The sequence below is a fragment of the Sitodiplosis mosellana genome, unplaced genomic scaffold (genome assembly GCF_009176505.1).
Source record: "Sitodiplosis mosellana isolate CC-2019 unplaced genomic scaffold, AAFC_SMos_1.0 Smas_scaffold_5, whole genome shotgun sequence".
NCBI lineage: Eukaryota > Metazoa > Arthropoda > Insecta > Diptera > Cecidomyiidae > Sitodiplosis > Sitodiplosis mosellana.
Window position 1 is genome coordinate 6,474,286 of NW_022595248.1, and position 71,564 is coordinate 6,545,849.

A 71,564-nucleotide genomic window follows, 5' to 3' on the forward strand; every position below is an offset into this window, starting at 1 on the left:
CAACAACAACACTAACAGCACACCTGTGTTTTACATGTCATTAATTTGAAAGAAAATGGCCATTGGCCATTCATTAATTTCACACACACACGGTTTTTTTTGTCTCCTTCAAGCAAAATGTCCTGTGGTTGTCACAACATAACCTTCCATCGAAGTAAATGTACATGTTCAGAATGTGGATTTGATAGTGTGCATGCACTCAACCGCAAATCAAATCAAATGATTCAATATTTCGTTCCAAAACTTTGTAAATGGAAATTGAAAATGGTCGTACAAATGTAAAACCAATCGATGCATCGAATGTCGCTCTGTCCATAATTAATTTCTGAACACATTGTCTCGCAACTCTGAAAATCAATAGAGTATATGTGAACGATTTTCAACGCAGTGGCCAAGTTTGAGCTTTGTTAAGACAATTACTATTTGTTTTAATTGGAATCGAGGTTGAATTTCAATCAACAATACACATACAATGTATGAGTCAATCAATTATTCACTTGTTTGTTCCTTAGTTCTCGGCTGAGTTTGAGATTCTTTCTCGATCTATCTATCTCTGTCTCTCTCTCTTTTCTCTCTCTCTCTTTTGTTAAAAAAAAACACATTCGTTGCGTTCAAAAGTTGCATTTGTAGTCTGTGTATTTCTGAAAATAAATCTTCTACAAAATTTCGTTTTGTCTTTTGTCACAACGAATGGTCACAATTTACATACAAAACGGCAGCGAAATACTTTTGTGGTGACGTCATTCAATATATATATATGTACTCGAAATTCATACAAACATTTGAATGAAATGATTTTCAAAATGCGGAACTTTATATTACGATTCGACCAAATATGTTTTTCTTTTCTCGTTATCTTTCGTTTTCTCTCAATCTCATTCGGCTATGTATGTATGTACATTGTACAGTTTGTTGATTCGAAAGCGCGTTGGACACATTTATCAAACGGCAATGTTTGTGCAATGAGAGTTTTATTGGCAATGTTTGCTCACAATCATTTGATTTATGAAGTTGATTCACTCGGAGCCGATCTTTTTTATCTCTTATAATAAACGCTGGTGCTCTCTTGCAGTAGACGCATTAGACTCTCTTGCAATAAACAATAACCCAGAGTATTTTATAAATAAAATTGGACTTGAGGCTGGGTGCCTCATTTTTGTATACGTGTGGCTAAGCCGAATACACTCGACATTCAAATGAACTCAAAACTGGCACTTAATTAACATTTGCATTTGAATTCGAATTCATGGTTTCAAATCAAATCCCAATTAATACGAAACGCATTCTCCCGGTCCATTCGAAGTAACAGTCATCATGAATATGTTTGAATCGATGAGATGAAAATTGTAAAATTCGAAGAAAAAAAAATGCTTAGTTGTTACAAAAATAAAATTTCATTCGAAACAATTTTTCTGCGAAATTTCCAACAAATGAGTGGTCGTTTTTATCAACAAAAAAAAAATTGTTTATCAATTTGAGACTTTCTCTGAAATGAACTGAAAAACGGAATAAACATGAATTTAGATTCTATTGAACAAAAAACCATTTTTTTATCTACATTTAAATTCTCACTGACTCATATACACACACCCATTGAATATAGCTAACCAGATTCTGTCATATCGCCCGATGATTTGTGGTTGATTCAAGCGGTCTCACCACAACTGCAACTCATGTTTACTGACACTTGACAACGAGGCAACACACAATTCGAATAAAACAAACGCCGCCAACAACAAAAACAACGGCAGCAGCAGTAGCCGTACGGAATTTGTGCACACTTCAGATTTCATATATGCGTTAATTAGCAAATTGTTATTGCTAATGAAGCATCAGGCACTTTGTTCGTGCGGCGTTATAATCAGTTTCAGTGTCCTTCGGCTTCGTGTGTGTATGTGTTTTTTTTTCATTCATGCAGATTTTTGTCATTTGTATTCCGTACTTACGCACTTCCCGAATCTCAAAATCATGATACCAAAATTCCATTAAAATCATTGCTTTTCGAATGGTTTTTCGATTTCATTCAGGCTTCATTAAAAAATATTCACTTATTTTATTTTTGTCGATTCTAGACTTTTGTTCTTGATTCGTTGTGAAACATTTGGATCAAAAATAAGTCACATTGAATGCTATTTATAGCAACAGCACGACATTCATTTAATTGTTGCTGTTATTCGGATTTTTGAAGAGACGACTGTTGAATCTCATAATACCAGCTTATCAGTGGTTTGATAATTCAAGTTGGACGATGGCTGTTTTCCAATCAACATTTCGAATTTGATGAATGTGTTTGTGCTCACGTATACATCTCGCTCATTTTTAGGATGTAAAATTTTAAGGAAACCCGTGTGCAAATAAAATGACTAACAGTCACTCAGTTGTATGTAACTGTATGTAGTGATACACAACTAAAACTGGCTAAGTTGATTGAAATAATTCGTTTTGTATGGAGACAATTACGTTTAGTTATTCTTTCAGTCAGTCGACCAATTTGGGACATTTTGACTAAGAGTGATTTGTGATTCAAGTTGACTGCAGTTGCTTATTTTGTTCGAGACAATCACTTTTAGTCAGTCAAAAATTTTCCACACGGGAATGCCAGAACACCATGCATTGAAAACATCATATATATTTCAAAATATTTCCGGTTTCGTTTGCCGTTCAGCGAAAAAATATTTACTGATGATAACCGATCGAAAAACCTTAACCGAAACTCGAATGTTTCTATAGAAATGTAGGCGCATGTGACGCAAATCGTCGAAATGATTGCGAAACCAATTCTAGATAGACAACAGTATATAGTTCAACTTATTTATAGTACACCAACTACACACATGAGCCACATTTTTTTCTTTCTATGCCATAACTTATATTGATTCGATTCAATTATTATCGATTATTATTAATGTGGCTGGTGAGAAAAATTGCGATATGGAGAGTGGCAAGGCAAATGCCATTGGTGCAAAATTAAAAGTGTGCTATTATATACAGTGGTGAGCGCGTTGGCTGTGCTCATTTTACATTATCCTTTACTCTGGCGGTCGTTAATCATAGCATTTATTTAGACGGAAATGTAATGCCATTTATCATTTTTCTACATAGAACTTGTCATTCTGGCTGGGCACAATTCAATTCAGCGTTTTCTTCTATTGAAATGGACTTTGCCGCGCAGTATCACTTGATATCATTCAACAGATGTGACGGAAATAGATCTAAATAAAACAAAACAACATAATTCAATTCGTGTGAATTCAATCCTTTGGCAAGCAAGGTGTTGCAAGCCACAATCAAGTACGTTTCCATTGAACAAATTAAATCGATTTTTCTTTTGATTTGGTTTGGTCTCAATGTATACGTATCGGCGTTCAACTAAAAGTTTGAATCATTTTTGATAATTTCAAAAATCCTTCACATACTTTTTCTCTAGGGGATTCATGCCAAATTTTATTTAGCGAAATCTATTTGTATTATTTAAATCATGTAAAATTCAAGCTAGATTTTAAATATTTTGTATTATTTCCCGAATGCGTTGTTATTGTTCATATTCACCTTGAACAATATGTTCTGGAAGTGGGTTTTGGTGGATCCTCAGGATCGTTCAAAACTGCTCCCGGTTCTGGAAGTGGGTTTTGGTGGATCTTCAGGATGGATCAGACTGGGTTTGATAATGCCCTGGTCAATCCTGGGGATCCACTTCCAGAACCAGGAGCGGTTTTGAACAATCCTGAGGATCCACCAAAACCCACTTCCAGAATTTTCGAAGCGATAATGACGTCAACAGATTGGAAATGGTTCTGCTGACAGTCGGTTTATTGAACAAAATTGAGCAAAATTGAAATTATGCATACATATCTGTTTAATATGTTGAAACATAAACAAATTCATATTATTTGTTCATATTTTAAATATGGAAATTGGCGTGAGGCCCCTAGCTTTTTCTTCGAAAACCCACTTATCCTTGATGGTAAATAGCATTGATAATAAAAAAAAGGTCATAAAAATCAACAAAACACACACACACACACCATCATATTTTGTATGGGCGTGAAATTAAATCCAAAAAGGTCACACAAAAATACTCATATTTACATGGTTATTGTTGTTGTTTCTTTTATAGTCAAAAGGAAAATTTACGTCTTTATGTGCTCCATTTTATTTTTGTTTGTTTCTATTTTTCTTTGAAAAAGCTATGGATAGAAGAAATTGGTATGACACGTAATTCAAATGACGTAAATATATTGAATGCGTAATGCGACAGCCTTGTGTGTTTTAAGGCCTCGGAAATGGAATGGAATGAAACAAATTATAATTCTTTTCGGTCGATGAAATTGGTGTTGACAAAAGAATAGAGAAATGGAGCAAGAGAGAAAGAAACGATAAAAACGAGAATTTTAACGAAAAATTTCCATATTTCAATGCTCATGAAATTTTATTTTCAAACATTTGTACACTCATTGAAAGAACACTCATTTTCTAGTTTAGGATTTTATCGATTGAGTTGAAGATTAATTTTAGAAAAAGTACAAGTTTGGTATCAAAGTCATACCATTTTCCAGAAAAAGACTTTGCATCATCATTTTCTATTGAATTCCTACATCCACCGATTGGAATCCATTTACGGAAAAATCGACACAACACATAAAATTATTGTAATAATGAACCATAACAATTTATTTCGTTCCATTTTCTGAAATGAAATGTGTGTGCCTGCGTCGCCTGAAATCTATCGTTAACTTTAGAACAGGCAATAAAGCAGCAGGCGCTCAGTCTTTGAACATTTACTAATTAAATTACGTTGGATATTCGTTAGAGTCATCATACACCATCCAATATGCCGTACAATGTGATAGAGTGAGTGATAGAAGGCGTTGTTCAGATATAGCAGATATAGCATGATGAAGCAGAAATGAAATGTATTGCTCTAAATTAATCGAACAACGGGTAATCGATCGAAGACAAATGTGTTGTGCAATAACAAAGAAACGGCCTAGTTGGTTTTTGCTCAAGCCTACAAAATTTCCTTGAGTTTCTTCTTAATACTTCCGTGTGAAAGTGTGAACAGTGTTTTCACTGTACACAAGAGACAAGCGGTTTGGCATAACATTTTCTTTTGTTGGTTGATTTTTTTGCAATAAAATCCAACAAACACTTTGTACACTTCAAGAGAGTGAAAAGTTTGCTAAGCTTGTAAGCATATTTATTGAGATTTTGTTTCTCATTTTATCTCGTGGTAAGTGTACGTATTTTCACGAAAGAGGAAAATGCTTTTAACGATGTTAGCACAATCCATTACAAACATGTATGTTGGATTTTATTTTATTTTTTTTTTGTCTTTTTATACATCTTTGGTGTTCCGCTCCGTGTCTTCTTCCATTGGGGTCCATTGTGAGCGGCAATATTTCACTCGAATTTGTGGAAGATATGTGTGTATGTGTGTGCCTGTGTATGCAAGTGTGCATGTATTGCATGGAAAATTTTTTGTTTTCCGCTTTGCTAGCCCAACCGTAATTCACATCCAACGTAAGAAAGTAATACTCGAAACAGTCAAAGACTGAAAACGGAAAGTAGTAAAAACACGACGAGTAATTCAGCGCATGCGTGCATCGAATCGCTATGACGTCGACCTCTCCGGGTCACACACAAATGCATGCACACATCCACACACCACCGCACTCTCTCTCTCTCTCTCTTTCTCTACACCCAGTGTACTGACTTCACTCTCAGAACGGCACGCAAAAAATCGATATTATTCGTCAAAATACACATTTTCTACAATGCGGTTCTGTTTTGTACGATTTGATCCAAGAATTATGTGTATTATATGGCCATACATATATATTTGGACTGTGTAATTTTTTTGGTTCGTTCTTTTTTTTGCGTTGCTGCTGTCACTGTCATGAAAAGTTTTACAACGATTCATACAGAGTGTTGGATGGATGGAACACATTACAATGTACGGGAGAGAGATAGAAAAAAGAAATGTCCAAAAATTTTACATAACATTATGATGTGGCACTTTTAGCCACCAGCATGAGACATTGTTCGCAATATTTCTGCTCACACATTTTTCTTCATTTCAATTTTTTGGTATTAAAATCACAACAGTTTCCTGCCAGGGGTCAGAATGAAGAATCGATATGTCGCTCAAACGTTTGCATCCAATATTTGAAGCTTGGATAAGGAAGAAAATGAAAAGAATGAAGGAATTTCATTTTTAATTTAGAATTTTTCGTCTGTGTAAAATATGAGATTTCTGATGATTATGCAGCACTTTAACAGAAATGTGTCTCGCCATGGTGAGCATCTCGAAGTTTTCTCGGTTTTCGCAGAGTTTTTTTCTTCAAGTAAGAATAATATACGTAATTACATCCACCCGTTTCAATGTGACGGAGAATCCCATTTCAGGATGGGGTGATGTTGATTGATAGATATTAGTTTTCATTTTCCGTTCGCTCAGTTGTTGATACGTTTTCACGCTATGAAATCTCGATTCTTAATGGCCTTTATTGGATCTAAATAAAGTGCTCGCTCAGCATGTAAAGCACTATATGCCAAGATAAATATAGTGGGACCATTCGAAATTGCTAGTTCATGGAATCATATTCGCTGTGGATTGAAAGAATGGATCCCATTTGGGCCAGTAATAACATTGTCTTATATTTCGTTGGTTTTCCAATGACCATGCCAACAATTGATTTTCACATCGTATTACACACAATGAGCGCATAGCGCACACAATGTATCGCATCGCTATCCGCCAGTTAATTCATCAATTTTTCATCAAATGTGCATGGCAACTATTTACTTCTTCAGACTTATTTTATTCATTTTTCAACGCCGTTTTTGCCTTGTGCTAATTCATCGAGTCGTTTAATTTTAGACACATTTTCAAGCCCAGTACATTACATGGAACGAACATCGGAAGTGCACGAATGGACTTTCATTATGTAACACATTTAAGGTTATTATTCAACAAAGAACGAAATAGTATAATTAATAAATGAAAAGTCGACATGACATCGTTTCTTTGTATCAAGTAAATGGATTCAATACTTACGTATTCGCCAGTGCATACATACACACCCGCACACCTATCATCCCTTCAAAATAAATCGTTTCGATTTTGTGGAAAATAAACGAACCCATTTCCGATTACAGATGAATTATTCAAGTTTTAAAATTGTCGTTTTATCGTTTTATAATTGTCTGTGGGCCGATAATAGGCTAGAATTTTCGATTACTTTTTGGACGAAAAAGTGTTGTAAAAAACGTTTTACAAACCCGTACGGATGTGACGTGTAGCAATGAAAAAACCTTCCTCCATCCGCATGACTCATTGATAACGAGAGACGATTCCGTGAAAGGCTCTTGTGTAAGCAAAATTCATTGGAAGCCATGAATCGTTGTAGATTCATTCTTGATTGCGTAGTCCATCACTGATGATGATGATATAATGACAGCATTTCATCCGATATCAACGAAATATTACCTGATAATATTTTCACTAATCTCAAAATAATATGGCTCACTGTGTGTGACGTCGAATGTCTGATGAATGTCTAATTTAGGCAATTGAAACAAATGTTCTATCATTTTCATATTAATAATTTTTTTCCTTTTATTTTCGGTTGGTTTTGTTTTTAAATGTTATTTATTAGAAACGGAGATACAAACTAATAAACATGTGGAAATGAGAAAATTCTTCATAGAGAGTTTATTCCATATTTTTCTTCTTGTTTTGTCATCATTGATTTTGATTTATTTATGATAGATGTGTGTGTATGGTTGTGTTTTGTTTTTTTTTTTTTAATAAATTTTGAAGATTTTCAAATAAAATTAATTCATCAATTTATGCATATACAGTAACTTTTCTTTTGTCTATTTATCATACAATTCTTCATCTAGGTATTTTTTTGTTTTGTTTTTTTTTTCTTTCTTCCTGCAGATACTTGCAATAAATCTATAGGCTAGCGATATTTCTAGTAGTGTTTACATCAATATTATGTTTAATTTTTTTTTATTTCTGTTTTGAGGAACTTTATACACATACAGCGATTTTGCCGATCTATTAATATTGTTAATATTATTCAAGTGGTTTGCTGGAGATATTTGAATCGGTTCTCGATAATCCGGATTCTGTAACATTTAATCCTATCCGATTTTGTAATTGCTCATGTGATTGGAGTGTGTGTTAGTAATAATTTGAATTCCATTCCGTTCTGTTCTGTTCCAATCATGGATCCACACACACTCAACGGGTGGCGTTTGGGCTGACATAAGCATTTTCCTAGCTTAAATTTTAATATCCATATAAATTATAATTACTTTGAAAGATAAAGAAACAATTTTGTTGGTTGTGTTTTCAAAAAAACTTATTGCAACTGTGTCAATTTTGAACTCTGAACTCTGAACTTTCAATCAGAAAGAGTTTTTTTTATTGTTTTCTTGTTTTTAATGTTGAGACGAGAACTCAACGGATTCAATAATGTTTTGACCAAAAAAAAAGTCTTTAGGTGCTATGCTTTCAGTAAATTGTCAATAAATTCATTTGTTAAAGCATTTTCTCTTCATTTTTACATGTATACTTCAATCACTTCATATATGTTCGTATCAATTAAATATCAATTTCATGTTACAACTAGTACAATAAATTATTTTCTAGACTAGCAAAGACAGAACATACACAGAATGAGGTGGAGGAGGAGGAGGGTAGGTGATTGAAGAATGGTGAGGGAACGATACTAAGTCATTGCATACACATTAATACCATTCCAATTGCATGTCGTAAATGTTTTTTCTCTCTCATTATATGTCATCAATTCAATTTTTACTTCAACAAAAAAAAAGAAGGAAGGTGGCTCATATTTAACCTCTTCCCTTTTTTCAAATGGAACATTTTTCCGTATTTGTATTCTAGCTCATTGTGGCTTCAATTCAACATAAAATTACATTTCACATTGAATTGACCGTATCTTTTACATTTAATCATTCCTTCATTTATATGCAAATTTTTCCGTTTCAGACCAATACATATGGATAACTATAGCTATCTACAATGTGAACATTTTGTGTTTTTGCTTGTCCCACTCTCACATTTCGGTCACTTTGAAATTACTAATACAATGTTATTCTCAGTTCTCTAATCTCAATTTATATTCAAAACTTAAATAACTTTGAAGAATGGAAAAATAAATTGTTTCGGTTTTTTCTTTGTTATTTTGTGAATGCTCAGAAGTTGCGGTGAAACTGGTTGAGATTATTATAAGGAAATGGAAGATGTCGGGTTGGTGAGAGCATGGAATTGTGTTGATGTTGCTGCTGCTGCTGCTGTGCTGTACTTTGATCCGCAGAATTTGATTGTTTCGATGTTTGATTGTTGTTTGATTCCATATTGGTGCCGGGCACACGATCCATTGAGAATGGCCGTGTATTGGCCATGCCCGGTGAATGTTGTACGCTGGCCATGTTCGATTGATTTGCCATCGCTGTTGATGGTGGTAACATCGGTGATGTGGTGGGTGACATCGGATTTTGAGCGCACATCGCTTGTGTTTGTGGCGGCGGTAAAAATGGATATGGCATTTGAAATGATTTTCCATTATTACTACCCGTTGGCCCACTATTATTGCGGCTGCTGCCGCCGCCACCACCTTCGTTCGCTAGCGTCATGTTTTGCATACGATTTTTCGCCGCATTATTACTGCCGGACGTTGCATTGCTGTTAGTCATGAGCTGCTGAAAATTGTGGAAATCATTGGTGCCTGGAAGATATGTCGACAATTCGCTTGTTGATAAATTTGGAGCTGCATCTTTGCGAGCATCAGCCGTATGTCATTCACCGGTTGCTGTCACTTTTGTCCATTGCCACGGGCTGGCGTAATTTGACTGCGAACTGAAATGGAAATAGAGAAAAATGCACAATTAAAACAAAAACAAAAAACAATTGAAAATGAACACAAGTAAAAATGACTATGGTGAAAATTTTTGTTTTCACTGAAAGTTCGTTCAGTTGGTTTGAATTAGTATAATTTTTTTCGTTTTCCATTGAATTTAAGACTTTTTTTTTCATTCGCTTTGAAACAAGGTAAATGCAAATCAAAAGAACTTTTTTTTCCTTTCATACAAAGCTAAATGTTGTGGTGAAATCAAAGCAGCATACAATTTCAATAAAATAATCGTTTGCAATTGTTATTTCCGTCCTTAGTTTACTGTTCTCTTTATTTTCTCCAACGTTTCGTCATAAGTTTTTCAAGTTTCACCCTAGAAAAAAAATGAAATTCTGTCATTCGGAAATGAAAACAGCAACTCTAAGGCAAACTCAGTGTTACCCTTCTCTTTTCCTTGAACAGAAGTACGAATATATATTGAAAAAGGGTAAAGTCGTTTCAACTTTCATTGCACGCAACTATTTCTTCGTGGTTTTTATTTTCACCATGCCTATGTGATTAATTACAACCTATTTTCTTTAGATGTGTGTGTGTGTGCTCACTGTTGGAGTTGGCTTACATGCACAAGTGCACATATAATCATTAAGTGCTATGTGGTAAAAAGACGTATTGATTTCAGGCAACCTTTTGATTACATGGCGCTTAGATTTGTGTGTGTTTTTGGTTTTTTCATCGTCCCGCATATTGAATCTTAGTCTTTTGCTGAATTGCCGCCAAATTACTAATTTGAATGACTTCAAATTAAAGAGCAACTGCAGCAATGTTCTTTTTCCCTCAATTTTTATTGATTCCCATATTTTCGTGTCTTCAAAGTTTGATTGAAGCACGGTTTTTCTATCTTCAAATGAATTTTAAATCATAGATATCGTCCGCGAAACATCAATTAAGTTTAGTTTTTCGTTCGGTTTAAAATTGAAACTTTCAAATCGATCGAATAGGCCGAGTCCCTTAAGGAATATTTAATTGTGGGGATAAACATATGGCCCGGACAAATGCAACTACTCACATGAATTATAAATGAATCGTACGTCAACAAAAAGTAGTGTGTGTGTGTATGTTTTGTCGTTCGTTACTTTATTTTGACCCAGCTTAGTGACAACGTGACAAAACACACCGATTCTGTCTGCAGCTGTGTCTATAAATATAACATTGCTATGCGTCGATAAATAAGTGCGCATTTGCTAATTAGCTAGGCATTGTGCGCCCAGATACATACCGAAAAATAATTGCACTACATTATGGCCGAAAAACAACAAAAACGAAATCGAAAACTAAGTCAAAATGTGAGGCGGCGGCGGTGAGCTGAGGCACACTCGATCGATCGATCGATCGATTTTTTTCAATTGAACTATTGACTTTTGAATATAATTTCGATTCGTACATTATTTCGCTTTTCTAACAGCCAATCGAAACAAACAACACATTTTTTTTTAGATTTCATCAAGGTCTAACCTTGGCGACTGACATGCGTTTAGGCGACTTTTCGATTCGACTAAATGTTTTCGCATATTCGTAGAAATGTACTCAAAATGAGAATGAGTGAATTGCGACTGTATGACAATGAAAGAGAATTTATCGTTTTTAGGAGCGATTAGAATTATTTCTCGATTTTCATTCGGCACGTTCCACTTGCGGAAAAACAAACAAGATTCATAAATGAATTTGAATTTCACACCAAACCGACATTGAAACCAGGGATGAATTTCGAGCATGCATATTTTCCCAGAAATTTTCGGTTATTGAAACATTGATAACGAATGACATGCATTGCAATTATGCAAATTGATAATTGACGCGTGTCAACGCTCTTCTAATCGATTGATATTTTTGATATTTTATCAAACGAATAGACGCGCGCACACGTCAATTTGCTGACAACAAACAGGGAATTCGAATCAAAATCCACCACACTTATTTTTACATCGATAATTTTATCTAATCTCCTTTCAGAGTAATTAATAGCGATTGCCGATAAGGAGATCTATTGGAGAAACGTCGAAAAAAATGAATCCAAAAAAGCATGCGAATTTCAACGTGATGACAAAAAATGTGTACCTAGAATAATCGTTGACTTAGCGATATCTTAGCAAATGTTGTCCTTCATTGTCGACTCGCATTCAGTCACACGTGAATCATGTGTGTGTTTTTCTCTCTCGCTCTGGCTACAATAACAACAGTACGAGCAACCATGAATGCGACGACGCGTTTCATCTGATTGAAATCTGTGCCTTTTAGTCATTTTCATAAACATAAGCAGCAGTGATGACCTCAAAATTTCAACAACAACAAATGATTCCTTGAATAATTTGTAAACCGCACCGAATGGCTTATGCGCTGCAATTTGTCGCCGTCGTCGACGTCGCTTAGCAAAAACCTTTTATTGAAAGCGCGTCAAAAATAAAATCTGCTACAGTACACACATATGGGGCGCGAGCGCGACTCGCTATGAATACTCAGTACATGCATCTCATTTCGTCATCTCTTTCATCATCGCACATAAATTAACTTGCGGCAACAACAATAATGACAGAAACGTCACATTTTAATCGATTTCAACATGAAATTCCAAAAACTACCGACAATTTTCGAAATAATTCTCTCTTTTCGCGCGCGTACACACATTGTTCGATTGATTGTAGTGGTAGATGACGATACGACTCTGCAATTGAGAATTTCATGCAAGAGACAGCAATTTATATCTTGATGTACGTGTTTGCATAAATGTCTGCATTGTAAATTTCATTCCAAGGACAAAATAATTATTACTGATTGGATTTATTTTACTTGTAAATACGGCTCATATGCCGCAGCACTTCAACAAATTACTTCACTCTAATGTGGATCGAGCAAATACTAGTTATTTAAAAATTGCATCCAATAATCCAATATTGGTTTTGCGTGAGGAATGTGGCCGAATGTGGGCAAAAACCACCGAAATTGCCAAAACGAATGACCCAACGGTCAAATTTATCTTTTTATCTACTGTTCCCACAAAGTGTCTGCTTTTGTTTGAATCAATCTCGATTCCCAGGGGGGATTTTGAAGTAAATAGCTAGATATTTCACCTCTCGAAAAGGAGAAATGTCGCGTATACGATTGCGGAATTTGCAATCTATACACAGGTGTTTTGTCCATTTACGTAGATATCGAACAATTGTTTGCCAATTTACAGTTTTATATGGTTTTTTCGATATAGTGCGACTGTTATTGAACAGTCTGGAGAGATAGTAAGAGTTCAGATGACGTTGTTCTATGGGTTATTTCACGGAATCATAAGATTTCTTTCATTTTCGTCATGCAATTGTTTTATAATGACAAATATTACTGCGAATTTACTTCAATCGAATCAAAATAATAAACACACGTTATCACAATCGATATTGTTTCGTCTAGCCACATATTAACAGCTGGAAATCCCATTGTTTGGCATCTCTCGACTGGTCAATTTTGCGATTATTTAATTTATGTTTTTGCATTCACACACCATTCAATGGACCGCGTGTAAAAGTGCAAAAATGCGAACGGTTTGTTCATTTCCGGATTATCACTGAAATGAAATATATACGCAATTGGCGCAGTTTTATCCAGTTTTTTTTTCCACGATACAGTTATTAATTAATTAAACAAAATGTATTTGTTGACACGATGACATATGCGCGCTGAAAAGATGATCTTTTTTTGTTCGTTGTTGTGTTTTTTGTCATTTATTTACTTACGACTCGCGCGACTCTTTTCGTTACTTCATCCATCTGTTTTTTTTTTGTAATTTAAAAAATTCCACGATATTCAAAAAAATGTCCAGAATTTTGATAACGCTTGCGAATTGCGTCAATCGATTGAATTATTTCGTTGTTCATTTTTAATTAGATTTTTTTTAAATAGAAATGCGATGAAGAATTACTTTTTTATTCGCTCTTTTTTTTGCATTGGTCTATTCCATTTCAAGCGTTTTTTGTGTTCACTTATTCCAAATACTTTTGCCACCATTTACATAACATCCATAAATGTGTACTGTACTGCCAGCAATGCATATGTAAGTACGTTTTTTTCCTTCGTTCATTCACAGCTCGTATGGAGAGAAAGAAAACAATCGAATTGAATATATGCCCAGAAGAAGCGAACACGAGCCGAGTGAAATCAATCAAAATGGCGCACGAGTGAAAGTCAATCAATCATTCGTATGAATTCAATGTTTAATTCCAGATTTTACGTTTTGATGTGTGTTCGTCTTTTTTTGGATTTTGATGTGCTGTGTTGCGAAAAAAAAATGTGGCAATGGTCTCACGCTCCATCGCTCCAACACAATGGCACTTTGATTCAGCGATAGAAATTTATTTGAAATTTTCTAAAACTCAGATGACATTCCACATAAATCTTCTTCACTTCAGCTTCTGGGCATCACTCATAAAACGGAAAAAGAATTGACGAAAACGATCGTTCAAAATTAAAAAATGACGTAATTAGAATTGGTATACGTGGCAGACACAAGGCGTTGCAAAAAAAAGTGTTTGGAATGCGAGTTCTTACTCAAATTCTTTTTTGTTCTTCCCCGAGCTATTCTATCTCTATCTCTTTTCTATCTCTTCTCTCTATCTCTTCTCTCTATGTCTTCACTCTATCTCTTTCGCTGTCTTTCTCTTTCAGCAATTCTTCTTGTTCTGGTCATGCTTTCCAAAAATTGTAGGGAAAAACAATGAAAGTTCATTCTTAGTTCCAACTCTGGCGAAACTTTCCGAATGAGAACCGAGAAAAAAGGTCAGTTAAAACGAATTACTGAACTAAAGACCACTATTAATTAAGAACACCGAGTGAACGAAAAGAGGAGTGTGCGTGCGCGCTCGTTCATGTCGTGAGAAATAATCTTCTTTAGCCAAAGCATATTGTTGGTTCTATCGCATCATGGTAGCTATGTCTATGTGTTCGATTGGAACGAGGAATTCAAGCCATTTTTGTTTGGTTTGATTCTCTTTTCTACTTTTTTTCTCTCTCTTTCTCTCGGACCGTACATTTTCATTATCTGCTTTCGTGTTTCCAAGATAAATCTAGTTTTATGCCAGAAAATTCATGTTTTCTACAATTAGATTTTTCGGTGAAACAACAAGGGAACAAAAATTATTCTGCATAAAATATGTTTCGTTAAAGCGTTTGTTAGCCATCCATTTTATGGATATTCAATGTGTGGTTTTAGGCCGTCATTCTGTTTTTCTTTCTTTCTTTCGCTCGCTTCTCCGTTTAGTTTTCAATAGCTATTGAAATTTAATGAGGAAGCCAGCAAGACGAAGTAATAAAATGCAAATGTATGTGCTGAATAAACAGAGTCAAATTGTTGTTGTTTATGTATTGGTGTGTATTGGCGGCTCTTTGATTAATCTAGTAAAGACTTTCAACAAAGGTCAAATGCTAATGCCATTGTATTTGTTTCGGTTTTTTTTTCCTCGCTCTTCGGCTCGATCTTCATGTCACGGGATTAGAGAAAGCAAGATAGAACGATTGAAATGTAAGAAACAGAACATTATTGCTGCTTGGATTAAATGTGCGCTTAAGAAGAGTTTCACAAGCTCGTTTCTTTCCCGATAAAATATCTGTACGCTGTCTTTCTAAATCTAGATAAGATTATGCGGTGTGCTTCCATAGAGAAAAAGAGCTCTTGAATTGTTGCAAACAGCATTTATTTTCAAATTAAAATTACGGGCTAAATGGATGGAGAGTACTTATCGGACCACGAATTTTTGATTGAAATACCATTCTTCCCTAGGCAACCATTAAATAATCTCTCAACATAGCAAATAAATCAGTAGCATCATCATCGGCGACTATTCTTGGATTGAATTGAAGAAGAAAATTAATAATTTATGAAAAGCCATTTTGTTCTTCAAGAAGAAAGAAAATTGTATATTGTAATAATTCAATCAGATATCACAGCTAGACAAACGCCAAACGAGCTAATCTCTCTTTCCACGTGAATGCATCAAGAGATTCGGTTTTTCTCGACGCGCATTTGAATTTCATTTCCGCTCGATTATGTCATTTGCGCTTCGTTGTGTTCTGTTTTCTACTGTACATTGTCTATGTTGATTCGTTTCATTATTTCAGTCGCTTTTTCTACAATGTATATCCTTCTTCATATTTTGGTCTAGGACCGGTGTGTCTCTCACACTCTCTCACACAAACACGATTGATGCCATTTTCAACGCAGAATGTTGTTTATTTGACTAGCTTTGCAAATGTTTGCTCCATCGTCTGAAACAATGCTCTTCGTTCGCAAGTGTCGACGGTAGTCAAAACAATTATTTGACTGAAGAAAAATTTCAAGTTAGCAAAAGATCGTTACATTATTAAATCCATAAATTAAATATTTTTGATATTGATCGGAAAAAAATTGTGTACCTTTCAGCACCTTTTGAACCCGTCGTTTTTTTCCATTCATTAAGTGAATGTTGGAAGAGAAACGCCGTTCAAATGCATTGACCGCTTGAGAGTAAAACTAACGAAAAAAAAAATTCCACATGGAATGGGCAGAAAAAAAAACTTTGAATACCCAAGTGAATATAATTTGCGACTGTCGTGTATTCAACGAATGGCGCATTCAATTGAAAAATGTATATGAACGAAGAGAGGAAAAAAAATTAAATCAAAATTAGAAAGTCGACGTGAATTCGCATTTTATTTCTATTTCACAAATATATACACTGGCAAAAACACACTCAAATTTTACCTCTACAACGGAACATGAGCACAGGCGCGCGCATACACACACACACACACACACGTAAAATGCGCTCGTAATACAATTCAAATCGAAGGAAGTGCATTAGTATCGTAAACAGATTATAATCTGAAACCATTGTTTCAATTAAACCAGAATTTGTTGTGTCTTTGCGGTTCATGCTCGCGAATGCTCTGTTTTTATTTTTACTTTTAATACTATCGTTGTTTTTTCTCTCTCTCTGCTGCTGCTGCTGTTGCGTAGTTGAAACTGCTTAGTCTTTTTTTATATAATCCTCGTCAGTTTGTATTTATCATATCAATAAATGCATTCGTCGTCGACCGAAGTCGTTGGGCGTTGTTCATCCCGACAGATATGCTGGCGGCAACTGGAATAAACACGACTTCAACCGAAGTAGATATGTTGAAATCGGTTTATCTCATCAAACTCTGTCTCTATCTCAAATGGTTATGATCATTTCATTTTATGTGAAATGAATCGCTGTGATTTTTAATTAAAATTATCGTCGTCGTCGTCGTCGTCTTGTTTTTCGCATTATTTTGTCCTTGAGAGTTTGTTTGTGAGAATGCATTTCCAATTTGAATGGGAACGCAAACTTTTTGTTCCCACTTTATTCCAATCTAATGTTGAGATCAATTGGACAATTCAAATGTATCCAGATGAAGGCAACAAAAAGTATGAAAAAAAATCAGGCAGTCAAGCAGGCTAAACCAAACCAATCTGATTCATGGAATGAACGCGTTAAATCATTAATGCGAAGTCTCATTTCCGCTTACAACGAAATCATGGGATGAAACACAAAACACAGTCAATGCAAAGAGTACAGAACAACTGAAAAAAAACCACAAACACACAACATCATCCATTTTATGATGTATCAGGCCAAGTGCTGGAGAGACGATGACCTCAATCAAGAGAATTAAAAATGCGTGACTTTTTTCTCTCATTCTCTCTCTCTCTCTTTCTCTCTCTCCCTCTCTCTCTCTCTCTCTCTCTCTCTCAACTAGTGTTGATATGTATGCTTCGTACGAAATGAGAACACTCGATTAAAAGTGTAAAAGCAAATTATGCCGAATGTGGAAACATAGATCGCTTGTGCACAAAGATTGTGATTGTAACACACAAGCCATAAACAAATTTTATGTCAAGTTACATAGTTTTCGTTTTCACATTTAAAGGTTTTAGTTAAATTCTCGACACACAATCATATCGCTTATTTACACGTCATTCATAGATGCCACCGCCCAAAAATTATTTGACTTATTGGTCTCACCCTAACTTCGAAGGCAAAACACGCTAAAAATATCGACTATGCAAACCGAACACACGATTCGATCGACACATCAAATATCTATTGCATTGACGCGCTTTGATATTGAACATCGAACAACAATTCATTTTGTTGTGAAAAATTTCGTGCATCGATTGCGTGCGTGCTCGTTCAGGCAGCTGTGTGACACATTTAATTTAACACGTGCGATTGATATTAAATTTCTTGATGTATGACAAAATGCATTTAGCAAATAGCGAAAGAAATATAGCAGGAAAAAACGTTAGTTTTTCGATTCATTACTACTATTGCTGCTGTTGCCATTGCTGTTGCTACGCAAATGCAGAGCACTAAATCTGCCACTGAACTCGTATTTCATTATTTCTCATGAAATTAGTTCTCTCTCTCTCTCTCTCTCTCTCTTTCTCTCTCTCTCGTTCTCTCACTTGAAATGCTTTAGATTTGCGTCGAATGTTTATTCGAAAATTCCAATTTAATTTATTTCTATGATTTATGTTTAACGCGCACATCGTGATTATGGATGGACTTTATATTAGAATTCAGAAATAATTGGATCAAAGGCCCCACAGTCATAATTGTGTTAGGCCTGGGTAGATTGGATTCAAAGCGCACACAAATTGTGAATACAAAACACATCATAAACTCGGATTTAGGTCTTGAAATTCAGATTTCAACTCAAGTGTTCATTTTCAAGTTTTGCGCAATTTTTGTTCACACGAAGAATGCGAAAAAGGCATTGAGACACGTTAAATAGTTGCTCGTCATTTGAATGAAAGGTGATAATCATTAGTCAATATGTGTGTTCCGTTCCGGGTTAATCTATGTGTTCCGGGTGGATTCGCCGATTCTCTGATATCCGTTACCTTCAATAATTGCACTTCAGAATCGAAATGATTCAACACATTTATATTGAAGTGATCGTTACTATCGCAGACGACCCAATTGGAAACAGACGTATCAGGCGGGAAAACAAGGCGTAAATGAACATAATTCAGAACGACTTCACAGGCTAGGCAACAGAAAAGAAAAATACGAGAATTTATCTTTGCATGAGACGCTGTGATTTCAACAGGGTGTTGAAATGTAAATTCAATTTTAAATGTACAAAGTGTTAATTTGGTATTAAACCACGTCAGTGTTGTGTGCTCTTTTTTGACGTATTTTATATACCGTAATAAAGCAATGTTAAAAGATCAAACGAAATGATGCGTTGACGTCTGACGTCTGAGCTTCGAAAATTCATGAAACAAAATGTTGAGTTGCAAAGTCACTTAATGATCGGCTATTTCATGCAAAAACACACACACAATTGCAACGTTACACACTTAAAAACGTTTTTATCATCATTAGACTCCAGCAAATGAGTGTGCTCAAGTGAATTATTATGCATTTTGAAATGGCTGCTGAAGTACTGTGAAACACTTAACGAGAAACATGCATCGTTTTGTTGGTCATATTACGCTTTTTGCCATCAATTCTTTCTTTTTTTGCGGTTTTTGTTTTGCAGTGTCTGAAAATCCTCTTTGAAATTCAAACGCATTTTGAACATATTCAGACACAGAGTCTAATTTTCAGACTGAAATGAAGAGCAGAGGAAATGCAAAGAAAATTCATTTGAAAAACCGAAGAGAATGAAAAACAGTCATTAAACCGAATCAAAAATCCTACTTTAATCAGTGAACTTAAATGGTATTCATCGACCTGAATATTTAAACCAATTTATTACATTAATTGAGCGAGTTAATGACAACAAAATAAAAAACAAAACAATTATACAACGTCATCACAACGCAATCATTTTGTAGCCATTAATCCTGCGATTTGCGCGCAAGAGAGAATACAAAACGTGCACATTATCATCATGATAATCGCAAAAAATCCCTCGTGCCACTAGTCAACCATGCAATTAGCACCACCGATCGAACTGAAACTATTGTACGAAAGATATATTCATACGTCATTTTGATAACACAGCAATACTATTACCACAGCCATACAATTTTAAATCGACTTTTCGACGAAGGAAAAAACCGCTGATTTCAATTCAAACCCATCTAATCAATTCAGGATCAGTTGTTAGATTACGAGTGAAACAAAAAAAAAACGAATCAATGATAAAGCGTAAAAATCCGTTTTCAATCAAATAAATTTGGACTTGAAATGACATAGCGTTTGAAAGGTTAAAAAAATGGTGTTATTGAAAGGAAAATTGTCAGACACCGGCATTTGTCGGATCTGGAAGGTAAAAAAATGAATGCAAATAATTTTCTGAAACGATGTGACCTTGCATGGCTCTCGAAAATGAATTTAGCAAACAAAAATGTTATCGAAAAATTCGAAACTTATTTTGAATATGTTGAATTCATAATGGCCAACTGGAGACATTCAAACAATTATTATCATTCATTATTTCGGGTGGGTCCTCGAAATCAATGGTTCTATCATTGCGATTGAAGTGAATGAGGAGTATGAATGAAGAAATGTGCAATTCGATGGAAAAAATGCGTGAAAATGAAATCAAATCTTTGTCATATTTACGGTTTTTCTGTGTTATTGTCATGAAATTTGCTAAAAGTTGTTAATTCTCTCCACACTTTTATCAACAACATGTGCGCTAAAGCCTTTTTTTACGTTCCAAATTGACAATTTTATGATCATTGTCGTTGCACTCGTTTAATTTTTTTTTTGTTCGTTATCAAAATCGAAGGGGCATTAAAGTGTTTCACTTCTTTTTCGTGTTGCTCGTGACAAAGTGGTCTGATCTGGAAGCAATTCGCCAAAAAAAGAAAGAAAAACAGAATTGTCACCAATAAAAATATGAAAAGCAGCAACGCGTGTTCATTTACGATTTGAAATTCATTCAAAATGTTCTACATTTTTTTTTCTTTTAAATTTCCATTGTTCATTAAAATGGAATTGAATAAAAGGCGACTTCATATCAACAAAAGGCGAAACAAAACGAAAAAAAAAGAAAAAAATAATGCTGTAAAACGTACGGCAGTTTGGCTTCAATGTAGGTCAAAGTAAATTTGATTTACTGTTTTGTATTGTGTGTGCATATATATTGAAATGATGCGAATATATGTGTGTGTACTGCTGCTGTTATTCACAGAGTCGAATTGCATTAAACGGCGTGCCACTCAATATTCTTACATTTAATTTCATCGTGACTATCAAATATCTAGCGAATGTCTTGATTCAGTACGAATGAATGTTTGAAATCAATGCTCTTTTTCGTTCATTTAAATCAGGAATAAATTTAATGAAAAGAAAAAGAAGAGAATAAAGAAAATACTCACTTTAAAACACCAGAATTCATCATTATCTCGTCAATTCCATTAGTGGTACTACCAATTTCCGGGCTGTCGTTGCATCGTGCCGTGTTACCAGCTAGGAACCGTCTTTGCGCGGCAAGTGGATCGAGTAAATGCAGCCCATTTTTAACTCTTAGCTTAGGTCGATTCGCGGTTGCATTGTTGTTGTTACTTTGTTGCGCTGAATTCGGTGAGGTTAGATCGAACGAAGGAATCTGTGTGGATGGCATTTTATTGTTGGCCATGGTTTCATTGCGTGGCGAACGCATTTGATCCAAGCCTGATTGCTGCAGTAAATGCATAAGTGATTTATTCGGCGTGTCATTTGATTGATGGTGCACCGGTAAATTGAGCTGTGAATGTTGGGCGTTTTGCAAAAGCAATGACTGAAGATGTTGTTGCTGTTGTAAAATCTGTTCCTTTCGTGCTTTTCTCAGTGCATTTGTTGTGGATGAGCTGTTGCTGGTGTCGTTTGCATTGGCCATGCCAAACTTGTGTAAATTGGCCATATTCGGGAAATTGTTGGCAGCTGGGAAAAATGGATTCGGATTCATTGCGTGCGACATTCGCTTTGATAGCGTTGGTGACTGTAAATTGCACGAAGCGCGTTGTTGTGACTCATTTGGATTGTCCTTGCCGAACGTGGGTGATAGGAACGATGGTTGGGCTGGACTTTTTTGCTGCGTTTGCTGCGTACGATTTTGGAAATTTTGGAAAAATGCACTGGCCGATTTTTGAATTTGTGCCTGCTGCAACAGTGTTTGTTGCCGAATGGCTGCTGCGATACTCTCTTGATTTCGCTGCTGTAATTTAGCATCGTTTAGCGCTTTACGTTGAGCCTCCCGTATATTTTGTGTATTCATTTCCATAAGTCGTTGCAGTGCGACTTTATTTGCAGCCGCCTCTTGCCACATCGCCAATTCCAAGGGATTATTCAAATTTGGCAATGCATTCGGTAAACCATACTGATTTGCTCCGGCGAATGCATTCGGTTGCACCGATAAATTTGGCAATGACATAGCTTTGAGTAAATCGGGTGAGATTTGACCCATCTGAGACATTTGACTCAAATACGGTAGCCAAAACATTTGATTTAAAGCTTCAAGTGTGGCCGAATTGATGTCATTCGCTAAATTTGTATTGTTACCGCCCGGTGAAACAGCAGCTGTTGCCTCGGCACGTGCATTCGATGGCTTAGCGGAATTTTTGTCATGAGTTGATTGAGTTTCAGGTAATTTTTCTGCATGTTTGCGGTGTGGATTTGATTCTTTATGGTGTTGACTTGAATGTTGATGATGATGATGATGATGATGATCTCTTTGACTTGACGTTGGTTTTGCTTGTGACGGGGCTGTTGTTGCCGTCGAAGTGACATGTTTATTTAATACATTTCGATTTGGGTCTGCGTCTTTCATAAATTCGCTTTGTTTGCGAATGATGGTCTCGAGTTGAGCGAACGATATCACAAGTATGTCGGGATCTTGCAATATCGATGGATATGCAAATGCTTCGGGAAGCCGAAGTTCGGGCCGTGTCGTCAATAGCAATGGAATTTCACGTGCTGGCGATGCTAATACAGCATTCAACCGATTCTTTGGCACTAAAATTGGATCGGGCAATTTCCATTCCGGATTATTGATTAGCAAACGTAATTGTGTCAATGGGTCCGGATCTTTGGCCGAAGCTGCTTGACTAGTGTCCTTGGCCGATGCTGTCACTAAGCTATTGTCAGCACGATGTTCAGTCTTGATGCGTCTCGCCAGTGGTTCACCATCGGTCGACGAGCGTTGCACTTCCTCCGAGCAACTAATTGTTGGACTTGCCGATTTACGATGTTTATGGCCCAAATCAAGCGGTTCCCGTTGCAATGTTCGCTTTAAAATGCTTCGCGAACTGCTATTGTTATTCGCCGTGAGATTTGTATTAGTTGCAGTGTTATGTTCACCGTCATCTTTTGACAGCGGCGATGATAAATCGAAAAAGTCGGTTTTCGAGTGCAAAATATTGGCTTCGGATGGTTTTGGTGACGGTGACGAAATGTCCAAAAACAATGGATTTTGCTTTTTACTGTGCTGATGTAACGCCATCATAATGTCTGGAGATGGAGGTACGGCTGGCAACCCGGACGGTTGCGGGGACTGTATTGCATCGGAACTTCGTGAAATGGTTCGCGGTGATGCAATGCGCAGGCCTGTTGCAATCTCTTTGGTTGCTTTTTTGAAGCTCAAATCTTTTGGCAATTCATCTTCGCACGAATCAGGAGAAACGACTGTCGTGCAAACGACATCTTTTCCACTTGCATTTTGATTTGCTTGTTTCTCAAGCCCTTTTAGTGTCATTGATAATTCTTCAAATGCACTCTGATTGAATGGCACCAAACCATCACCTTTTGCAAATAACGATTCGCTGAGCGCTTCAATTTCTCCCGCCTCATTAAACGACAAACATTTCGATGATGACGACGATGAAGCCATTGTTTCACTGTTCAATCGTGACAAAATATCGACCACTGGCTGCGAACTCAACAGCAAACTTGTATCGACGTCATTGTAATCGTCCGACAAACAAATGGAATCTTTGAGATCGTTGTGATGGTTTTCGTCGTCGTCGCCCGAAATATTGTTGTCTTTGCAACCACGTTCAACTAGCGAATCGATGAGATCGGTGCCGTTCATAGTATTGTCACCATTTAAAAGGTCATCGTCACCGCTTTGGATGCGTGCAATTAAATCATGGTACTCACCCAAATCGTGATGCAATTGATTCGAATGCGAATCGGTGTCAACGCCAATTTCATGTGGTTCACTCACTTGTATGTGCTCAATGTCGTACGAATTCGAATTTTCATCGAGCAAATCAACACAATCGTCCAATTGTTTTTCATCCGTTAAATTTTCAACCAAATTTGCCAAACTGTTATTATTGTCACTGCACTGAAATTGCGCGGGGGTCGCAGCTACTAGTGTTACTGTTACTGCTGCAGAATTCAGAGATGCAACACACTGTTTCACTGATAGTTTTGAATCAAATGTCTCAACTGGTGCACTATCTGGGCTCGCAAACGTTTTAACATCGCTGCTTCTGCAACTTGAGATTGTTTCGTTGGTTGTAGTCGATGGCTGCTGCTGCTGCTGCTGCGATACTCTCGTCGATTGTATGAATGTATTTGAGATTTCCACTGCACCATTTGGCATTGGTATTGGTAGCTGTTGTTGGTGATGATGACGATGATGATGATGTTGATGATGTGGCTGCAACGATGACGGTGATAGAGAAGGATATGCTACTTGGTTATAAGGAGACACGGCTGGCGTTACAACTTCCTTCTTCGTATCAATTTTCTCGCAATCGATAGTTGCGGCCACCAACTCATTGCTCACACTTGCGCTCAGCGCATCCGAATTCGTTTTAGTTTCTGCATCACTTTTGCAATACATCTCGACTCTATCACAATCGACTTCACTGGTTGGCTGCTCCGCGGCCATCGAATGCATTTTGGCAACGGTGCTGTTGCTGTTGCTATTATTCTCCTGCTGCTCTTGTCTGAATGGGTCTCGTTCGGTAAGGAACGGTTGCTGTGTTTGCTGTGGTTGCCGTTCCGCAATGATTTTCAACTTCAACCCGCTGCTCTTTTCGGTGGATGTGAATTCGGGTTTCGGTGATCGAGACGACGACGATGATGATGATGGTGTGGATGATATGGTTGAGAATTTTTTCGTTGCAACGAACGACGATTCCCCATTTTTACTCAGTCGAATCGTGAATTTGCATTCATTGCCATTTGCATTTCCAGATGCATTTTGTTTCGATGTCACTGACATCGGCTTTGGTATTGGTGTCGCATGCGCCATTTGACCATCCTCACTTACAGCGCTGCCATTCGGCGTTTGTTTTGACGAAACATCCGAATGCGATACGAAGTGTTCGGCCGTTAGCATTTTATCCATTTTCGATTTATGCTTTTCCTTTTTCTTCTTCTTTTTCTTTTTGTGTTTTTTCCGTGTCGACGTTTCATTTACCAAATGAACTTTATCCGATGCAGATGTATCCACGCCGCTGCTGTGCTCAGCATTGCTGCTGTTGCAATCGAATGATTGACGATTTTCGTATAGGCTATTAAATTGGCTGTCGTTGTTGTTATTAAGCGAACATGCATCCTTTTTGATAAAAATGCGATTCTGTGAGAACGGATTGACGCGCCAGGTGGCACTATTTTTATCGTCTTTTTCATTTTCCGTATTGCCATTTTGATTCACAACATTTATTGTGTTGGATTCTTCGAGCCGTTTCACCATGACCTTTGGTAACATCGTGTCCGAAACATCCGATGGTGCAGCATTTGCCTTTGAATCGTCTGTTCGTGGTGTGGCCCGCCAACCGCTGGCCGTTTTTGTTAAACGAATTCGATTCCGTTTGTCATAGTCTTCACAGCGAACCTCAACGATTCGCGTATTATCACGTTTAACAAACAAAAAAATCGGATTTATCCTCGATGGAGTTGTTGCTGTTGTTGCTGTTGTTGCTGTTGTTGATGTTGCTGTTTTAGGTGGTTTCGATTTTTCGGTCACTGTTCCCAAAGCCAATGATGCATTTTTGGTGGTTGTATTTGATTTTGCTTTTGGTGGTCGGCCAACTTTTGATACACCGCCACGACCCTTGCCTTTGAGAACTTTTCGTTTTGGTTTTTGGCGAGCGGCTCTCGCATAACATGCGCTATAATAAACGGCCGGTAACGGTGTGTATAGCCTTGCTTTGCATTCATATGTATCTAATGCACTTCGCGTTGTTCGCTTTGGAATATCCGAAATGAAATTATTTTGACTCTTTTTATTGCCGGCTCTGCCATTTTGGGCCGGGCCACCAACACCACTTTTTTGATTTTCACTTTCGGCATTTCGGTTATCGCTATCAAACGAATCAACGATGGCGGCGGCGGCGGCGGCAGTGTTACTATTACTTTTACTGGTACTATGCATTAAATCACTATTTTGACACTTTTCATTTTTCACCAACGACAATTTATTAACGTGCTTTAACTGTCCACCATCCACATTTCTGTCACACTGAACCGTATTACCGTTCCCATTTGTGAAATAACTGCCACCGATACTAACACAAATGGCCATTGCATCGGCGCTGTTTGCTTTTGCACTACTCTTGCGAGCTACATCTCCGTCATCTGTGTACTGCTGCTGCTGCTGCTGCTGCTGGCGTTCTTGTTTTATCGACATCGTCGACAAATTCGCATCGCCTTCGGTGTGCTGATGGTGGTGTTGGTGTTGTTGGTCATTGTCTTCACGACGTTCACTGCCGTTACGACGATTCCCATCACAAGACTGATACAAAGACAATTCAGTGGCATTTGGTTTAATGTCCATTGATTCAAGCTCATCGTGCTCATGTTGACTAACATCATTTGCAATGTTCCCGTTTTGATCACTATGGTGACTGTTCATTGTCGTTTCATTTGTGTTATTATTTGCATTCGGACATACGGACCCATTGTTCGGGTTGGCATGTTTTAGATTGGCTTTGATAAGCGTATTACTGTTGCCCTTTCGAATTGGAATCAAATCAGGAAGTGGAGGTAATGATGACAACGATGGAGATCTCGATTCACCGCTACAACCAGCAACGCTGGCGCCGCTTGATGATCTCCATGGAACGCCAATGTCGGCGCTCATGATTCAATTCACCACATCGCACACTTACTCACTAAACGCACAAATCCATTCTGTTTTTTAGCCGAAATATTTTTTTATTGCTCAAAATCGTTTTCTTTATGTTCACAAATCACTCATTCACACTGTCACTTTGTAAAAACTGTGCTTTTTCGGTTTTTATTCCATTCGAGAAAGTTTCAGCAATCACTAGATACCACCTTTTATTTTAAACGATACTTTTCAGTTTTCTCAATGCATGTTCTTTTGGTCTCGTTTTTTCTTGAAATTATTTCGTTGGAATTTTTACTCGTTTCGATTTATATCTGAAATTGGAAAGAAAAATCAAAATAAATATTAATTAATAATTATTGCAACATTTATTTCAAACAAGAAATTTCATGGTAAATTCGAAAAATGGTTTCTTGCACCGACTGGACTTGATATATGTGTGTGTGTGTATGCGTGCGATTATTACATTCGTATATCATATGATAGATGCGGTTACATGGGAAAATTATTCGAAAATGAACGACAACCTAGTTGACCTTCTCGAATAACGATGGAAATTAGGCTTTTTGATTACATTTTTCTTTCGCGATTGCTAAATATTTGCCATAACTAGAAAATCTGGGAGATTGAAACAATTTGCAGATTTGAAGAGAAAAAGACTTATTTAGAAAAAAGTTGAACAATTTTAATAGGTATTTTACGATGAAAAAAATGTTCGAAAGAGACAAAGCACTACGACATTGATATCCACGTCATAATATAGACTCTGGATTGAATGTTGTGCCATTGTGAGTTTTGCTGAATGTTTCTGTTTTTTTTTCTCCGCTTGTGATCGAATCTGCAAAAGAGCTATGCATTGCAAACACATACATGTCAATGCATTCACATTACACAGCCTCATCGAATGAAAAGCTGATGCCGAGACATGAAATTACTCGAACATACCAGGCTAAAATAAACAGAAAGAGATATTTTGTGTGTATACGTATTTATATCGAAAAAAGAAAAAATATCACCATCTACAAGTCAACATCAACCGTGTATTGTATGGACTTATATATCTCTTGTTTACTAAAAACAACCGTCAAAAACGTACAGCGTAAACAACATTTTGGCTCTCTGTCTCGCTCTCATACGCACACATACAATCGCATCGATACCCAAGTACGTGTGGCGCGCATCGCGCGAAACAAATAAAACGACGACGACCCATCATATGCACAACCACATTCGGTATATGCGAGTAAACAAAGCAGCAACAACAATATTCCATATCACACAGACATATTCGAATAGGTTTCGCGTTGCGGACAAGAGAGAGAGAGAGAGAGAGAGAGAGAGAGAGAGAGAGAGAAAGAGCGTTCACACATACAACTCCACCATCATCACTACCACTGCTGCTTCTGTGCTCGAGATCGACATTTAAATCGTCGATTTGATGCTACTGCTTTGCTACTGTCAATTCATAATAATTCCCTATCTCATCGAAATATTATTTTTTTTACATTTAATGCGATTTCGAATGATTTGGTCGGAGATAAGGCGATTCGGATTCGGAAGAATATTTCGATAGATCTGAGGTTTTGAACGAATCTTCGGTTTTCAAAGTGATATTTTCTGGAATTGTTCTCTTCCCATTTTCAAGAATCGATTCAATGTTGGATTCTGTTTAAATTGTATCATTTGTCATTGTTCGTATCATTGTCGCATTCCATTTAATGGTTGGCCATCAATTTGAGCAAATAAAATAGGTTCGTCTCAAATGACAAACAAAACTCAGAGAAATTTTCTTTGAAGATAGAAAAATGAGAACTTTCCAATGTTAGATAGAACATTGATAAGAAAGTAAGAAAAAAAACTATTGGATCAAACAGATGGCTGAAGTTGAAATCGAAGTATGTGAACCAATCGTATAAATTGGAAAGTTTTTTTTTCTTCTTCTGCTGAACAAAACGAAAACGACGATGTATTCAATTCAAAGTTCTTGCAAGCGACTCAATTCAAACTTTTAATTTATATTTACAGTCACACCATTACATTGGAATACGAAAACCGATGTACTACTGCTGCTGTGTTGTACGTATGGAATCACACACCTACACACACTGACGCACGAAACGAATTGCCCCCGATTATTTCAATATATTACTCGCCTCGGCTATACATACATATAGCATACAGCACACTAGACGAGCATCGAGCCGAGCAGCACATCCATAACATTGAAAACAATTTTGAGCATTGAAATTTCATAGATCTCTCTCACTGTGTGTAACGAATGATAGAAATGACAGAGACTGGGATGAAGAAAACAAAGGGGGAATACGAGAGAAAATCATTGATTTCTGATTTTCTAGTTGGATATATCTTATTAGACATAACTATTTCAATCGCTCAAGATTTTACCACACAGTGACGAAGAGAAAATGCGACCCATGCAGTTGCTTGCAGCAAATGACATTGGACATTTTCAAACGTACACACAATTCGAATCGAGAGAGCGAAGCAAAGATTTTGCATTCGCATTCCTGCATTAAAATTGAGGCCGAAAACGTATCTCAGGCAGAGTGAATTGAATATCGCGAACCAACTGTCATTTGCTATATATATTCGTATAAATAATGCTATATTTTATACGTGTATGCAATGCCGATTCTGGTTGTTTTCCGCTTCGGTGCCTTGATGAACTGCTGCCTGTGCATTGAGCAATTTATTTATTTTTTTTTCCTTCGTCTTTGCCATTGTATTTCATTGTATGTCAAGACTGGAACGCCTTTGACGCCAATTCATATATACACTGAGTGAAGAAAATTTCTTTGTTAAAACCATTGTGACACGAAAGCATAAGAAACACTTGATATCGATTTTTTTTCGTTCCGTTCTTCTTTTTATCTGATGCGAAAAAAAGAAGAAATTTTATAGCACAAAGTATGCCGAAGTGGTAACCTTTTATTTGTCACCACGATTAGCGAATATTCAAACGTATCCTTCAAATCGAACGGCTAAATATCATCCATGATTGAAGCTGGATGGAATAGCAGCAGCAAAACCAGTAGCACTTTTGTGTTTGGGAGAAAAAAAACAAACTGCAGCTGCAAAATCATAAAATATGAAAATAACAGCATAGACATTTGTATATCGTGCTATTATTGAACGTTGTCTAGCGAAATGTCAATCGAACACGAAGAGGAAAAAAAAAGACACACAGAAAAAAAAATACGCGATACACACACGCCATAGAAAAGTAGTAAAGCGATGAGAACATTAAAAACAAATAGGTAAAATATGTAGAATCGCGCACATAACGAATGAAACAGCGCATGGTGAATTCGTGAGCATTTGAAAAAGAGAAAAAAATAAAATTGTCGTGAGAAAGACCGAAAAGTGCACACAAGTCGCGAATGACAGCAAGAGCCATTGGTATATATATAAATATATATACAACTTTCAAGTATATATTATATATATAGAGATAGAGATATGTATATATACGAATGGTACAAATGAACACAAAAAGCCAAAGCAAGAAATCATTCAACAACAACAACATCAAATATTCACAATAATAGCCACTGAATGCAAGGTATTCATTAATCCTAGTATGTTTGTACCTAGACGCACAATTGTTTATTCACTTCGGTTTTCTGTCCATTTTACTCGCAATAAGCACATTTTAATTCGGAAATCACACAGCACAATAAAAAAGCGCACCACAAATTGTTCTCTTTCTTTTTTTTTGTGTCTTTTCTCCTATAGTAATGGGGATTAATGGAAAAACGATACACACTGGTCGGTTCATATATATTGCGTTTATTTGGGTTCACTGCCTAGCGGACCGAATTGTACTAACCTCCAATGTGAATGTTTTCAAATGCCGAAGCAATATATATTTCTCTCTCGGTCTGTGTGTTTTTTCTCCCGATTTGTGTGTGAAAATTCTCGATGCTGGTTGTTGTTGTCACTTTACTTGCTGCTACCAATGTATACAAATTCGGTGCGGGTCGGTGTATGTGTTGTGTATATTGTGTGTATTGAATGCGCGAGAATGTGTTGAGTTTTGGTATGTGTGCGCAAGGCGAGCATATGTGCGGTGTATATTATTATTTGGATGATACAAGTGCGCTCGTATTGACGTTCTAGCTACTTCGGCCACCGTGTCACTGTGTTGGTTGTGTTGTTTGTATTCGTTCTCTGTTTTTATTTAAATTTCCGAACTGTTGTGTGTTCCATCCATACAGACAACGTCAAATCATGTGTATTCGTGAGATATGTTTTCATTCAATTTTCACCAACACACAAACACACACACACACACGATTCTCACATGTACAGATATGCGTTTGTATGCGCCGTTGAAATGCTGCGTTTAATTACGATGAACGTAGATTTTTTTCAACGATGTTGACGATCGGAGATGTTCGGCTATGCATACACAATTTAATACTGTATTGTTTTGATTCTGTCTTCACGTAATTCATACGCAAACACACACACAAACTCACACATGCTTGCATACACACGTATTCGCGCCTGTTCGCGCATTCCCCGTTTAGTAGCTACTCGCGTAAAATCATTCGGATCACTTATACGATGAACAAGAAGAGAAGAAGAAGAAAGAAAGAAAAAGAAATAACGCGCTCGTCCGTAGGCCGCAAACAATAGTTCTAGATGGTAATAGCATTTCGATGCAAGGTTTCCAATACACTCGCACACAAAGACACTGCGAAATCGAGAAAATACAATTACCAATTCAACGTAATATGCAATATCCAATTTTGTTTTTGAATGTGTATTTGTCTATCTCTTTATTTTTTTTCTGGTTCTTTCGAGCATTTGGCTTTCACAACATTCAATTTCGTGTGTTGTAAATGTATTTGTAATTTTCATCATTTTATTACATATACTTCTGTAGCATAATAATATATATTATTGTATTTGGATTTACAACAATATATCAAAATGTTCGATCGTTCTAGAAGCATTAAAATTTATGATTTCCAGAAAATGAAGTAATTTCTTCGACACACTGACTTTTTTTTCAGCCCATATGAAGGCATTGCCATATATACGTTTGCCATCGAATTGTTACTTTGGAAATTGTTTAAAGTTGGATTATTGCGCAGATTCTCAATTAAATTCATGGAGTGGCAAATAAATTCGAAAGAAAAAACTACGAAAATTCTTTTTTTGCTTGCGCAATTGTCATATATATGAAAGATTTAATACATACTCAACTTTAATTGCAGATGTTTTTTGAAAGTAGTAATATTCATTATATTCGTAGTTTCAATTAAGACTAGGCCAAGTGTTGAACTCATTCGCACTGGCCGACTTCTTTCGTCCGTTTGAGTTGAGGGGATTTCATTAAAAATTCATTAAAACATTGTGATGGAATTTTCCACAGCTCGTTTCAAATGGCCTTTTAATGTAATTATTTTGGAATTTAATGAGCATTCATTTCGCTCTCTTTTCCTCTTTTGAGCCAGGGTGATTGAGCAGCGCAGTAAATGTTTGGTGGGGAGGAAGTAGGGAAATGTGCCCAAAAATCCATATCACTCGAAGAATGTTATCATGAAAAAAAAAGTTACTTTTTTTGTCATACCAATCGAAATGCAATTCGTGTTCCAATATCAAATCCAAACCAAATGTTGAACGGAACAAAAAAAAATTTCGTCTTGATACAAGCAAAGCATGGAGGGGAACTTGTTCTCTCTGTGATGCGTTGACTGCACCTATAAATTTTGGTATTCTCTCTTTATGTCTCTCCCACCGTTTGCCTACGTGCTCTCTCTCTCGCAGCACGCATACGATTTCCATTTGTGTTCATTTGTATGTGCAACGGATGGCCACGCCCCTTCGTGCGGCGCAATCAAATTAAAGATCCTTTTTTTGAAACGACGACTACACAGAGTCCCGAAAGTTAAAACAGGAAATGCAGCCACACAAATCAACAACGAACAATTGCTTAAAACACACGAAAATTTCTAGCCATCATGGATATATACATATGGTGTCGATATATGTATATGGCAAAAACACGCTATACTCACGATGATGTCAGTACCACATCATAAAATCACATTAACAGCGTTTCATCTTTTGGCCGTTTTATGACTCTCACAGAAAATTTATATATCGATCATTGCACAAAACGCACATAAAAGACACGTCATCAAATGAAGGATTAGCGAAAGAACTTGGACGTATTAATTTTATGGAATTAAAAAAAATTTGAATGCGTTTATACGCGCTTTTTTCTGAAGAGACCAATTTTATCGCTAATTTTTATCGAATTTTCGTTCAGTTTTGCGTGAAGCGTGTAATATCCACACGTTTGATCTTTATCACAAACAACGACGAATAATAATCTTTTTTTCCGCACAACCACAGAAATGATTTACGACTCGTTGAAGGGAGATAAAAAACGTGGATATGCTGACGTCTTTATCGGAATGTTTCTTTTCTTTTGGCCGCACATATTTCGTATTCATGTAGTGACACAAGTCAAAGAACTTGTATCTTTGATAAGGAATCCGAAATATATGCACTTTTGACGCTAATCTATCAACGTCTGATGGAAATGATTCATTCCCAATATGGCGCAGTCCTAACAAAAAAAACTTGTTCAAAATCAATGTTGATTTGAAAAATTTGATAATATTGAGTCGGCAATCGTCATTTTTAGTGAAGGCGAAATATATAGGAAAACAAGCAAAATTAAGTATTCAGTTACGACTACTAGTACCAAGTAACGAGTTTCATTTTATCACCAAACCGTTTGTTTGCTCAGTTGCGAATTCGCAAACGTCTTCGAAAATCGCAAAAAAATGATGTAAAAATGGTTGTCTTTCATAATGAATCTGCTTGATTGTGTCCATATGTGTACGATTTTCAGTCCGAATTTCTGGCGATTGAATTATTAAAAGCGATTAATTGTATTGTCATGAAACTCTTTCTTCAAATTCAGTGGCTAGGATTTCATCACAGACCGTATCGAATCATGCAATAGAAATTTGTTTCTCTTCACCAAATGTCACCACATAAAATACAAAAGCGGCTAGAAATGCGCGTTTCGCTTACGCAAACGTTTTCAATACGGAATACACGTACCAATTCTGACCTTGACTGAACAATGTGCTTATAATCGACTAAAGAATACAATGTCTACGCATATATGAACACGTTTTGTACGTGCACTTCGCTATTTATTTATTCACATTTACTTTACATCACTGCATGAAGAACCATTTTCTAGTCGAATAAAATTCTTGTGCTTTGTTTGCTACTAAACCACAAAGATAAAGAACAAAAACATGTAAAAATATACGTATGCCATGGGTATGTATGTGTGGAAAATTTCCTTTCAATGACTACTACAACCAGTGAATTATTCAGTTTTTTGTTTGGATAATAAGAAGCGAAGAAGAAGAAGAAATCAATTTTGATGAAGAAGATAAGAAATTGAAAATTCAGAACAAAATATTGTGAAATTTCAGAGCCGAAATTATCATTACTACCTGTCTGTGTGTTGTTGATCACCTTTGTTTATTTTCACATCGAGCCTGTTGTATTTGCTGATATATTTCAACCAGGTTAATAAACACATTCCTAAACGGCTCTACCATTTCGGCTATTTCCACTCTTATCATAATACAATGTAGTAAAATGACGAACTTGGACCATTAATCTATCGAAGCGTGAGATATTTATACAATTTCAATTGATGACACACATGACTTCGATACGAAGAAACATCTGCGCACACGAAATTTTCTATCAATTTTCGATTATTCACTATTTGCATGACGTAACACTTATTTTTCGGCTTTATCGTCGAATTTCAGAATGAAAAGCCTTTAATCGATGGTTTTCGTTCCAAATATTGGATTATTTTGAAAATATTGACGCAAATCTACAGAAAAATGTTGTACAAATGTACAGAAAATTTATTTTTATCAACAGTATACGTAGATAAATCATTGAAGATATATTCAATTTAACTACTGCAATCAATTTAATTCCATAATTTGTGGATGTATTTCGACTCGTAGTTGAATTTCCGGGCGGAAGTTGACAACGTGCATTAGTTCATTACCTCCTTCGGCAAGCAGGAAGGTGGAATTACTCATATACTACAGCGTATGGAGATAAATCAAACATGACACATTTGAGATATTCAATTTAAGGCTCTAAAAATACCGAAAGTCACTTTTTTATGGGGTGAAAATTGGAAAACATATCGTCAATTCATCAATTTGAAAAGCAAAATTTGAACTGAATTTTCTGACTACACAAATCAGATCGATACCACTTATTTTTCTTATTGGAATCTGTTATTCATACGTCATTTGAATTTTTACCATTTGAAATATTGAGAAAGAGATTGAGAATGTGGTTAAATGCATACATCAAGTGGATGCTATAGAATGAAAAATAACGTATGATTTGGTTGGGAGAATAAAATGAAATCATATGTTATTTGAACATATATATGTTGTTTTCATTTCGCAAGATCATTTCAAGTATCGTGTAGACTGAAGTGTTGCTTTCCATTATATCGTTCGATTTTCTATCGCTAAAAGTCCATACATCAAACTTTTTCCAAGTTGAGATGAAAATAAAAACAAAGGCATGTGTTTCATGCCGCAAATGGAGCTTAGAAATTTGTCAACAATTCAACCTTACACTGTTTTATTCCAATTTTAACCATAACGTTTTTGTTTATTTCTGGGAATTGTGAAGTGTATTTTCCAAAATCGTGTACTTAGAACAAAGAATGTATTGTGTTTGACATCGAAATATCTGAAAAATTCTTCATACACTTGATCTGTTGGAAGATCAAAACATTTCTGTACAAACAATCAACACAAAATATTTCTTCTGCCTCTCTTTCTCTCTCCCTTTCTATCTTTTTTCTATTTAACGAGTGATATAAAATTAGCCCATCATCTCGATAAGGAGTTAATGTCTTATAGCTGAACCATTTTAATGAATTGCCTGTTTTTAGAAAATAAAATTGACGACGTATTCAATTCTACAGAGAAGAAAGAGTTCCAATAATAAAACCATTTAATCTTATGTAAATTTGTTTTTGAAAAGTCGTTAATTTTACAGTAGAAAAACACGTAAATTTTCACGAATTACCAAAACTATAGAATAATAATCAAATTCATAAAATAAAAACGGTGTCTATCGAATGGCAATTGCAAGTATCTAACGAAAATATCGCATTTACATTTTCCAACGTAAGTTTGGCTAATGATGTTAATTGTAATCAAACGAACAAATGCCAATGTACTTTGGACCCATTACAATAGTGCTAATTCATGAAAGGTCAATGACTTTGGAACATCCACACTATTATTGAAGCATACAATGAAGAGAGCATTCAACATTTACAGTCAATATAGTGTTTCAATGAAAGAAAAAGCGATTGGTGTAGTTCATTGTGTTGAAATGTTAAAGCGCCTGAAGGTATGCGATCGTCTGAACAGTTGGTAGTCTGGTTGAAAGAAATGGGTATTTTCACGTTACATGCTTCATTTTATTATATTGCTTTGATGATCATTCTCAATGGTCTTTGTGATCGTCTTACGACTGAATGAAATTGGTGATGTCTGGAATATTTTCGCAGTTTATCGCAAATTCATTTCTTACAGAAATGTTAATTTCGCATAGCTCTTGCTAATTGACTTCATTTCTCTTGTTTTAACATCATCAACACCGTCTTCTTTCCCACTTCCTTTGCTACTATAGAAATCTAAATTTCGCACGATCCATTGAAAAAAAAACGCATTACAAAGTCGTGAAGTGTTTGATAGTTTCCGTTCGGTGTTTAAGTTTTATTCAATTTGTTCTTTTCATTCAATCAATAATAATAATAATAGTACAAGCAAAAAAAAATCAGATAAAGTCACAATTTGATTTTCGTCTCTTTCCTTATTCTAGGCAGTAATAATCGTTATCAACAATAAAGCTTTATCATTTTACTTAATACATGGTTGTTGTTTTTCTCTTGAAGCAATTCAATCAAATACAATTATCGCATCGATGCGATCTGGTTTCTTATTTTTTTTCTTTCAAATTGCAGCTATAAATTAATTAGTATAATACAATAAAAGTACGTTTTTTTGTACGAGATTTAATTTGTTTGATTGAAGAGTTTTTTTCTTTTTTTTTGTTATTAAATATCGATCACAAAATGAGGCCCTTGAGTTTGCAAGAGAAAAAAAAGGGTTAATGTACAACAAATGCGCGTATTCGTCATTCACCTGCTTCGTTTCGTCTGTGAGAGTTTGAAGCGAAAATGTCCATTTCTAACGAGAAAAGTGGTGCGTTAAAATTGTTGTGCTTTACGAATTTGGTTCGATGTAGGATGTTCGGTTGATTCCATCGCCTTTGGAATTTGTCAATTGCTCGATCAGTAGTTCGGAGTCTATTGGTATACCGCCAGTTTGATGGCTTATCGTACGCGCAATTTTCTGTTTTTGCTTCTCGAGTCGCTCTTTTTCGCGAGCCAAACGCAATTGCTCGAAATCATCGTCCGTGGGATTGTCATTGGCTGTTGTACAATCAACATCTTCTTCAGCTGGAAGAGACAAAAGATTTTTTTGTTCAATTTCGATGTCAAATCAGTTACAATCGAATCATCTTTTCTTACCTAATTTATCGGTGGATCCAGTTGGTGTGCGTTTCTTGAACTCTACGGATTTTTCAACACAAATTTTTGGTAGTGGTATGTTAACTCCTTCTTCGGGTGCTGACGAACTGAAAAAGGCATCGCTCGGAAACAAATATGGCTGATGTTCTTGTTGCATCACAGATTGAACACGCTCGTACTCGATGTTATTGCGATTTGAACCGGGCACGTCAATCGGTTGGCTTCGGGTCGGTATCTTCTCATTGTTCGGCGCAAACAAACTTTGAGCTGTGGGACGTGAATCATGGCCACGATTTGAAGTGATGGTCATCTGTTCGTCAACCTCTTCGATCACTTGATCAGCGATACGCATCGTTCCTTGCGGGAACTTTGGACCCGCCATACTGATGGTACTAGATGAATGGCCCAGCGTTGGTGTTGGTAGGGAACCTGAAATGATATGGTTTTTTAGTATTTTTGTTCATAGTTCTTCAACATTTTTTGTAATCTTTTCGATTAGAGTCAACGAAATTTGTCACATTTTTACCTTCTGGTGTATTTGGAGATCGTGAATCTTCCCGGCTGAAGAAACGTCGAAATACATTGGTGACGGTGTTGACTCGTGGCACGCTCCCCGCATTACTGTGAATACTGTTTGTTGATCCCAATCGATTTTTCGACATTCGTCGATCAACGGTAAAATGAATTCCGCTCGCGTTATCATCGGCCTAGAACATTTCCATTGCATTGGTTATTTCGATTGAATGAGTTTTATGTATTTGTCAAGTTGTTAGTGATTAGTGTGCATAGTGCTAAGCTACAGTTCAATATAAATGTCCCAATATGATACAGAAAAGAAATTTTGCTCGTTTTTTTTTTAGCTTATCATCAAAATTTTGCGAACGGATAAATTGTTAAGTGGGTTTAAAAAGATAAAAAAAAAACAACCCAAAATCAAAAATAAATCATACGAAAATCAGAATAGGTCCGTTTAGTTAATTGAAAATCAAACACAAGTCTACGAAATCATGCAGTGTGCAAATATAGATAATTTGCGGATAGAAATTTTCTTTAATTTTTTATAAGTCTAACCTCAACATCGATTTCGGGAAATTTATAATTGTTAATCGATAGTGCACTTTTACCGACCAATTCATCGATTTTGGGGCTTGATGATATAGTATTAAACAATGACTGCGTGAACGTTCGCTTCGGTGCTTCAATGTTTGCGGTCGATGGCTGTGGATGTTGCTCGCGAAGATTTTCTTCCGTGTATGGAAGATCGTCCGATGGTAAAATTGTGTCCCAATACTGATCTTTGATGAGTTCCGGATGTTCGTGGTGCATTTCGTCGACGATCATGTATGATACTTGAAGATTACGATCTATAATCCAGTTCACTTCAAAATCGTCATCATCTTCACCGAATGGATTTATCAACGATTCGGCCACTTTCAACCATCCCATGTAGAAAAAGAACTGTAGCATTGTGAACACGGGAAAGTACAAATCGACTCGATTGATCACGCCTTCGGCAACGGGTTTGTTCTCGAACCACTGCGAACCCATTACTGATGTCAAGAAAAACGAATAGACGGCCAGTGTCACGACTTGAGTGTACACCAATGGAATGCTTATGGTATCGTACGAGATTAACAAGCCCGTTTGACCACGAAACTTATTCAGTTCATCAATTAATGTCTTGACAGCGAAATCATCACGGATTCGGCCTTCTTTGCGCGCTCGCGTAATTATACTTGACGCCCACACAATTGGCATCCAATGCTTGGAATACTTGGTGAACTTTGAGTTGAACGATTCCATGATGAATTTCTCATTCTCCTCTAGGAGACCTGCGGAACATTTCAACAGAATTTTTGTGGTTTCAAAAGATATTCGAATTGAAAGGAAATTAAACAGAGATCATTATGTACCTGCTTCAACTAAATGCTGTAATGTCGGAAACCGTTTCTTCACACGTGGTGATACGTTTGACAAGACCATTGTCAGACAAAGACAGACATACCTCATCACGATTCGTCGCATCAAACGACCTCGTTCATCCTAACAATAAATTACAAAATGCATTAGGAAAATGTGAATATTCATTAAAATAAAACTGTAAATTTAAAAAATTTATGCGACATTTTATTCGATCGCATTTTTATGAGCAAATTATGGACAATGTCACTTATTTGGAACGTTCGAACATCACTGACGTCACTCACGTCATTTTTTCGTGAACAATTACTACAAACGAGTCGGTTGAATGACCACCGAAATACAATCTGCCAATTTGATTACCCTTTAATTTTCGCTTGGATTCATTCAAGTTGTAAATATTCTAATCAAGACAAGTCGACGCCGAAAATATTACCTAACTGGCTAGACCGAAATTTCGAACGTTAAATTTTCTCTGTTTCTTGTGCCTATATAACCGAATGAATTTGTATTTATTCGAATAAGCGTAAGCCATTTCGAATGAAGTATTTGCAAATGACTCATTTGTACGAGAAAAAAAACTCATTTTGCTATGAAAAAAGGCTCAATGAAATTGTTTGTTTGTCTTTACGTTGAAGCGAAACAGTAAACACAATTATCAGTGACTGAAGGCAATTTTGAGCGAAATATGTTCGTTTTACAGACGATTTATATGTCTTCGGTTGTGTGCAATAAAATGAAATTGTTGCAAGAAAAAATCGAAACAAATTATTTTGATGCCAGCAGATATAATTTTCATTCGCCGTCGTTAATTACATTGTATCGTGTGACAGTAAAATGTGTTCGATAATTGGCATCAGTAAAAGTCTGACTGGTATAAAATTAAAACGTACCTGGCCGTGTATGTTGGCACTAACGAATACAGCAAATGTATCTGGCCATGGAATGCTCACCTGTAAAAATCAACGAAATCATTGGTAATATGAAAACGAAAAGTGTTTGAAAAGCTTTCGAATAGTGGAATAGCTCGAATATGGAAAGAATTCGCAAGAGAAATGTCAGTTTTTTCGAATCAATCCAAGAGGATCCGAATGAATCTAAGCATTTTCCCAGTAGTTCAAATGAATTCATTTCTGCATATGAGGCAGTTTGAATAGATTCACTGCAGCATCTCTTATTCTACGTAATAAATAGAGGAAATGACAATGACTCACGTATTGATTCCACCATCGTGTCATCACCACTGTGACATAGAAACCGAGGACGAATGATAATGGAATCAAATTGCTATATGTTGAGCAATATTTCACGATATCTTCAAAAATCCTGCGAAAAATCGAAATAGTTCAATTAGAGAAACCGAACTTCCGGTTTAAGACACGAAATAACGTGTTGAGGGCATTGTGCTCACTTTTTTTGGTCGTCATCTAATGCTGTACGGTAGATTATGTTTAATGTGTAGTACAAAAATAGAAAACATACTAAATCTAACCAAACTAATTTGTAGATGCTTCCGCGCCATCTGAAATAATAAAAATTGAGTACATTTAATGCGAAGAATGTGACGAATTTTTTATTGGTTGTATTAATTGTTTGATCACGTGACTGTGTACTTTTTTTGTTTGTCAGCTGTTCAGTCATCTCATCGATTGGCGATGAAAATAGAACGATTATATCATTTGAAACGATACAAGAAGCCAAAAAACACATTTTGTGTTGAATTTTCGACTATTGTATTGAACGCTGCAAATGTTTATTTATGATGTTTATTCAAGATGTTAATTATTGGATTGACTAATTTGGGCATTTGTTAATCTACACGCGCCTCGGTCTATGCAATTCTGGATTAGTTTCATCAAGAAACTTGCTTGGATAATTATTCATACTTATGCATTCAAATCTTGAGATTATTCACATATTATGGATGCATTTTCATTTCATACATCATTTGCGCGTTCAATTGCGTTACGATGACAACAGCGCGAGTCTGCACTAACGGCGGAAATCAACTATTGTTGCCTAGAGCATTTTGAAAATGATTATTCACGTTCCATTTCTATCGAATGAGACAATTGATTCACTGAGAATAAAAGTAACTTATTAAATGTTCGCCAGTCTAACCGCAACACAAAACAGTCGCCGAACAAAGCGAAACATAGTTCTGTTACTCGATCAAGAAGGAACATGGGATTTTTATATACATTTATTCTGTGTGACATTTTGTTCGAATAACAGAACTATGTTTCGCTTTGTTCGGCGACTGTTTTGTGTTGCAGTTAGAATCACACGCATATAATCTTGTATTGAATACATATAAAATACGAAGTGTGAAATTGTAGAGCGCCGTCCATGAATGACGACAAAATTCAGTACTAATTGGTATGATTTGGCAATATTTCACAATATGTCGAAAACACTTACGGCTATTTACAGCTGATTTTGCCATTATTTATGGATGGCGCTCTACAATTGTTCAAAGTCTGACAATAAGCGGATGGTTAGACTGGCGAACATTTAATAAGTTACTTTTATTCTCAGTGAATCAATTATAGCCATAACGTTTCGATTGCATGAATAAAAAAATGTTCATTATTTCATCTGGATCGTAAGCGATTCGTTGTTTATCGAGGATAAAAAAAGTAAAAGTCGCATATTGTGAATTTTATCAGATCAGTTGTTTGACTTAAGTCTCTTTGAAAATACCCCGATTCGTTATCGTCGAACCGGCTTCTTTTAATCAAAAATGCAAATAATTGGCATCCGTTGTTTTTGGTATGTTTTTCTCTACTGAATCACGTGCCATGCAGTCATTCGAGTAGTAGAGAGAGAGAAAAATGGCACACAACAAATAAACAACGTTAATAAAATTGCAATTGGAATTGTTTTAGGCCTGCGTTAAATTACAATACGTAATAATCGTTCACACCTTCGAATCGATTTGAATTCGGTTAATATTTTAGTTAATAAGCAAAGATGTGGAAAATCGATCCAATTATATATTCAATGATGCATGCAGTGCACATTTGATTCGACTTCATTTCGATTCGTACGCCTGTAGAACAAATTAACAAATGGAACTTCTAACGAAATTATTAAGCTCTAAATGATTTTCAAATCCTTGCACTACCGCAGCTGTAAACAGCGCGAAGGTTAAAACGAATTATTATTGAGAGGGGCTAACGAAGGAAAAAAAAACCGGGCAAAATTGCTGGCTACAATCAAATATGCAAAATTATAATCTTCCGTATGAGAGAGATACGGGAATGTAATTGTAGTAGCAAAATAGATTGCATGCTTGGTCGACAGAGAAAAAAACACCACACACACTTATATCGCATTGCATTTTGTCGAGAATAGAAAAAAAAATCATCGTCAAACGACGATTTCATACAGAACATGAACGACGCGATTATAGACACTTTGTTGGCAGTTACTTCAATCTAAACTTATTTGGATTGCAGTGAATGCGATACCGTCGAATGAACGAGCGAAAAAAATTGCATCAAAATTCATTCCGCATAAAAGAAAGAAAAACGACAACGAACGAGAATTATTCGTATGAAACCAATCTGATATTATTCAGTAGCTGCGATGTCATTGGCTAATTTTGTGCTCAGTCAATAATAACACAGAAAAATGCCTGGAACGCCGATTTGAATTGTATGCGAGGAGAAATAATAAAGTCGATCTTTTGCCGCCTATGTGGAAAAAAAATCAGTCGATTTTTTACTCAATACTTCGTTTTCTTTCTCATTTTTTCCTCTATCTTGCAATTAAACATTGTAAATATTCTGAATCGTCATGGAATCGGTTAGAATTGTTTTTGCTTGATGTAATCAGTTCATAATTTTATTGGACCAGAACAACAGCGATAAGTTAAATGGAGTGTGATTCATAGTAAAGTACGAGGAATAAAATGCCGCACAAGAAATTGAGAAGATTCGCGAACTCAAGCACATATGCTTAAGGCGTTTCTTTTAATTAACACCAACACGTGAATTACTCATTGCATTTTAAAAGCGATTGTTTTCCTCAACACGACCGCATCACTCACCGCGTGACGTTGATCACCAATCAAAAGGAAAACTAAACAAGCGGCAGAACAGAAAAAAAAATAAGTCATATGACACTCATGCTTGTCGAAAGTGTCATAAAACCAACACAATTATTACACACTTGAAGGTAGAGTTCAAACGAATTCCAACACTTGACGCATTTAGACGAAGCCGAATGCAACTGTCTATATGGCTAGGCTAGTTCATCAGTGATTCTTAATCACGAATTGAACGGCATATGACATCATAAGACATATGTTGCGTTAAATGGTGATTAATGCATACGTTTGTTTACATTGTCAAGATCAGTTACCGAGAACGGCATTTTTTTTCGTAAGTAAATTCGCAGGTTGGCGCGTGTATGTAGTAAAACCGGAATAAGATTGGAAGAAGAAAAAAACACTTATGGCCGACAAAAAATCAACAAACACGTTTTATTTCGCAAATTTAAGTTGATATTTTCCGGAATTCTCGTTCAAGATTGTGTCATTTCTCCGCTTTTAAGGCTAGTTCATTCACATTCAACGAAAACGATCAAATTGATCGTGCTCTTATTGACTGGACCGCAGCTCTCGGTATGTTGTCATATTTCAAAAAAGCTAGTTTCAATGTTTAACCTACATTGTTCGATCGTCGGATTTGTGATAGTTGATTTACAGATGCAATTAACGCCTTTTGCTTATATTTAACTCCTCGGATTCTTCGCTGAGAATGTTTATGAAAAATATTCGAGTTTTTTTTTTACATGGGAAATGCTTGAACGTAATTTATGGATGAATTTCTATTGAATACATCGTGATGAAGCGATAAATTCCATTAATAGGATTAAAGTCAAGCTTCGATGCGTTTATGCGTTCACGGAACACACCGGCCGGTTAAAACAAAATTGCTTCAACTCTGATCTTTGCCAACAAAAATGCCTGCGCTCTTTTGGAATTGAAAGATCATCGTTTCAATGTTAGTTCACCTTGGTCAAATATCCAGTCTGACACAACAATAAGATTCTTGTGTTGTACACTACACATTGTTGACTGAGCAATTATCTTGGAACTTCAGTCCGAACGAATGAATGAATAAATGTGGATTTATGGGGAAAATAGCTGGCATTTCATATTGAGAAGAGGATGACATTTTAAGGTTAGATGCGATGAGAATCGCTTATTCTACCGATTATGCTTATCAATTATCTCGAAAACATAACGATAAACCGGTAATCTTATCCTCGATATGGCTTATCGAATGCCATATTTTGACCGTATTCAAAACGCGTCTTATTTTTTGCCAAAAAATCGATTACCTTGACGAAGGTACTTGATCTAGTTTACTACTTTGTATAAACAGTGGAAAAACTAACGTTGTTAATTTGTTTACATATTTACACTGGAAAGCAACACGATGATCGTTCGATTATTATTCACACTCTTTTCTAAGAAATCCAACTCAGAATTTCATCTTTTTTTTCTTTCCTTCTCGTATGATTCATCGAATTTTTTTCTTACCTGAAAAGCAGTTTTAAAAAGCAACCGAATCCTCTACAGGTTGCAACTTCGGCTGTGTATGTGACTGTCATTTTGTGGGTTTTCGATTAAGTTTCTGTCGCTGCAAACACTCACTCAACGACGTGGCAGTCCGTTGATCGTTAATTTTGTTTTCGGCTTTTCTGTCCTATTTGTTTTTACCACACAAAAAAAAAACTCACGCTTCAATCACTCAACTTGTCAAAAACACTAAATATTCTTGATATTTTTGGTTCGTTCTTGCAACTTAAAACCATGTACACAGTTTTCGATTCGCTTCACTTTGAAATATCTTCAAAATCTCTTTGTCGCCGTAAACTTATTGTTTGCACTGCGGTGTTCTTTGTACAATTCACTTCAAGGTTATTCATTGATTAAATAGAGAAACAACAGAAAAGTAACAACCGTTTTAATTTGTCGCTGTTTTATTTGTACGCTGTATCCGTGTCGTTGTGGTGTAAGTCGTTGCTGCTGTGATGATGTTGTGCGAATTTTTTAATTGCATAATTGTTGAGAGTCAGCTCACTAACTGCTACACATGTAATAAATAATTACCTATCGTCGTTATTATACTGCTCATGATTGATCATCGGAAGTCCAAGCGAGAGCGTTGTTGAGTGTTTCATAAAAAAAAAACAAATTAAAAACAAATAATAGGAATTTTTTTTTTTGATCGAAAAATCCTAGGAGAAAAAAAAGGTTCTAATTAAAGAATCTGTTTTCCGAAATGAATGAGTATGTTTGTTTGTATTATCATTCTAGATTGCCCGTAATTATGAAGTGCATTTTAATAGGAAACAAGAAATGATTGTTCATGTTATACATACACACGCTCACATACCGTACATGTGAACCTTAAATGACATTGGAAATTGTATCAAACAAGCCCATTGTTGTCCCTACCCTCTCAATCGATGCATGCAATCATTGTTGCAAGCCTTTTTGTCCCTGAATATAAACGTGTTTCCAACCGAAACATTGGTAGCATTCGTTTTTATTTTCACTTTTTCAGACGTACAACGAAAAATCATCAAAATCTTACATGAAAAGCAATTAATATGCATGATGTACAGTTAAAAGCGATTTTATCTTTTCGAATAAACAGCGAAATTTTTACATGTTCGGTTTTATCAAAGCCAAAATTCACGTGTGTCTGTCTACACTAAACGTCTATAATAAACTGTAACGGAATTGATTGAGTAAATAGTCGGGATTGCCGCGAAAGAGTTAGTTTTAGTGGTTGGCCGAATGCCAGACTAACTCAGGAAAAAAAAAATCAAATTCGTCGCTGTGTCTGCCTTAGATTTGCTTATTATTATTATTGTTTCGACGCAAAAAATAGTACAGTAGAAAAATATGATTCATTCGATTGGTGCAAGTCCATGTGTGTTGCATGCATTTGCGTTTCAGTACCGTGTGTCGCATGGGCACAACTTGAGCGACTCCATGCAAATAAGCGCGCATCATGAAAAGTGCACTCAAAATCGACGAATTTGCATGCTTTTGCCCGTTCGGCTGTCGCTTCGTTCGTTTATTCGAAGAAAACAAATCGAAAGTGCAACCATGAGTACGTTCAACTTTTTCAATGAATGAACGCATTCGAGAAAAAACAACATTCTATCGTTTGTGGATAAACGTAAGCCGAATCAAACGGCAAACATGCTTATGCCGACCTGAATTTGCAAATAAATGTGTCATCGTACCAAACAAACGAAAACTACACTTGAATAATTTAACGTAAATATTGATTTGGTTCGGCGCTTCAGGTAGATACATGAACTGCAATGGGCGCTTCAATACCTTTTTAAAATGGGTTTGCGTGAAAATATTTCATCAATATTCAACCGTTATGAAACATTTTGTACCGAGTGCTCGGCAATATTGAGATTACGGCACGTACTAAAATTGAAAATTCTCCACACACAAAAGAACAACAGATTTGATCAATAAAAATCTCACGCAATCAAACAATTCGTATTAAATAATTCATTTGTTATTCTCTGTGTGTGTGGGTTGATCATTTTGAAAAATAAGCCTAGCAAATATGAAAATTCATAATTTCAAGCGAGATAAAAATGGTTATCAAGGCATTGTAATGATGCTTAATTCATTAGTTCTTTATCAAAGATTAAACGTTCAATTTTTTTCAATTTGTAAAAAATGACTCGAAAATTGAGTTGTTCTAGGTGCAGACGAGAGAGAGAGATGAACACACAGAGAGAGAGAGAGAAACATTGTTTCAGCACTAAATTACGCAATTTTCCTCCAGAAAAGGCTGGCTTTATCGCATGGATTATCACAATAATAGTGGAGCTGAAACAATCTAATTGAATGTATGCGCGCGCGAAATAAAATGATTCAACAAATAATACGCTTTCGGATCCACATTCTGTGTTTTTTGTGAATACAAATGGAACGAATAAGTACATTAAAAAAACGGAACCAAAGCGAGAATCCGAACCGAAAAATCCGACATGTTTTGACAAACATTATCGCTGATAGTAGCTGTTTACACATAATTCCAACATATAAAAAAGCGCTTCATTGTTTGGCCAATTTGTGTTGTTGTTGTTGTTTGATTTCAAAAACTATCGCATATTCGTTATGGAACATTGCTCACTTACTTAACAAAAAAAGGCACATTGATCGCAGTAAAAAGAAATTGTTCTTTTCTTTCTGTTTCGTCAGATTAACTAAGATGCATTTAAAAATATTACGACCGAATAATTGTCATTGGGGCAACAACAAAAAACAAATATTGAGCAAAGTAATGAACAACTGAAGTGACTACAACTACACAATTCACACTCTTCGCACTCGTATCGCACAAAGCACGGCGTCTGTAGGCAACGACTATTTTGCAAATACTGAAATCATCGTTCAACGCTTCGGCTATATATCGCACACACTGCATACCCGCCGTCCGCATGCCGTTTGACAATTTGATTCGAGTTCTTAAATACGCGTTGAAAAAACAACAATCCAGACAAAGAGTTGACTCGCTTGTATGCGTTTGTGTGCATTGACAGCTTCGCGTACTGCTCGCACACATGAGAAAGTCAGAAAGAGATGCCGTGTGCATGTGCATGTGCATGCGGACGCACAAATCAAAACAAGATCGAATTTGTTTTGAAAACAGAGCATTTTTAAACCGATTTTTTTTTCGAGGGTTTCAAGTGGAAACTAAACAAATTCTCCAATTGCATACTTTATTTTCAGTTCTCGTGGGATTCTTCTTGTGAACACATCATCGTACGGAAGAATGCACCAATTATGTTATTATAGTTTGTTATGTATATATACCATAATTTCGTATTGCGGCATGCATCAACCACCGCATACGTAGTGACGCGTCTTGTGGATTGCCATTTCTTTGTCGACCTTTCAGTCAATTTGTATGAAATTTTGTTTAATTCTAATAGATTTTGACACGATTTTCATTATAACTTATGAAACCAGCTTATTTTATTACATTTTCTGTGAAACACATGTACAAAATGCCACTTGAACGATAAATGAAACGTACATCACTAACAAATGGGTAAATAACAACAGTTTGGTGAGATACGCGATGGCAGTGGTTTTTTTAGCATTTGACAGTGTGGTGAGTTCAATTATTTGACACTTGTGTCGTCGGTTGTATGTCAAATTTCGTTATACACAAACCGTGTATTGAAATAAACGGCAAACGGATATTTTTTCGCAGATTTTTTTTGCAGAGAAAATATTTTCAATTCTTGGATTTTTTACTCCTTCGAAGGATTTGGAATGTGTTCCATTGATTTTCATATGATTTCCTTTGATTTGCTTCTATTAATTTTTCAGAGAATATGACCAGATAAATAGCACTAAAATTAATTCTTCAATCGTGTGCAAAGCTCAAGCCTCGAACTGTCTAAGTCGATGATAAGATAATTGCCTTCATTATACAGTAATTCTTATGTTGAAATGAAACCAAAATTGAAATCGAACAAAGTAAAAATGAATGAAACGCCCACATTTTTTCGATTTTTTTTTCTTCAATCTATATAATTTTATTTCAAAAACTTTTTTTTTATTCCTGTGTTGTTTTCTTTAATATTTGTCATTTACCTTTTTTTTATTTAAAGTCGATTTGCTGTTGTTTGAATTTCATTTTTCAGTTGTTGTTCTCTTCTTTTGTTAAATGTTGTTATTTTCTCAATTCAAAGTGGAAAATGTTTGTGTTTGATGTTTCCGTTTCCGTATTCTTGTTACAAATTTATGCAATGGTTGTTTGTATATGTCGTGTTGCAAATGTCGTTTGTATATTTATATACTATATCGAATGGGTTTGACGTAGAACATGCAACAATGTTGGATGTTTGTGTTTCGTATGCATGAAATATTGGTTCTTAGATCGTAAATCGTAAGAGTGTTTTTGGTTTTTTTTTTTTTTTTTTCGTTTTAAATGGTCGATTCAAATGCGTTGCATCGAAATATTTACTTTTTCTTGTTTCGTCTTCTTTATTTTGATGTTGTACAGAATGTTGATGTTTTATTTGTTTCGGATGTTTTTTCTTCAGAAAATGTGAGATTACATTTAATTAGTTGTCAGCGGTTTTGTAATAAATGTTGTTCATGTTCGCGAGTGTATTGTATTTGATTTGATTGCGATCGATATTTGGAATAGAGTTTTGATCGGAATTGAGGTCTTACTATACACCAAAATGTATATCTAAAAATGCGTACATTGAAAAGAACTCCTCATGTAGTAGGATGATTCGTGAATTGTAGTTGATGTTATTTTACTTATTTCGTTTATTCTTTGCTTGTTCAGGGAGCTTATTCTGTGTTGTTTAGCAAATTAAAACTGATTAACTTAAAGTTAATAAGGGCGCTCCCTTAGATGCGTTTGCTGTCGAATGCACTGACGAGCCTTGAAATTTCAATTAAATTTATTATCAAATTTTAAAACAAAAAAGAACATAAAATTAAAAAATTTCCTCGGCAAAATTGTTCCGATCGAAAAAAGAGGGTTAGAAAAATAAAAAAAAATAAAACCGAAAAATAATTTCTAAAAATAAATATGTGTTTTTTCAAAACATCTAAAAAAAAATTCATGGAATGAAATTGTTTCAAATCACAAAATCAATAACCAAATAAAAATGTCAACATTTTCATGGATTTATCTTTCTTTTTTTTGGTTGCGACAGAGCTACCCTTATGAAGTGAGAGATTATATTAATACGTTTCACACGATTTTCGTTAGTCACTAGGTGATTTTCTTTTGTTGTCGTCCTTTGTTTTGTCTCAATTAAATCGATTTTTTTTTCAGAACAGTCCCATTTCATTCTTGATGAGATGGTTCTTGTCTTGAAAGAGGTGTCTTAATCTATAGAATATCTTGAAATCATTGAATGCAGTTAGATTGGATATTTTGCACACACACTTCACACTCTAATCAATTACGTTTTTTTTTTTGTTGGTTTTTTTTTTCTTCATTTTTTTTCTGTTCGGTATTGCATTCATTGAAACGATGAGACGAAATAAAACGGCATCAATCGCATCAATTTTTATTGATCAACAAGTGATGCGTTGTCAAAGTGAATGTCTCTCGATGTCATGTTTATTCATTTTGTGGGGCATCTCCACCATTCTGGAAAATAATTCAATCACGATTCAAATGACTGTTCGATTTAAGTTCATATTTCATGTTATTCCTACCTGATCGCCACTGCGGTTCTTGTTTGGTCGATTGCGTGGGCGGAAGCGTGGCTTTCTGGGACGACGATTGGCATTACCGTTGGAGCCATTTTCGCCATCCTTTTGATCTCCACCATCGCCACCACCGTTGTCGTTGCCCGATTTGCGTTGGCGGAAGTTTCGCTTGAAGAAGCGTCGGCGTCTGCCCACAGAATTGCCACTTCGCGGAGCACCGTCATCGCCAGTCGTTTCGCCACCTTCGCCCGACTCTTCACCGTCCTGCCCTTGTGGTCGTGGCCCTCGGTTGTTGTTGCGACCACCAAAGCGATTGTTACGACGTGGTCGGAATCGTCGTTGCTGTATAGAAAAACCAAATCATTATTATTTCTCTCGCTCGTTTTATTTTTCAGAATTTTGTTCGGATCGAAAAAAAATTCTCTTTTTTTGTTCAGTTCACACACCTTTCCCTCTTCACCATTGCCTTCTGGATTCTCGTCGTTGGTGCCGTTCTCATTGGCACTGCCTTCCGATTTATTTGTGCGGCGACGTGCTCTCTGTCGCCACAAACGGAATCCACGTCTTTTATCCGCAGCAAATGGGCTGCCGCGAACCTGTATGCAAAAGGGAACAAAGGTGATAAATTGTCCATTTAAAATTGATATAAATTGAGAGAGAGAGAGAGAGAGAGAGAGAGAGAAATAGAGAGAGAGAGAGGCGGTGTATGTTAATTGCACGCAATTATATGTCAATTTTGTCTTACCGCTTCTCCATCAGGTCCAGTTACATTGGCGGCTTCGTTTCCTTTGTCGCCCAAGACAACATCGAATTCTACAACCTCGCCGTCTCCAACCGATCGCACCGCTTTCTTTGGATTGTTCTTAATGATAGCAGTCTGATGCACGAATACATCTTCCTTGGTATCGTTGCGGTTGATGAAACCATAGCCACTCTTTACATTGAACCACTTGACAGTTCCAGTGACTTTTTCGGCTAAACAAAAAGAATTAGAAAAATTAATTCCAAATTACAACTATTGCTCAATCACACTTAACCGTCTCGCGGTTTGAGAACAACTTTTTTTTTGCCGGCAACAAGCAACAATATTACGCTAACACGGATGACGTGCAAAACATAAACAATATACTCTCAACCACTGTTATAGTGGTTTGTTTTTCTTTTTCCTGCGCTACTGCTGCTGCTGGTGCTACTGCTGTCTCAGTGCAATGTATACATAAATATGGGATAAGAAGAAGCGTTTTAACATTGAAAACTTGTTCGTGTCGACAAAACAAAGAGAGCATGTAAGCCGTGCGCAATACCGCTCATGCGTACATACACATGCAATGTACGGCGTACCATTGCTCGTTCTCACACAATGTGTATAGCCTGCTTTTTTTCACTGCCTTGTTTTCACATCTCGCGTTTTTTTCCTTCTGTCTTATTGCTCTCCACACACCATATACATATATATGGCATTAATTATACAAACAAAATGGCTTCGATATTTTTATGCTTGTTTTGTTCTTGGCAATTATTTTTATTCACCAATGAATTAACGAAATTCATTAAAATCGCTCTATCAATCACGGCCGATACAAATGCGACTCTGCTGTTCTTCATTCGTTTTGAAGAAAAAAAATATGTCTGGGAACGGTGCGCGTTGAATTGAGCACTTAAAAAGGCATGAAACCGAATGATTCGCGAAGGTGAATGAAATCTAGTCACAAACACAGACAATTGCTGATGCGTTCTATGCATATATATATACATGTATGCATACCGGAGACGCATTCGGCAAAACAATAAACGATTTTAATTTAATTAGAATTTTCACTTTGCTTCAATCGAACCGCAATTTAACATGAACCGAACATTTTACAATGACATTTGTTTTTAAATGGATTGCGGCATTAAAAAAGGGTTCAGAATACGATGCACAACATGCTATGATTTCAAAATTTTTACTCACCGATCGTTGTTTTTGGTTGAATGACGGAGTCGGGTGTCGATTCGCCATTTACACCATCCGAACGGACGATACTCGAATGGGATATCTTTTTCAATTGTTGTTGTTGGTCTTGGACTTTTTCGGAGTCAGCCATTGATGGTATTTATGTAGACTCAATTTTCAACCGAGTGATGTGTCGATGGTAAAATAAGATGGTAAAAATCACTCACTCACAAATGGTGTGACCTCTTAGTTTACCCAGATGTTTCTCTATTTGAGAACGGTTTGCAACTGAAGCGCTCAACGAAGTTTACAAATTCTTGAAGCGTTTTCCATATTATGCACGAACCAACGATTGTATGCGTGTATGATTATCTATATGCTGCGTAGAACACAGCGTACCAATACATGCGCACACACACACACTCAAGCCCATCCACTTGGATTGTGCGGAGAGTCGGTAAGCGTCATTTGAGCGTGTATTCGATCGAACTGTGCACCAAAGCAATTGACCAAATTAGCCATTCAAACATTGCACAAACACAGTGACAATATTTATCGTCGGTGTGTAGCGACCGCGCAAATTCACCGTAGCTACTGTGATGATGGTGGTTGTTGTGTGTTTTATGTTCTGTCCAAAAAGTATTTTCGGCGGAGGCAAAACATATATAATCAAACTCAACGAAGTGATGGAGGACGCCTGGTGTTTTTTTTTTCGCTCATTCAATCCATGTTTTGTTTTGTTCAACAGCGACAATCTGTTATCACGATTTTTTTTTTGTAGTAAGAAACCAAATGAAATGATAAAATGAAGAAAAATGTGGTTCCATTTGAAAAGATACATTTTTCATGGAAAATTCAGGAGCAACATGCGCTCGATCATGAAATATTTTTTTCATGCTTTTCCAACTCTATTCTTCTTAGCATTGAATTGACAACAAACGAATGAAAAACTTTTTTCTTATTTTAAAATAAATTTTTTGCCACTGATATTTGACGCAAAATAGGTGGATCGACGTCGAAGTCAAATGGCTTCAGACGACGGCATAAAAAAAAGAGTTCGCTGCGAACAGGATTTGAACCTGTGCGGGCAGAGCCCAATGGATTTCGAGTCCATCTCCTTAACCACTCGGACATCGCAGCTCATGATAGACTCAATCCCGATGTTGAAAACATACTCGCACAAATCTCTGGCATTGTTCATATTCATAAGAAATTGTTCAGAGTCGTCTGATTTGATTGTTTTTACATTCGATTTGGTCACAGCTCAATAAATAATAGAACGATTGTTCTCGTTTTTATTGAAACATGATTCCATTTAAAATCGAACATTTGTATTGAATGATTTTGTTTTTGTCATAATTTAAAGAAATAAAGAATAAATTCCAACAAAAAAAACGTCCAGTAAAGCTGACATCATTACAAGTGAGCGCGAAAAAACTCCTATCGCAACTTTAGGCTTCTTTTTGGATTTATCATTTTATTTTTCTTTCAAAAATGTGTAAAAACAAAGATGTTCCAAAGAATTTCAAAAATTGGATGAGAAAACGCATCTGAGTTTCATTCGGTATCAATCCAACCAAATCAATTTATTACAAAAAAGCATACATCAAAATAATGTAATGAGTTAAATTCAGACTTAAAAACTAGAATACTTTTTTTCACTGTAAAAAAGTGATATAAAAGTCATTATCGGTTCGATTTACAATGCTCAGCATATTGAAACAAACAAATGACGTTGGTTCAGTAGAAAAAAAAATGCAAATTAAAATTAAAAGTCTAGCGCTTTAAAGTGGATATACACTATATGTAGGGGCCTCAATTTTCAGCGTGACCATTTCGACTTGTGCGTAATTTCGCTAGATTTTTGGCAGCAACAAAAGTGTTTCGCATCAGCATGGTAACTGTCATTGGTCCAACGCCGCCTGGTACTGGAGTAATGTGTCCGGCTACTTTACGCACCTCTGAAATGGCAAAGAACAAAAAATCAAATGAAAAATTTGATTCAAACAAAATTGGAAGCAAAAACCGAATCACATTCCAACAGTGATTGCTATATCGCTCTCAGCATCTCATAGGATGAACTGAACGAGATAATTCAGCTAGCTGAGATGACGCAGCGACGCATCGCCCAAGTCTATCGCCCGAGTCTTTGTGATGCACACACACAATTCGATGCCGCGCGTCACTAAATGGGACTGAGTGTATACGGATACCGCTGGGCGCATTGTGTGTATGTGTATCGCACAGACTCGGGCGATGCGTCGCTGCGTCATCTCAGCCAGCTGAATTATCTCGTTCAGTTATCCTATGAGATGCTGAGAGCGATATAGCAATCACTGCATTCCAAACCATGAATGAATCTTACCTTCAAAATCAACATCGCCGACAAGTTTTGGTTTGCCAGTTTTTTCATCTATGACCCGAGTGATGCCAACATCAATGATTGCAGCTCCTTCCTTCACCATATCGGCGGTGATGAGTTTTGGAATACCCGTCGCTGTGACAATAATATCAGCATGACGACAGAACACCTTCAATTGTTCAGGTGGTGTAAACCGATGGCACATTGTCACTGTGGCATCCATAGCACCAGTTTCATTTCTGCCATCGGCGTGCAGCAACATGAAAATCGGCAAACCAACATTCTTTGAACGACCAACGACGACGGCATTTTTGCCAAAGGTGTCAATGTTTGATCGTTTGATCAATTCTTGCACACCAAGAGCCGTGCATGGAATCAATGAATTTATGTCCAAACACAAACGACCCACATTCTTCTCATTGAAACCGTCCACATCTTTGTTACAGCAAACAGCATCGCAGATGTTTCGCTCGTTGATATGCGATGGCAATGGCAATTGTACCAAAATACCATCCACGCGATCGTCTTCATTCAACTCGGCGATCAAGTTCAACAAATCGGTTTCCGTGATCGTTGATGGAAAACGTTTTGTTTCACTTGAAATTCCTACTTCAGCAGCGGCCTATATAAATTGGTATCAATTTGATTAACTTATGTCAAAAAATTGAAGAAAAAAAAAAATACAACGAAAAATACGAGAGATAATAGCAATTAATCGAACCTTAATCTTGTTGTTGACATAAGTATGACTGGCCGGGTCGTCTCCAATCAAAACAGCTGTCAAATGTGGTGCTCGGTGTCCTTCACTCTCCCATTCAATAATGTGCTGTTTCAGCTCTTGTCTGATTTCTTTGGCAATCTCCAATCCATTGATTAATTTGGCCATTTTTTCAACACCTTTGTTTTTGCTGTGAATGGAATACAACAGGAAATTTCTCAATTTGTTTTTTTCTCGAAATTTGATTAATTTGTTTTTTCCGCTTCGATTTCTTTATCATTTTTTGATCTTTTTTGCATCAATTTTTTTTCTGATATTCATTCATTCATTTTATTACTCCAATGGTACTCATGTGGTAGCCACTGACGAAAAAAAAAGTTGAATCACTTCACTTGATAGTCGATTTATAACATCCGTTGAAATGTTCCCTAAGTTCAATTACCTGTGGCCATTGCTGTAGGCATACTTTTGATCCACAATCAAATCCTCGGCATTTTCGATTAAAATTTTTCCGTTGACTAAGTCTTTCATTTTGCTATGAATTTTTCGCTTGAATGCACCAAATGTAAAACGTTGACTAATTTCCGAAGGAAATGAATTAAAATTGGCGGATAATTTGTGACAAACACGTTTGTTTTGTTTTAAGTGAATCGGTTCTTTGGTATGTTTCTCGATTAATTCGGTGTATTTATGTTGGATTCGATCCACTAGTGGAAGCGTTGTGTACAGTGGCAAACGTTCGAATAAACTGATAACATTCGCTTCGACGGCCGCCCTTTTTACTCTCTGCTCGTGCCGTACATTCAGCACCAAATTCTTATCAGCACACATCATTTGCAAACGAAAAATTGTCGAATGTAGCACAATTGTGTTGTGATGCACATGCAGATAACCTCAGATTGAACGTGTAGTAAGCGCCGTATGAGAAAGAAAGAATGCGCGTCAGAAGATTAAAAAAAGCAACAAACGTCACATAAAACAAAGTAAATCGTAATCAATTATTTTTTTGCTCATTTGGTGTTTGTTAATAGAATTTTAAATCGTCAAGTAATAAAGTCTCTTACTATGTCTGTCATGTGCTTTCTCAACACGTTTTCTCTAATGTTTCGATGTTATTGTCGCTCTAATTGAGCAGTGGTCTTAATTTAAGACTCTTAAAATCCAAACTAAATTTACATTTAAATTTCATCATCTGATCGGGATGTTTGTCGGGACCACTAACAAAGACGATTGAAATACACGAAGCAAATGAGTGTCTGCTCTACTTTTCATCTTACTTCGAAACAAACAAAACAATGGAAAATTCTCATATTTCATCAAATAACCTCTTGATAATATTCCATAGGAAATTCCTTAAATCGATTAAATTGAAAATGCAGTTCACAGCGAGCAGCGAGGCGAAACTATTTATAAATTCGCGATAATGGCAATAAATTTTCTCTCTCGGTGGGGCAACGAAAAACAAAGTTCCTCGTGCGATCAGCCGATTTTATTGTCGCTTCAGAGCATTGATCTGCGTCACACAAACGCGAACTAATTATCGTCATCTTTGCTGTTGAAAATATTTCGATTAATTTGCACAATAATAACACCAATAAATATGGAACAAGTTCGCGCAACAGGTCAGGCCAATTTTACGAGAGTTCATGCCGTTTTGATAGCAGCACATGGGAATTGGCATTTGCTGTTTTTTCCAATAAGAAGTCAAACAATTCTTTGGCAAATATTATTGTAAGGGCTCTCGTTGATAAGAATGCTAATTGAGTCTCGAGTCAACGCACATGTTTCATTGAATACCCGCTAAGTTGAGGCTATTGGACATGTGTCCTCTGTAAACACTCTCTATAATGTACAGTGTACACATTGTGGTTTCTTAATTTTTGATGACGATAAATCGACTAGGGTCAATATTTTTTGGAAGAAATTGTAAACAATTTGTTGAAAAAATTTAAAAATTTTCATCAACTACATCAAACGAATCAATATAAACAAAAACGTAAGTAATCTACTGCAATTCATCTCGCAAAGCGCCTTTTTTCAAATCGATTGCTGCATGAGTGTTGAAAATCGTCGACAACATGGAATGTATAAACATTCAATTGCAATGCATTATCACGAGCTCGTGAAATTAAATAAATATTATTCAAATTTGTTTTCTTCATATTCTCAAACGAAAGTGCGCGTCTTACAATCATGCTGTTCGTTAATCTACTTTAAATTGTTATTGCTTATGCGATTTGAGTTATCAGAAAACGACAAAAAAAACTTGAGCGTCGAATCAGTGAGATGGATGCCAGTGTGCCTTGCTGGTGAGCATTTCAATCGCACAAAAAAAGGAGAGAATTTAATTAGAAGACATGATATCGCAGTCTGTCAACCATTTCGGACCTTTGCAAGTAATTTTGCTTCTATTTTTGCAAAAGCGCCCTATATTTTTTGTATAAACTTCCTTGGGTGCAATGACGCAAGCGATACGAAATGCCCCCATCGAATACGGTTTGTGGTCGTTAATAAACAACTATTTGGTTTATTTACAGCCACAGCGCCTTATCACAATTTCTTCTCAGCCGATGCACATGACAGCATTAAATAAAAGTTGCCATGGAAAAATGTTCAATTGATAACTAAATAAAATTCCTGCCAGAAAATTTTAATCTCTGTCATTCGCTCGCTCTGTCTCGCAGAGGCAAAATATTTTGATGTACCTGAAACGTTGTGCACGTTTTAGAGTCGAGAGATAGACGTATTTGCCTTCAAATAGTGAAAAAAGTCGGTCAGTGTTAGCATAACATGTTAGGAAAATTTTCGGGCACCAACCACTTTCGACCAAAAATTGGAGGCAAAAAACTGCGTCACATTTTTTGGCAGGCCGACGAAAATCAACGTATCAAGGGTTACACATTTTGTTTTCGGAATTAAACTCGAATCCAGTTGCCAATGCCCTTTCTATCATTTATTGAATATAAATTAAGCGGCAAATAGCGGACGTTCCAGCGAATGGCGTAAATCATGACGTTGGATTCGATTTCAGTTCACACACACACACGTGCCACACAAAATACATCTTCGCAGCGAATAATTCAAAGCACCAAGATACAACAAGCGTCAACACAATTATAAAACCCACAAAAAACCGTAGGCAATGAACTCAGCGGAAGTACGAATCAAGTTCAAGTGATATCTTCGAAAATGATCGGCTTGATTTATTGAAGAAAAAAAATGCTTTAATCCAAGTCAGGATGCGATTTTAAATCAATTACAATCTACAATTCACATGATGCAATGCATTCGATTCAAGTACCACTTCATTCACACAATCACTCACCGTCAATTCGTTTCAAATCCAATGTGTAATGCGTCACCACGTGCACAAACCGATAGCGTAGTTTTATCGACACGATGTAAGCGAGCTATCGTAACTAACTGAAGTCAGACCAATATAAATCAAAGTTTTGAACGGGGGAAAAAAGTAACCAAAATTGCTTGCGGCATGATTCTGAAACGCAGACACAGACAGAAGTGCACATAGTGTGGAATAAGATCAAACAACAATAGACGTAATATGTATCTAACAAGTGTTTGTTTATGGCTACTAAGCCGCTGTGATTTGCTTTGAGTGTGTATGGGTTTTGCACACAAAATACACACAGAACACGCGACTACGCGTTGGCTATTGTTTGCGGCAGAAACGAATGGATAAATTATGCGTGCAGAGCATAAGACAGAGAGAAAAGAATAATCATGATTCACGCGCCATTTGAATATACAAATGTTGCTGTGTTAGCATTGGTGCAATTTCAACATTCTTTCAAATCGAAATTATCATTTGATCGAAATCATCATTCAAGCTGTTTGTTATGAATCAACAATTGATTCGACATTTGTCGTATAGATGGCATTGCGAACGTCTTGAATCGTCAGCACATATTCAAGGTCAGTCCGTAATGTCATATGCGGTCTTTTATTACATATTGTTTCTATCTTGTTATGGAAAATGTTTATCTACCGATATCACGTCTGTTTCGTCTCACATCAAGAAAAAACTATTTCTACCTTCTGTAGTCCAGTGAACCATTTTAATCGATTCATATTTATTTTTTATTTAAAAACATTAGTCTCAAGAAAACTCAATTGGTTCCGGCTGTTATTGTTATCTGCTTCTGTTACACAACTAAAATGTAGCCGGTTCGATTTGATGGCTAATTTCTGAGATTAAATTTATCACAACTTGCCGTTTGGATACATTTGATACAATTTTCAAATTCTGTTACTTAATTAAAACCAACACGATAATAAATTATGAACACAATAATAAACACAACAATACGACTCTAAACACGGCTGAAACTTTGACAGCTGTTCAATATACTCTGCTCACATAAAATACATACCAAACGAACTGTCAATCCGAGGCTCGCTCACATTTATGGCGGGAATTTTTTCGAAAGGTGTTCTTTAGTTTTAGAGAGTTTCTGTTTTTACCAACTACTCTGTGGAATATTATGGTGCTATTTCTTTGAGTAACTAATGGTGCATCTAAAATAGTTGGAACCACCCATACATTCTCCACTGAGTGTGGCTTCATTCTCATTTACTTCACTTTTTTTCCACCGTGTTTGTGGGAAACGTACATCTTTGCTTGTAAATTTTTTAGGTAAAAATTTATATGGAACATTCAACATTTGTATTCAGGGGAAATCATCTTTTTTTATGCATAATTTTTATTTTGAACCCAAATACATAGGAATAAAATGAATTTTTTTATTTGGAGCATTTTCTAAACAAAGCCAAACGTGCTCAAAGTCAAACAGTCTCTTCGATGGGTCTTAATGTAAAGTAGTTAAACATACCAACTTTAACGCAAGTTACATGCCACTCTTCGCTACAATATTTTCTAATACTATCTTCAGAGATTATATAATTATTATCAGCTCTAAAATTAAAACTTGGCAAATGCCTGAATATGGGCAAGTATCCCATTATGATATCGAGTGTCAGTTCTTCGCCACCAATTTCTGGTATGATATTAATACTTTGTAACGTGGGTAAGGCTTTCATAAGTTTGAAAGCGAATCTTATCAATTTCATAGTTTTAATAGTAATTTTTTCTATGGATTGATGTCTCTTGATGAAGACGATAAAATCATGCCATCTACAATCACCTTCTATGGTGAACTCCTTCAATTGGTTTACTAATAGAGGGAAATTCATATTTCCCACACCAGAAACATGTACAGTCAAACATTTTACATTCGAAAACCGTATCAAATCTCCTCTGTGATAACTACTCTTTGTAAGAATATATAGACTTTCGACAGACTGAAGGTATTTGGCAATGAATCTTAAAACATCAAATTCAAGAAATTCTATTGTTAAACTTCGTAACTGCGGGTTCAAACGCAATATATCAGCGATCGTTTGTTTATTCTCATCTATATGTTGTGCATAAAAATTACTAAATTCCAAATGTTCCAAATTTGAAGAAAGCACCACCGGTGTAATAGATCTAGGATTGCAGTTTCTTGAACAAATTAAGCGACGTAATTTTGGAAATATTATTCTCATATTGCAATCACCTAATGAAGAATCCTTCAATATGACTGATTCAATGTTGGTAAAAGGTTTCTTGAATTCTTCATGAGGAAGATGGGTGAACATGGTGCTCATTTCAATTTTAATCAAGGACTCGGCACAAAACTCATTTATATAGCTCATGAGGCGATTGAGTCTTTGAGAATTATGACATTCGTTACGATACAATAAACTAATGTTAACGAACATATGGCCAAAGCAGCGTAACATTTGCAAAGCAGTTTTGAAATCTGCGATAATTATTGTTGTCTTGTCATTGGTGATTTTCGCGTTCGAAATATGGTATTGAAATCGATTTTCATCTTCTCCATCAGAACAATCATAGCTTAGCCAGATGTCAATGGTTTTCCTTGTATTTAGTCGAGTGAAAGGTGAATGGGTTGCAAGCTGTAGATATTTGTTTGTATTGGCCACATTGAGAAGGTCCACCAAATCTAAGTACGTGCAAATTTCCTCCAAACAAAATTGATTAACGTCTGTAATTTTTGTTGTGTTATTCGATTGAACGACGTTCTCTACTCTCCTTTGCTCGATATCTGCATCATCTATTATCACTTCGTCCTTCCGTTCATCATTAGGTGTTGATCCTTCCATTTTAGATATCACTACAGACAAACGATAGAAAAGAATTATGAAATTTTGTACTGTCAAACGATTTTAAAACTTGAGAATATGATACTTATTTTCTACTAACGTTGCAGCTTTGTTTATTTATTTCAAACTAAACTTTTTTTGTTTTTATTCCACCAAATTCGAATAATTCTTCAAACATTTCATTGAACGTTTGCTTATTATATATATTAAACCGTATCTGTCATAGTTCAAATAGCATTTAGTATTGCAAGATGGGCTCTATACCGATGTGGTGTATACCATACCATGTAAACATAAAACAGTGGAGAAGTAACTCAATAAACAGCACTACCGATTTGACAGATCGAAAGCGTGGTAATTTCAAATACCTCAAGAGCGGTATCGAAAAATGTTCCGGTTTCATTTTTGTCAAATTGGATAAGAAATCCCAGAAAAAGCTACGGAACTCATTGGTTATGGTGAATGGTATTATGTATGCTCCATTGGCAATATTGTGTCAGAATGAAAAGTAAAGCGACATGAAATTCAGGCACCGATTGAGCTTCTAAGTTTATCGTGTGGAATGATATTGTTCGTTTGTTGGTGGACCGATGATGGATGCGTGGTTACTTGTGTCTTTATGTGCCTTCTGCAGTTTCTCGTACAGAGCCGCTTGCTCAAGTCTAGCTAGCTCGATACTATCCAGTATCGAACAGTCAATTAATTTGTCATATTTTAAATTTTCGTATTAAAACTTTCGATCAATTCAATCATTCAGAATATTCATGAACATTTGAATAGTTTTCACACTATCTGCATTTGTGAACCATTCACAATTACCAAAACCGAAGCAGAGACTTTTGAAAGAGAAAAAACAACGTTAATTTATAATATCTTTTCATTATTCGTTTTATCAATCGATTTAAATTACTCAAAGCACTTTCATCGAAAATTGCGGTAATCTAAATAAGGCAGAATAGAATATGGCATCAAAAACTTAATTAACTCAGACGTTTTTGCATTATTTTTTGTTCGAAAATTCTTATACAAATGGGCATATGTAGCAAAGGGTTTTAACTAAAATTGAATGGTTTGAATGAAAGTGAAAATTTCACAATTTCATGCGTTGGTTCGTTTTCGACTGAAGTTTGGCGTCTGACTCGATTCAATCTGACATCAGGGAATGGTGGCAAATACGTTGACGGTTGTCGCGTACTGAATGATGGTGGTAATTGTGGACAGCGTGGATCTTTTGAGCCAGGGAAACAATAGGCGGGTGTTGTGAATGTGTTCTTACATCCTTCAATCGTTGAGCCTAAAAAATATCAACATTATTTATTTCACATTTTGAACGAAAAATTCAAATTCTGCATCTTAAAAAGAATAGCGAATTTTTAAAAAAAATCGCAGTTTTATTGTCAATTTAGGAATTGCACTCTCGTTGCTTGAAATAAAAGCTTTTTACCTGGATAGCAAAGAACACTTTCAGTTGTCGTAGACGTGGGTTTAGTCGTTGGTCGAGTAGTGAATGGTTGTGGTGAAGAAATTATTCGTCTCGTTGAGAATGTTGGGAAGGTGAACGGAGATCTTGTAGTTGTTGTGTATGTTGGCCTTTGTGTTGTCGTTGGAACCACTTTTGCAGTTGTTTCAGGGGCAGGAGTAGTTGTTGAACCTGTGAGAATTCAAATAAATTGATCAATTTCTCACAATTTTAATTCTTCAGAGTTGGTCAAATAATTTTACTTGTGATATCAGTTTGAATAGCTTTTGTTGTTGTGTCTATTCTACACCGTGGATCCAATGAGTTGGGAGTACAGATTAAAGGTGGAATTGTCGTGCTGATTCTAGTTGGTGGCCGTGTTGTAAAGGTAGGAAAACTGAATGGAGGTCTTGTAGTTGTGGTGTATGTTGGCCCTTGTGTAAGTGTTGTTGTTGTTACTGACGGCACAAATCTTGTTATCGTTTCGGGCGACACTGTGGTGATCGTTCCTGTTGAAACAAAAATAAGAAATGAACTCCGAATCAATAATTATATCAATTGATTAGAATCATCCACATTCCCAATTAACTCCAAACAGTCGTATTAATTGGTTACTAAAACGATTAATCTTACCTTCGGTAGTAACGGTTGTACCAATTCTACACCGTGCATCGAATGAGTTTGGAGAGCAAATCAATGGTGGATTTGTTGTGCTTATTTTCACTGGTATCGTCGTTGTAAACGACGGGAAACTAAATGGAGGCCTTGTTGTTGTTGGGGATGTCGGTCGCTGAGTTATTATTATCGTTGGCACAATTTTTTGCGTTGTTTCAGGTGAAAATGCGGCAGTTGTTCCTGTTTGGAGAGGGTGTCATGCAATTGTATACATTTAAATGTGTCATTTTTCCTTTCTATTAAATTTTATTTGGAAAATTTATGGATTGGGGCATTCAAAAGGAAATTTCGGAGTGGAAAATATTTTTACCTTCAGTTGTGACACTTGGAATGAATTTGAGCGTTGTATCTAATCTACAACGTGGATCCAATGAGTTTGAAGTACAAATAAATGGTTGTACTGTCGTCGTAGTCAATGGTGGTCTTTGTGTATTATACGTCGATGTGGGTTTTGGAGGCAAATATGTTGCAGGCTCAGCGGTTGGTGTTGGATTGGGGCAACGTGGATCTAATGAGCCTGGTCCACATTGCAATGGAACGACTAACTGTTTCGACGAGCAACGAGGATCTAACGAACCTGAAATTGAACATTGTTTTTGGTATTACATAGATTTATGGCACACATTTTCAATATTGACGGTTTTTTTTCAATTGCATTGAAATCCGAAAAATGAAACCGAATATCCAAAAATAAAACAGTTGAAAAAAGTAAAACCTGGATAACATCTCGCTGGTGTTTGTGTTGTACTGAATTGCGGCTTGATTGTTGTTGTTGAGATCAAATTAAATGTTGGTGTTGGTTTTGTAGTCTGTATAATTGGATTTTCTGTTGTAAATTGGCGACATCTTGGATCAGGTGATCCTGGATAGCAAAAAGGTGCTCGTGTTGTGCTTGGAATGACTGGAGTGGAGAGTGGTGGTCTAGTTGAAAGCCCTGATTCTGTTCCAAATGACACAAGTACTCCCTTCGTTGTCGATTGTATACAGCGTGGGTCGAGTGAGCCTGGATAGCATCGAGGTGTACTAGCGGTTGGTTTTTCACTGGACACTTCTTGTGTGGTACTGATCGACGGAATGAATTGTTTCTCTGTAGTTGGTTTTTGGCATCTCGGGTCAAGTGCGCCTGTGTAACAAACTGGTCCGCGCGTCTCAGTAATCACTTTCTGTGTGGTTATAATCTCTGGAATAATTTTTTTAGTTGTAATTACTTTTGGGCATCTTGGATCGGGTGAGCCCGGATAGCAAATAGGTGCTCGTGTTGTGCTCGGAATAGTTGGAGGGAAAGAAACCGGAGGTCTGGTCGTACCGAATGACTCTGGTACTTTCTTTGTTGTAGCCTGTACGCAACGTGGATCAAGTGAACCTGGATAACAAATTGGAGCGCGTGTCGTGCTTGGAACTATTGGAGTCGATGAAATTTGTGGTCGAGTAGAAAGATCTGACTCCGTTCCGAATGATACAAACACTCTCTTCGTGGTCGATTGTCGACAGCGTGGATCTTGAGAGCCTAAATAGCAAATTGGTGTACCGGTTGTGGTCGGTATATAAGGTGTTGTCTTCGGAAGCTCAGTAGCTACCTTTCGTGTGGTGACAATCTCTGGAATAATCTTTTTTGTAGTTGTTTGTTTCGGGCATCTCGGATCAATTGAACCGGGATAACAAATGGGTGCGCGCGTTGTGCTCGGAACTGCCGGAGTCGATGGAATTGTAGGTTCAGTAGATAATCCTGACTCTGTTCCGAATGATACATACACACTCTTCGTTGGTTGAACGCAACGCGAGTCAAGCGAACCTGGATAGCAGATTGGTGCTCGAGTTGTGCTAATAAATGGCTTTGTCGTTGTTGTTGTCGTTGTTGTGGGTGGAATTGAAGTCGTGGTTGGCCTTGGCTTAAATGTTATAATTTGCGTTGAAACTTTTTGACATTCTGGGTTCGTTGAGCCAAAGTAGCAGACTGGTTTTTCCGGTTGTTTTGTCGTTCCCAATTGATTGCGCGGCGGAGTGGTTATTTTTTCAGCAGGTGGTTCTTCGGTGACTTTCGACGATTCATCATCGCAATTTATATCATCGGCAGCATCTGGAACGCATATAACAAACTTCTTCGGCGTCGTTGTAATGGGTGGCGTTGTCGTTGGTTTGACTGCAGGTGATGTTGAGATGTCAATTTTCGGGCATCGTGGATCAAGTGAGCCCGGATAGCAACGCGGTGCAAACGTCGGAACCACTACTTGTTTGGTCGGGCTTGGTGGCAAGTAAGTGGGTGGTGAGCCCGTATACTTTGGATTTGGACATCTTGGATCCAGATATAGCCCATTACAATTTAACGGTTGCTCAGTTATTGCCGTAGTTTCTGTCGTTGACGCATATTTCAAATTTCGACTTGGAATTTCCGTAGTCGGTTGATATTTGACCGTTGCAAACGGAGATGGTGGTTTAAAAGTTAAAATTTCCAGATTACTACCGAAATCGTCAGTTACACGTTGATTGCAACGTTTATGCTTTGGATAAAGACTACAGAATGAATCATAGCCCGGTTTAAGTGTTGTAGTTTTTAATAAGTTTTGATAGGTTGCAGTTTCTCTTAAAGTGGTTGTCTCAGCTCCTACGGTGTTTTCAGCATATTGCTGTTGAATGCATCGAATATCTTGTGAGTTGGGAGTACACACCAATGGCTTTAGCGTTGTTGTAAATTCGTCCGGAAGAGTTGTTGATACATAATTCGCACGTTGTGTGGTTGTATAAATGAAACTTGGACGCCTTGAGTTATCATTGAAAGGTACGCGTGCCGTTACTTTTGATGTGCTCGCGGATTGATGTGGTTGGTTTGCTATCGTCGTAAATCCACCTCTTTCGATGAATTTATTTCGAATGCATTTTTCATGCAGTGGATCCAATGTACAATCGACTTTATTTATATCAGCTCCGTTTATGTCCACTTTGTTAATATCATCTGCATCACATATTGCCTCAACGCAATTTCCACGGCAAATCTTCAAATAAATAAAAAAAATTTGTTGTTTTTCTTTTAAATTACGTAACGTATACTCACTTCAATATCACATTTGAGATAAATTTGAGACTCATCCGGAAATTTGAACGCTCTTAAGGTGTTATACAACTGTAGTGTTGCGTCTGATGAACCGGTTTCATCGGTTTTATGCCAAGAACCAAAAAGCTTCCGTTTACTGTAAACAATCAATTTGAGTTTATTGGCAAATGACATGACGTGTCGGTTGATGAGAAAGTGTAAAATGTGACATACATTGTGCAACCAGATGAATCAGACAGTTGAACTTTGCCCGTTTTCTTGTCATCAAAGTCTTCGCTATCGTAAGCCCAACAATTCCGAACGGTTAAATCGTATTCTTTCTTCGGATCACGCAAATAGACCAATACTGTGAGTTCTTCTCCAATTTTGATCACCTCACCGATTGGTGTCAGTTTTGGATAAATACCACGCTGAATGTCCATCCAACAATCAACACCTCCATGTTTAGTTGGCACCGTGATCACATCCAAATTTTGTACAATAAACGGTTTGAAGTAGACTTTTTTCTCCTCTTCGACGCCCGTTCGACTACACGATATTTTACGCGCTGCATCGAATTCACCTTGCACCTCTTCGTCTTGCTGAATGACCAAAATATTATCAACTGAATCACAAATTGCACACGATGGCTTGCTACCGCATCCCTCGAATGGCACTACAAAATTGTATGACTGATCACCCTCACCCGCAGATACGTATCTATAGTCGAAGGGAAATGGAAACATCAATTTTTTCTCCTTTTTTCCTTTTTGTTTTTTCTTTCTTCTATTTTTTCAAATCGAATCAAGCAACTCAAATACCTGCACTTAGGATCATTGAAATAACCCTGACTGTAAATAATTCCCTCGAATGGTTGCGAGAACTGAATGGTCACATGCATTCCATTTTCATTTTTGTCACACTTTACATCGATCAATTCGATTTTTATTCTATTCTCCGAGTTTCGCAATGCCAATGCATTCGATGGCAAATGCGCAGCATTTGATAAAACCTTTAAAACGAAATTGAAAGACCTTGTACGATTGCTAACAAATTTAAAACAGATGGCTTTCAATGGAAATCAATTATGATACTCACACTAAAATGGGCAGTTAATGCTACCCAAATGGCTAGTATTGTAGCTAAAGACATCCTAATGTTGACTGACTTTCATTCAAAATGAATGATCTAGCGTCATTTAGTTTTTTTTTTTGAAATTGTGTTAACTGAAATTGAAATCAATTCATTTAATTTAAAAAGCTGCCAAAAATTGGCACATTTTAATTAATATGTGATTTAGGCTGTAGATGTCATTTGGTTCAACAACAAATATACATATGATTTTATATGTAAAAATTATTTGCAAAATATTTCATGTTTATTTCGAAAAACTCATTTACAACTTGGCATAAAATGGTCATTCGCTGATTAATTCCTGAAGATGTTCCATTTCCACGTTGTACTTAATGAGTTTACACAATGGCGGAAACCATGTGGATAATAGTTAAGCGAATAAACAAACAAATCTTGAGATTATGTAAGGTCATGTTGAGGTGCACAGAAAAATATGAGTCGATTTTACGCTTGTCCATCTAAATAAAGCGACATTTTTTATGCATTAGGTAATATGAAAAAAGCGCTGTGTGTGTGATTGCATTGTCATCAAACCAGTTATTTCCATCCTCGGCTCGATTCGGCTCAGTGCAGCTCCGTTCAATGCGATAAATAATAACAATAAATTGTGTGGCTAGATCGGTCAGTCAGTCGAATAATTCTTCTTCATTCGATTGAAATGAGCTGGCACGAATTAGAAAACAAGCAAACACACTTAAATGCCAAACGAAAAGTTGACCTCTTCCCATGCAAATTTTTGCCGAGATGCACCCATGTATGTGCATCATCATGTACACCTCCATTTTCATCGCTTGTCGTTGTTTGTTTTTCGTGTACATTTTAACGAAATGCAGAAAAAAATACGTCACGAATTATTATTGGCATGTATGAGCATTTGTCATACTTGTGAATGTGTGTTTACATCGAAAACACAATTGTGTGCAATAAGCGGCTGCGACAGCTGAAGAAGACACCGTTCGTGGTTATTATGTCACTTTATTGCAGAAAATTAATTAAAAGTTGAAGTTGAAGCGTTTTAGCACCAAAACTTTTGCTTTAAGTATGCGCAATTTGACGCTATGAAGTATTGCACTTTTACTTTTTGTTTCTGTTCTCCTTCAGTTTCTGCCAAGTTGAAGCGATTTTAAATAAATCGTCGTTAATCAAATGAATTGAGGAAATTGTGGTTAGCTAAACACTAATAAAAGCGATTTATTTATTTTCGTTCCACAATAAGCTTTTGTGGAAATGTCGTCGATGAATCACTCATTCCGACCATTTATCATTTTCCGTATATCCGTAAATGAAACCGATTGAATTCGTGAATATAATCGTAGACGAATTTTTTAAGTTGTTTTCGTTTCACATTTGTTTTTTTGGGGACAACTCAATTTGTATCGATTTTATATCCTTTTTCATGACTCGTAGTTTTTTTTCGGCTGGTTGAAAACCAATCAATTTTTTAAGCATGGACAATTCGTAGTAATATCGTTTAAATCGCCTTTGAAAAATTATTCAAAAAAAACTTTCTAAAAATGATCAAATTGTACATTTTTTCATCCATTTTCAAAGGACATTCACATTAGAATAAGAAGAAAAAACACAATTTTTCTAAACATCTACCCACACAACACCTGATTTTCGATTTTCACAAAAGGACAGATCTAATAAGAGTATACAGTATCAAGTCGGTGTACCTGTTGACTTGATCGTCGGAGGATTCACGAATTGATATGATCGGGAAACAAACGAAACCAAACTAAATTGTTCGAGTAACAAGCTGCGTCTTAAATAGGCTCTGGGCGTCTGTCTGAAGCGGTGTTACAACACTCGAAAACTGGCTAACGAAAATAGAAAAAAAAATATGATCTCCGTCTCAACAGCTCAGCTCGCATATATACCCAGTTCAGACGCATCAATATGTTTTTTTTTGTTTCTTCTCTGCATCGCTTTGTGTCGCGCTGCCTCTCTCGGTTTATCAAATGGCATTGGCAAATCAAGTTGTTTGCACACACACACAACAACGCCATCAGTATATATCACCCCATTCAAACGAAAACGAAACTCTTCCTGCGTTAATCTTCCACCATTGCAGCTTAATTTTGTTTGGTATTTTTCATCGACAGTCAGACAATAATCCACGTACAGCAGATGCGATGCGGCAAAACAAGAAACCAAAACGAATGATCAAAAAATCAAAACCGATATTGAATCACAGAAAAAAAGTAACAGCAGAGAGTGAGAGAGTAATTTCAGTTTTGATTCGATAGAAATAGAGAATTGAATGATGACATGCCAAATTGTATGGTGTTGATTATACAATTGGCCCGAAGCAAAACTCCAACAAATGAACTGTTGTTCCAAATGAACTGCATCACACGGCCAATTCGGTTGCTCTAAATCAAATTAATATTGGTAATAAATTTTGGGCAAACAATTTGTTTGGTTCATTGGTTATTGAAAACATTGGCATGTGAAACAGTGGCATTAGATTTGTGCGTGTTGAAAAAGCATTTGAATTGATTGTATTTGGTCGGCAGGTTCAACTAAGCCGACTGATTGGGCAAAACAAAAGACTGCATGAAACGACAAAGCTGGAATGTAGGTAAAGGTGAAGTGATTATTATCGTTTCTATTTCGGAATTGTCAGTCAATTTGTAATTTCAGTGTCAGTTGCTTTGCGATTGAGAGACAATGACTATAACGGCGAACGGTGGCAACGGCACTGAATTTGCTCGACTTCCATGCTCATCGCGTGCAATACCCGCATCATGCATGATTTATGTGGATTTTTGTATTCGATTAAACAATACCGATGGTATTAACTGGTGGTCAAATCCGATAAATGTGAACAATATCGAAAATAAGCCACTCGAAGTGAAAAAAATACCTTTAAGAAGAAGGCTGAATTGATGTGGGTATCTCTGTGGGGATTAAATTTCATTAATTTTCGATTTGGCAAACAATCAATTTAATTACGGGCCATTTACATCAAACAAAATTCAAATTAAACATAGAGTTCGGTTCAGGTGAAGCAAAAAACACTTCCAAGTCATAAATAATTTCAGCACGAAACCTATGTTCATTCCATGATATTTATATATGCCATCATCGATCGCGACGAGCAGAGAAACAAAAAAATTGCACAAAAACTTATCGAGCTATGAAACCGAACCATCAAGACATTAATCGCCATTAAAAAAAAAAAATCAGTAAAAATAATTCTTTTTCTGCGCGCGTTCATGGTTTTTCTGATGCATTCGTACAAAAATTCAACCAATTAGCACAATTTGTACACCACCGAA

General features: G+C 36.3%; 5 protein-coding genes and 1 non-coding gene across 16 annotated transcripts; all 6 read right to left on the reverse strand.

Moving 5' to 3' along the window:
* Positions 1 to 7,724: 7,724 nt before the first annotated feature.
* On the reverse strand, positions 7,725 to 30,810 carry LOC129567116 (uncharacterized). 3 transcript variants are annotated; one of them, XR_008687822.1, is made up of 4 exons: positions 30,563 to 30,796; positions 21,265 to 27,265; positions 20,504 to 20,727; positions 7,725 to 9,892 (listed from the first exon to the last, which is right to left on the reverse strand). XR_008687822.1 is itself a non-coding variant. In XM_055443717.1 (3 exons), the coding sequence occupies exons 2-3, from the start codon at positions 26,961 to 26,963 to the stop codon at positions 9,832 to 9,834; spliced, it is 5,760 nt and encodes a 1,919-aa protein (XP_055299692.1). In that variant the 5' UTR covers positions 26,964 to 27,265; positions 30,573 to 30,810; the 3' UTR covers positions 7,725 to 9,831. The 3 variants fall into 3 exon arrangements, 2 of the variants coding, with proteins under 2 accessions (XP_055299692.1, XP_055299691.1); XM_055443717.1 differs by lacking the exon at positions 20,504 to 20,727 and having other exon boundaries at positions 30,573 to 30,810; XM_055443716.1 differs by lacking the exon at positions 20,504 to 20,727 and having other exon boundaries at positions 30,563 to 30,810.
* Positions 30,811 to 36,764: 5,954 nt separating this feature from the next.
* LOC129567101 (bestrophin-4) lies at positions 36,765 to 48,677 on the reverse strand. Of its 7 annotated transcripts, none has more exons than XM_055443693.1 (10): positions 48,407 to 48,677; positions 45,086 to 45,675; positions 40,943 to 41,053; positions 40,746 to 40,857; positions 40,425 to 40,484; positions 39,525 to 39,654; positions 38,740 to 39,443; positions 38,138 to 38,318; positions 37,612 to 38,040; positions 36,765 to 37,539 (listed from the first exon to the last, which is right to left on the reverse strand). In XM_055443693.1, the coding sequence occupies exons 2-10, from the start codon at positions 45,154 to 45,156 to the stop codon at positions 37,304 to 37,306; spliced, it is 2,034 nt and encodes a 677-aa protein (XP_055299668.1). In that variant the 5' UTR covers positions 45,157 to 45,675; positions 48,407 to 48,677; the 3' UTR covers positions 36,765 to 37,303. The 7 variants fall into 7 exon arrangements, with proteins under 7 accessions (XP_055299668.1, XP_055299663.1, XP_055299662.1 ...); XM_055443688.1 differs by having other exon boundaries at positions 38,683 to 39,443; XM_055443687.1 differs by having other exon boundaries at positions 38,683 to 39,443; positions 47,728 to 48,627.
* Positions 48,678 to 49,526: 849 nt separating this feature from the next.
* Positions 49,527 to 53,071, reverse strand: LOC129567102 (Y-box-binding protein 1-like). Its single transcript, XM_055443695.1, has 5 exons — positions 52,737 to 53,071; positions 51,528 to 51,757; positions 51,229 to 51,378; positions 50,789 to 51,124; positions 49,527 to 50,720 (listed from the first exon to the last, which is right to left on the reverse strand). Exons 1-5 carry the CDS (start codon positions 52,867 to 52,869, stop codon positions 50,691 to 50,693), a joined length of 879 nt encoding a protein of 292 aa, XP_055299670.1. The 5' UTR covers positions 52,870 to 53,071; the 3' UTR covers positions 49,527 to 50,690.
* A 705-nt stretch (positions 53,072 to 53,776) lies between these two features.
* On the reverse strand, positions 53,777 to 53,858 carry Trnas-cga (transfer RNA serine (anticodon CGA)). The gene has a single exon. It is a non-coding gene; the product is annotated as a tRNA-Ser (tRNA).
* Positions 53,859 to 54,273: 415 nt separating this feature from the next.
* Positions 54,274 to 60,170, reverse strand: LOC129567103 (bifunctional methylenetetrahydrofolate dehydrogenase/cyclohydrolase, mitochondrial-like). Of its 2 annotated transcripts, XM_055443696.1 has the most exons (5): positions 59,852 to 60,170; positions 56,241 to 56,614; positions 55,802 to 55,988; positions 55,084 to 55,702; positions 54,274 to 54,679 (listed from the first exon to the last, which is right to left on the reverse strand). In XM_055443696.1, exons 1-5 carry the CDS (start codon positions 59,885 to 59,887, stop codon positions 54,534 to 54,536), a joined length of 1,362 nt encoding a protein of 453 aa, XP_055299671.1. In that variant the 5' UTR covers positions 59,888 to 60,170; the 3' UTR covers positions 54,274 to 54,533. The 2 variants fall into 2 exon arrangements, with proteins under 2 accessions (XP_055299671.1, XP_055299672.1); XM_055443697.1 differs by lacking the exons at positions 56,241 to 56,614; positions 59,852 to 60,170 and adding an exon at positions 59,124 to 59,537.
* Positions 60,171 to 62,847: 2,677 nt separating this feature from the next.
* LOC129566738 (mucin-2-like) lies at positions 62,848 to 70,129 on the reverse strand. 2 transcript variants are annotated; one of them, XM_055442933.1, is made up of 11 exons: positions 69,957 to 70,129; positions 68,245 to 68,372; positions 67,968 to 68,158; positions 67,381 to 67,866; positions 67,168 to 67,303; positions 64,834 to 67,108; positions 64,429 to 64,695; positions 64,077 to 64,298; positions 63,707 to 63,952; positions 63,429 to 63,635; positions 62,848 to 63,278 (listed from the first exon to the last, which is right to left on the reverse strand). In XM_055442933.1, the coding sequence occupies exons 2-11, from the start codon at positions 68,296 to 68,298 to the stop codon at positions 63,037 to 63,039; spliced, it is 4,326 nt and encodes a 1,441-aa protein (XP_055298908.1). In that variant the 5' UTR covers positions 68,299 to 68,372; positions 69,957 to 70,129; the 3' UTR covers positions 62,848 to 63,036. The 2 variants fall into 2 exon arrangements, with proteins under 2 accessions (XP_055298908.1, XP_055298909.1); XM_055442934.1 differs by having other exon boundaries at positions 64,077 to 64,090; positions 64,443 to 64,695; positions 69,957 to 70,063.
* Between the last annotated feature and the right edge of the window lie 1,435 nt (positions 70,130 to 71,564).

Coding starts and splice junctions, on each gene's coding strand:
- LOC129567103 (XM_055443696.1), bottom strand. CDS start 59,887: ATGAATCGATTAAAATGGTTCACTGGACTACAGAAG. Junction 56,615..59,851: donor GGTTCACTGGACTACAGAAG/GTAGAAATAGTT, acceptor TGTGCTGATAAG/AATTTGGTGCTGAATGTACG. Junction 54,680..55,083: donor CGGCGATGTTGATTTTGAAG/GTAAGATTCATT, acceptor TTGCCATTTCAG/AGGTGCGTAAAGTAGCCGGA.
- LOC129567116 (XM_055443717.1), bottom strand. CDS start 26,963: ATGAGCGCCGACATTGGCGTTCCATGGAGATCATCAAGCGGCGCCAGC. Junction 9,893..21,264: donor ATGAATTCTGGTGTTTTAAA/GTGAGTATTTTC, acceptor TTTCCATTTCAG/TTCGCAGTCAAATTACGCCA.
- LOC129567101 (XM_055443688.1), bottom strand. CDS start 45,156: ATGACAGTCACATACACAGCCGAAGTTGCAACCTGTAGAGGATTCGGT. Junction 40,485..40,745: donor CACGATGGTGGAATCAATAC/GTGAGTCATTGT, acceptor TGATTTTTACAG/GTGAGCATTCCATGGCCAGA. Junction 38,041..38,137: donor ATCTCCAAATACACCAGAAG/GTAAAAATGTGA, acceptor ATATCATTTCAG/GTTCCCTACCAACACCAACG.
- LOC129566738 (XM_055442933.1), bottom strand. CDS start 68,298: ATGTCTTTAGCTACAATACTAGCCATTTGGGTAGCATTAACTGCCCAT. Junction 67,867..67,967: donor TTCAATGATCCTAAGTGCAG/GTATTTGAGTTG, acceptor CTTCGACTATAG/ATACGTATCTGCGGGTGAGG. Junction 63,279..63,428: donor AAGTGTTCTTTGCTATCCAG/GTAAAAAGCTTT, acceptor GATATTTTTTAG/GCTCAACGATTGAAGGATGT.
- LOC129567102 (XM_055443695.1), bottom strand. CDS start 52,869: ATGGCTGACTCCGAAAAAGTCCAAGACCAACAACAACAATTGAAAAAG. Junction 51,379..51,527: donor CTGGACCTGATGGAGAAGCG/GTAAGACAAAAT, acceptor TTTTGCATACAG/GTTCGCGGCAGCCCATTTGC. Junction 51,125..51,228: donor GCAATGGTGAAGAGGGAAAG/GTGTGTGAACTG, acceptor TTTTCTATACAG/CAACGACGATTCCGACCACG.